Source organism: Pongo abelii, chromosome 11, assembly GCF_028885655.2.
Source record: "Pongo abelii isolate AG06213 chromosome 11, NHGRI_mPonAbe1-v2.0_pri, whole genome shotgun sequence".
Lineage (NCBI taxonomy): Eukaryota > Metazoa > Chordata > Mammalia > Primates > Hominidae > Pongo > Pongo abelii.
In genome coordinates this window covers 1,779,483-1,851,571 of record NC_071996.2, presented here as the reverse complement: position 1 = coordinate 1,851,571, position 72,089 = coordinate 1,779,483, and positions in this window count along the sequence as shown.

The following is a 72,089-nucleotide window of genomic DNA, read 5'->3' as shown; positions in this document are numbered from 1 at the left end:
CCATTAAACAATCCATTCCACATTCCATTCCCCGTTTCATTACAAATTCCATTCCATTCCATTCCACATTCCATTCCATGACATTGCATTCCATTCCACATTCCATTACACTTTCCTAAGCATTCCATTCCTCATTCCATTCCACTGCGATTTCCATGCCATTCCATTCCATTACAATCCGCATTTCATTCCACATTCCATTCAATTCCATTCCACATTCCATTCCATTCCATTCCATTCCACACTCCATTCCACATTCAGTTCCGGGCCATTCCATTCATTTCCACATTCAATTCCACATTCCTTTCCATTCCATTCCACATTCCATTCCATTGTATTCCACATTCCATTCCATTCCCTTCCATTCCATTCTGCATTCCATCCCATATTCCATTCAATTCCATCCCACATTCCATTCCATTCCATTCCACTTTCCATTCCACATTCCATTCCTTTCCATTGCACATTCCATTGCATATCATTCCACATTGAATTCCGCATTCCATTCCAATCCACTTCACATTCGATTGCACATTCCATTCCATTCCATATTCAATTCCACATTCCATTACATTCCATTCCAAATTCCATTCCACATTGTATTCCACATTCCATTGCATTCCATTCCACATTCAATTCCATTCCATTCCATTCCACTCCATTAGACATTCCATTCCACATTCAATTCCTTTCCATTCCACATTACTTTCCACATTCCATTCCACTCCATAAGACTTTCCATTCCACATTCAATTCCATTCCATTGCACATTCCATTCCACATTCCATTCCACATTCCATTCCATTCCATACCAGTCCATTCCATTTTCCTTTCCTTTCCATTCCTTTCCACTTTCCCTTCCATTCCATTCAACTTTCCATTCCACATTCCATTCCAAGTTCCATTACACGTTCCATTTCACATTCCATTGCATTCCATTCCTCATTCCATTCCACATTCAATTTCATTCAATTCTCCCTTTCATTCCATCCCTCATTGCATTCCACATTCAATTTCATTCAATTCCACATTTCATTCCATTCCATTCCAACTTCAATTACATTCCAATCCACGTTCCAAGCCATTCCATTCCATGTTCCATTCCATTCCATTCAACGTTGCATTCCATATTCCATTCCAATCCACATTGCAATCAATTCCATTCCATATTCCAATCCATTCCATTCCACTTTCCTTTGGAATTCAATGGAATGTGTAATGGAAAGGAAGGGAATGTGGAATGAAATGGAACGTTATGAAATGTGGAATGGAATTGCATGTTGTGGAATGGAAAGTGGGATGGAGTGGAATGGAATGTGGAATAGAGTGGAATGAAACATGCAATGGAAAGTGAAATGGAATGTAGAATGGGACATGGAATGGAATGTGGAATGGAAAATTATCGGATGTGGAATTGAATGGAATGGAATGTGTAATGGAATGGAATGGAATGTGGAATGGAACGAAATGGAAATTTGAATGGAATGTGGAATGGAATGGAACTGAATGTGGAATGGAATGGAAAGGAATGTGGAAAGGAATGTAATGGAATGTTGAATGCAATGTCGAATGCAATGTGGAATGGAATGGAGTGAAATGGAATGTGCAATGGAATGGAATGCAATGTGGAATGGGAGAGAATAGTATGGAATGCGGAATGGAATGCAATGGAATGGGGAATGGAATGTGGAATGGAATGTGGAATGCAAAGTGGAATGGAATGGATTGTAATGCAATGTGGAATGGAATGTGGAATGCAATGAAATGGAATGTGGAATGGAATGTAATGGAATGTGGAACAGAATGGATCATGGAATGGAATGTAATGCAATGTGGATTGGAATGGAATGGAATGTGGAATGGAATGTGAAATGGAATGTATAATGGAATGTGGAATGAAATGAAATGGATCATGGAATGGAATGAAATGGAACATGGAATGGAAAGGAATGGGAAGTGGAATGGAATGTGGAATGGAACTTGGAACGGAATGTGCAGTGTAATGCGGAATGGAAAGTGGAATGGAATGGAATGTAATGTGGAATGGATCGTAGAATGGAATGGAATGGAACGTGTAATGGAATGTGTATTGGAATGTGGAATGCAACATGGAATGCAATGTGGAATGGAATGCAATGCAACGTGGAATGGAACTTGGAAAGGAATGTGGACAGGAACGTGGAATGTAACTTGGAATGGAAAGAATTGAATGTGGAATGAAATAAAATGTAATGGAATGTGGAATGGAATGGAATGGAAAGAGGAGTGGAAACTGTAATGGAATTGTGGAATGGAAGGTGAAATGGAATGGAATGGAATGTGGAGCGGAACGTGGAATGGAATGGAATGGAACACATAATGGATCATGTAATGCAACGTGGAATGGAATGGAATGGAACATGGAAAGGAATGTGGAATGGAATGCGGAAGGATTATAATATGGAAAGGAATAGAATGAAAGTTGGAATGGATTGGAATGGAATGGGGAATTTAATGCCAAGGAATATATAACGGAATGTCGAATGGAATGCGAAATGGAAAGCGGAATGAAATGTGGAATGGAACAGAATGGAACATGGAATGGAATGGAATGGAAGGTGGAATGGAAAGTGGAATGGAACGTGGAATTGAATGTCAGATGGAATGGAATGGAATGTGGAATGGAATGTGGAATGGATTGTGGAATGGTCTGTGTAATGCAATGGAATGGAATGTGGAATGGAATGTGGAATGGAATGCAGTGGAATGGGGAATGGAATGTAGAATGTAATGTGGAATGGGAAGGAATGGAATGAGAATGAACTGTGGCATGGAAAGTTGAATGCAATAGATTGGAATGCGGAAAAGAATGTAGAAATGAATTGAAAGTAACGTGGAATGGAAAGTCTAATGGAAAGTGAATGGAACGTGGAATGGAATGTGGAATGAAATGGAATTGAATGTGGAATCGAATGGATTGGAAAGTGTAATGGAATGTGAAATGGAATGTGGAATGGAATTTTGAATGGAAAGGAATGGATTGTGGAATGGAACATGGAATGGAATGTGGAATGGAATGTGGAATGGAATGGAATTGAATGTGCAAAGGAATGGACTTTAAAGCGGAAAGGAATGTGGAAGGGAGTGCAATAAAATGTAGAATGTAACGCAATGGATTGTGGAATAGAATGTGGAATGGAATGTGAAAAGCAATGGAATGGAATGTGTAATGGAATGTGGAATGGAGTGTGAAATGGAATGCGAAATGTAACGGAAGGAAATGTGGAATGGAAAGTGGAATGGAGTGTGGAGTGGAATGTGGAATTTAACAGAATGGAATGTCGAGTGGAATGTGGTATGGAATGTGGAATGGAATGTGGAATGGAAAGTGGAATGGATTGGAATGGAACGCTAAATGAAATGGAATGGAATGTGGAATTGATCGTGGAATGGAATGGAACGGAACATGGAATGGAATGTGGAATGTAAAGTGGAATTCAATGTAATGCAACGTGGAATGGAATGTGGAATGGAATGTGGAAAAGATTGGAATGTGGAAATGAATGGAATAGAATGGGGAATGGAAGGGAATGGAAGGTGAAATGGAATGTGGATTGGAATGTGTAACGGAATGGAATGAAACGTGGAATGGTATGGAATGGAAAGTGGAATGAAATGTGGAATGGAAAGTGGAATGGAATGTCGCATGCAATGGAATGCAATGTTGAATGCAATGGAAGGGAATGTGGAATGGATTGTGGAGTGGAATGGAATGGAATGAAATGTGGAATGGAATGTAAAATGGAATGTGTAAAGGAATGTGGAATGGAATGTGGAGTGGAATGGATTGGAAAGAAATGTGGAATGGAATGTAGAATGGAACGGAATGGAACGTGAAATGGAATGTGAAATAGAATGTGGAATGGAATGTGGAATGCAATATAGAACCGTGTGGAATGGAATATGGAATTGAATGTAATGGAATATGGAATGGAATGTGGAATGGGATGGAATTGAATGTCGAATGGAATGGAATGGATTTAAGAATAGAATGTTTAAAGGAATGTGGAAAGCAATGTGGAATGGAATGGAATGGAATGTGGAGTGGAATGTCGAATGGAATGGAATGCAATGTGGAATGGAATGTGAAATGGAATGTGGAAAGGAATGTAATGTAACGTGGAATTGTATGCAATGGAATTTGGAATGCAATCGAATGGAATGTGGAATGGAATGGAATGCAATTGAAAGGAATGTGGAATGGAATGGAATGGAATGTGGAAAGGAATGGAATGGAATGTGGAAAGGCAAGGAATGTAATGTGGAATTGAAGTTGGAATGGAATGGAATGGAATGTGGTAAGGAATGTGAAAAGGAGTGGACTGGAAAGTGGAATGGAAGATGGAATGGAATGGAATGGAATGTGGAATGGAATGGAATGAAACGTGGAATGAAACATAGAATGGATCGTAAAATGGAAAGTGTTATGCAATATGAAATGGAATTTGTACTGGAAAGTGGAATTGAAGATGCAATGGAATGGAATGGAATGTGGAATGGAATGGAATGAAACGTGGAAGGAAATGTGGACTGGAATGGAATGTGGAATGGAATGTGCAACGGAATGGAATGGTATGTGGAATGCAATGTGGAATAGAATGAAGAATAGAATTGACAGGAAAGTGGAATGGAAAGTGGATTGGAATGGAAAACCAAGTGGAACCGAATGGGGTGGAATGTGGAATGGAAAGTGGAATCGAATTTGGAATGGATTGGAATATAATGTGGAATGGAACGTGGAATGGAATGTGCAATGGAGTGAAACGGAACGTGGAATGGAACATGGAAAGGAACGTGAAATGCAATGCAAAGGAAAGGATAATGGAATGTAGAACGGAAAGTGGAATGTAATGGAATGGAATGGAATGTGAAATGGGATGTGGAATGGAATGTGAATTGGTACGTGGAATGCAATGTGGAATGGAATGTGGAATGGAATGGAATGGAATGTGGAATGGAATGTGGAATGGAATGGAATGGATTGGGGAATGGAATGGGCAATGGAATGGAATGGAATTTGCAAAGGAATGTGGAATGGAATGTGCAAAGGAATGTGGAATGGAATGTGGAGCGGAATTCAATGGTATGTCAAATGAAATGTGGAATATAATGTGGAATGGAAAGTATAAACTAATGTCGAATGAAGTGGAATGGAACGTGGAATGGAATGGAATGGGATGTGACATGGAATTTGGAATGGAACGTGGGAAGGAAGGTGGAATGGAATGGAAGGGCATGTGGAATGTAATATGGAAAGAAATGTGGAATGGAATGTGAAATGGAATGGAATTGAAAGGAAGGCAATGTGGAATGGAATGTGTAATGGAAGGTGGAATGGAATGTGGAATGGAATGGAAAGGAACGGGGAATGGAACGTGGAATATTACGTGGAATGGAACGTGGAATGGAATGAGGAATGGAATGGAAAGGAATGTGGAATGGAATGTGGAATAGAAAGTGAAATGCAATGTGGAATGAAATGGAATGGAACTTCGAACGGAACGTGGAATGGAATGGAATGGAACATGGAATGGAATGTGGAATGGAATGGAATGAAACGTGGAATGGAACGTGGAATGGAACATGGAATGGAATGTGGAATGGAATGGAATGGAATGTGCAATGGAATGTGGAATGGAATGTGAAATTTAATGAAATGGAATGTCGAACAGAATGTGGAAAGGAATGTGTAATGGAATGGAACGGAATGTGGAATGGATGGAATGGAATGTGGAATGCAATGTGAAAGGGAATGTTGCATGTAACGTGAAATGGAACGGAAATGACTTTGGAATAGAACGTGGACTGAAATGGAAAGTGAAGGGGAATGGAACGTGGAATGGAACGTGGAATGGAAAGGAATGGAACCTTAAATGGAATGTGGAATAGAAAGTGGAAAGGAATGGAATGGAATCTGGAATGGAATGTGAAGTGGAACGTGGAATGGAATGGAATAGAATGTGGAATGGAATGGAATGGAATGTGGAAAGGAATGTGGAAAGGAATGTGGAATGGAATGTGGCATGCAATGAGGAATGGAATGTGGAATGAATGTGGAATGGAACGGAATGGAATGTGAAATGTAATGTGGAATGCAAAGGAATGAAATGTGGAATGGAATGGAATGGAATATGGAATGGAAAGTGGAATGGAGTGTTGAATGAAATGTGGAAGGGAATGTGTAAAGGAATGTGGAATGGAATGGAATGGAATGTGAAATGGAATGGAATGGAATGTGGAATGGAATGTGAAATGGAATGGAATGGAATGTGGAATGGAATGTGGAAAGGAAACTGGAAAGGAATGTGGAAAGGAGAGTGGAATGGAATGTGGAATGGAAGGCGGAAAGGAATGTAACTAGGATTGTGGATTTTAACGGAATGGAATGTGGAATGGCATGTGGAATGGAGTATGGAATGGAATGCGGAATGAAACGGAACGGAATGTGGAATGGAATGTGGAATGGAATGTGGATTGGAGTGTGGAATGGAATGTGTAATGCGCCGGAATGCAATGTGAAATGGAATGTGGAATGGAATGTGGAATGCAATGTCAAACGTAATGCAATGGAATGTGTAATTGAACGTGGAATGGAATGGAATGGAACATGGAATGGAATGTGGAATGGAATGTGGAATGGACTGTGGAATGGAATCTGGAAGGGAATGGAGTTGAATGTGGAATGGAATGTGAAATGGATTGGAATAGAATGCGAAATGGAATATGGTTTGGATCTTGGAATGGAAGCTGCAATACAAAGTGGAATGGAATGGAATGGAATGTGGAATGGAAAGTGGAAATGAATATAGAATGGAACGGAATGAAATGTGGAATGGAATGTGGAATGGATTGCGGAATGGAACGTGGAATGGAATGGAATGGAACGTGGAAAGGGATGGAATGGAATGTGGAATGGAACTTGGAGTGGAATGGAACGGAACATGGAATGGAACATGTAATGGAACATGGAATGGAATGTGCAATGGAATGTGGAATGGAACGTGGAATGGAAAGGAATGGAAAGTGTGGTGGAACGTGGAATGGAATGGAATGGAACGTGAAATAGAATGTGGAATGGACTGTGGAATGGAACGTGAAATGGAACATTCAATAGATTGGATTGGAATGTGTAATGAAACGTGCAATGTAACGCAAGGCAATGAGGAAAGGAAAGTAGAATGGAATGGAATGGAATTTGGAATGCAATGTGAAATTGAATGGAATGGAATGTGGAATGGAACGTAATGGAATGTGGAATGGAACGGAATTGAATGTGGAATGTAATGCAAGGCAATGTGGAATGGAAAATGGAATAGAATGGAATGGAATTTGGAATGGGTAGTGAAATTGAATGGAATGGAATGTGGAAAGGAATGTGGAATGGAATGTAATGGAATGCGGAATGGAATGTGGAATAGAAAGTTTAATGGAATGGAATGGAATGTGCAACGGAACGTGGAATGCAATGGAGAGAAAAGTGGAACGGAATTTAGAATGGAAATTGGAATGGAAAGAGGAATGGAATGTGGAATGCAACCTGGAATGAAATGTGGAATGGAATGAGGAATGGAAAGGAATGGAATGTGGAATGGAATGAAACTGAATGAGGAATGGAATGTGGAATAGAATGTAGAATGGAAGAGAATGGATCGGAATGGATTGTGGAATGGAATGTAGAATGCAATGTGGAATGGAACGTGTAATGTAATTGAATGGACCTTGGAATTGAAAGTGTAATGGAACGTGAAATGGAATGTGGCATGGAACGAGGAATGGCATGGGCAATGGAATGTGGAATGGAACCTGGAATGTAACGGAATGGAAAGTAGAATGGAATGTGGAATGGAATGGAATGGAACGTGGAATGGATCGTGGAATGGAACGTGGAATGGAATGTGGAATGGAATGTCGAATATAATAGAATGTGGAATGGAATGGAACAGAATGCAATAAATGAATGGAGTGGAAAGCGGAATGGAATGGAATGGAATGTGCAATGGAATGGAATGTGGAATGGAATGACATGGAATGCAATGTGGAATGGAATGGAGTAGAATACAGTAGAATGGAATGTGGAATGGAATGGAATGTGGAATGGAATAGAATGTGGAATGGAATGAAAAGGAGTGGAATGAAATGGAATGGAATATGGATAGGAATGGAATGGAATGGAGTGGAATGTGAAATGGAATAGAATGGAATGTGGAATGCAATAGAATGTGGAATGGAATGGAATGGAATGGGGAATGTTATGGAATGGAACATGGAATGGATTTGAATGGAAATTGGAATGCAATGGAAAGGAATGTGGAATGGCATGGAATGGAAATTCCAATGGAATGTGGAATGGAATGGAATTGAATGTGGAACGCAATGTGCAATGGAATGGAAAGGAAGGTGAAATGGAAAGAAATGGAATGTGGAATGGGAAGTGGAATGGATTGCGCAATGGAAAGTGTAATGGAATGTGGAATGAAATTTGCAGTGGAATGTGGAATGGAATGTGGAGTGGGTTGTGGAATGGAAAGTGGAATGGAAACTTGAATGGAAAGTCGAATGGAATGGAACAGAATGTGGAATGGAACGTGGATTGGAACATGGAAAGGAATGTAGAATGTAATGTGGAAGGGAAAGTGGTATGCAATGGAATGGAATGTGGATTGGAATGTGGAATGGAACGTGGAATGGAAGATGGAATGGAACATGGAATGGAAAGTGGAATGGGATGTGCAATGGAATGTGGAATGGAAAGTGGAATGGAGAGAAATGTAACGTGGAATGGAACGTGGAATGAAACGGAATGGAAAGTGGAATGGAACGTGGGAGAGAACATGGAAAGGAATGTGGAATGGATCATGGAATGGAATGTGGAATGTAATGTGGAAGGTAATGTGGCATGGAATGTAATGTAATGGAATGGAATGTGGAATGGAGAGTGCAATGGTTCCTTTAACTGAACGTGGAATGTATCGTGGAATGGAACTGGAAGGGAATGTGGAATGTGGAATGGAATATGGAATGGAACGTGAAATTGAATGCATTCGAATGTTGAATGGAACGTGGAATGGAATGGAATGGAATGTGCAATGGAATGTGGAATGGAATGGAATATGGAATGGAATGGAATGGAATGTGGAGTGGAAAGGCATGGATCATGGAATGGGACGTGGAATGGAACATGGAATTCAACGTGGAATGGAGAGTGCAATGGAATGTCGAATCGAATGGAATGGAATGTGAAATGGAATGGAAAGGAAAGTGGAATGGAAAGGAATGGAATGTGGAATGGAATATAGAATGGAAAGTGGAATAGAATGGAATGGAACGTGGAATGGAATGTGGAATGGAATGTAATGGAACGTGGAATTGAATGGAATGGAACGTGGAATGGAATGTGGAATGGAATGGAATGGAATGTGGAATTGAATGGAATGGAACGTGGAATGGAATGGAATGGAACGTGGAATTTAATGGACTGGAACATGGAATGGAATGTGGAATGTAATGGAATGGAACTTGGAATGCAACATGGAATGGAAAGTGGAATGGATCATGGTATGGAACGTGGAATGCAATGGAATGGAATGTGGAATGGAATGGAAAGGAATGTGGAAAGGAAAGGAATGCAACCTGGAATGGGACGTGGAATGGAACATGGAATGCGACGAGGAATGGAAAGGAATGCAACATGGAATGGGACGTGGAATGGAACATGGAATGCAACATGGAATGGAAAGTGGAATGGAATGTAGAATGGAATGGAATAGAATGGAATGAAATGCGGAATGCAATGGAATGAAAGGTGGAATGGAATGGAATGGAAAGCGGAATAGAAGGGAATGGATTGGAAAGGGAAATATAATGTGGAACGGAATGTGAAATGGAATGTGGAATGGAATGTGGAACGGAATGAATTGGAACGTGGATGGAATGGAATGTAATGAGGAATGGAATGAAATGGAATGGAATGGAACATGGAATGGAACATGGAATGGAACGTGGAATGGAGCATGGAATGGAACGTGTAATGGAATGTGGTATGAAAAGTGGAATGGAATGCAATGGAATGTGGAATGTAATGTGGAAATGAATGCAATGGAATGAGAACGGAATGTGGAATGGAATGGAATGTGGAATAGAATGTTGAATGGAATGTGGAATGGAATGTGGAATGGAATGGGGAATGGAATGTGGAAAGCAACGGAATAGAATGAGGAATGTAATGTTGAATGGACTGTGGAACGGAACGTGGAATGGAATCTGGAATGGTATGTGGAGTGGAATGGAATGGAATGTGGAATGGAATGGAATGGAATGTGGAATAGAAAAGAATGGAAGTAAATGTGCAATGGAATGTGGAATGGAATGTGGAATGCAATGGAAAGGAATGTGGTATGCAATTGAACTTGGAATGGAATAGAATGGAATATGGATTGGAATGGGATGGAATGGAACGTGGAATGGAAAGGAATGGAATGGAATGGAATGGAATATGGAATGCAATAGTATGGAATGTGAAATCAAATGGAATGGAATGTGGAATGCAATGGAACGGAATGGTATGTGTAATTGAATGGAAAGGAATGGAAATTTGAATGCAATGGAATGGAATGTAACGTGGAATTGAAAGCAAATGAATGGGGAAAGGAATGTGGAATGGAAAGTGGAATGGAACGTGGAAAGGAATGGAATGGAATGTGGAATGGAATTGAACCTGGAAGGGAATGGATGGAATGTGGATTGGAATGGAATGGAATGGAATGTGGAATGGAATGTTGAATGGAATGGAATGGAATGTGGAATGGAATGGAATGGAATGTGGAATGGAATGGAATGGAATGGAAAGTGAAATGGAATTTGGTATGGAAAGTGGACAGGAATGAAATGCACTGTGGAATGGAATGGAACGGAATGTGTAATGGAATGGAATGGAATTCAAAGTGAAATGGAATTTGCGATGGAATGTGGAATGGAATGAAATGGAATGTGGAATGGAATAGAATGGAATGTCGAACAGAAAGTGGATTCCAAAGGAACATGGAATGGAATGTGGAAAGAAATTTGTAGTGGAATATGGAATGGAATGTGAAATGTAATCTGGAATGTAATATGGAATGAAATGTAGTATGGAATGCGGAATGGAAAGGAATGGAATGTCCAAAGGAATGTGGAATGGAAGGGATTTGAATGCGGAATGGAATCTGGAATGGAATGGAAAGGAATGTGAAATGGAAAGAAATGGAACGTGGAATGGAATGTGGAATGGAATGGAATGGAATTGAATATGAAACGGAATGGATTGGAATGTGGAATGGAATGTGCAAAGGAATGCAATGTAGTGGAATGTGGATTGGAATGTGGAATGGAATGGGTTGCAATGTGGAATGGAATGTGGAATGGAATGGAATGGAATGGAAAGTGGAATGGAATGGATTGGAATGAGTAATGGAATGGGAATGGAATGGAATGCAATGTGGAATGGAATGGAATGGAATGTGGAATGGAATTGAATGGAACGTGGAATTGAATGTAATGGAATGCAATGGAACGTGGAATTGAATGGAATTGAACGGGGAGTGGAATGTGTAATGGAATATGGAATGGAATGGAATCGAGTGGAATGTGGAATGGAATCGAGTGGAATGTGGAATGGAATGGAATGCAATGTGGAAAAGAATAGAATGGAAGTGAACGTGCAATGGAATGTGGAATGGAATGTGGAATGCAATGGAATGCAATGTGGAATGGAATTGAACTTGGATAAGAATGGAATGGAATGTGGATTGGAATGGGGATTGGAATGGAATGAAATGCAGTGTGGATTGGAATGGAATGGAATGTGGAAGGGAATGGAATGGAATGGAAAGTGGAATGGAATTTGGAATGGAATGTGCAATAGAGTGAAATGGAATGAGGAATGGAGGAAAATGGCATGTGAAAAGGAAAGTGGAATGGAATATGGAATGAAATGTAGGATGCAATTTGGAATGGAACAGAATGGAATGTGGAATGTAATGTGGAATGGAATGTGGAATGAAACGTGGAATGGAACGTGGAAAGGAATGGAATGGAAAGTGGAATGAAATGTGGAATGGAATGGAATAGAATGTGGAATGGAATCTGCAATGGAATGTGGAATGGAATGGAAAGGAATGTGGAATGGAAGGTGGAGTTGAATGGAAAGAAATGTGGAATGGAATGCAATGGAATGTGCAATGGAATGTGGAATGGAATGGAATGTGGAAAGGAATGAGGAATGGAATGGAATGTGGAATGGAATGTGAAATGGAAAGGACTGTAATGTGGAACGGAATGTGGAATTGAATGTGGAATGGAATGGAATGGAAAGTGGAAAGGAATGTGGAATGGAATGGAACGGATAGTGGAATGGAATTTAATGGAATGTGGAATATAATGAAATGGAATGGAATGGAATGTGAATGGAATAGAATGGAAAGTGGAATGCAATGGAATGGAATGAAATGAGGAATGGAATGGAACGGAATATGGAATGCAATGCAGTGGAAGGAAATGAGGATCTGAAATGAATGGAATGTGGAATGGAATGGAATGGAACGTGCACTGGAATGGAAGAGAAAGTGGAATGGAATGTGGAATGGAATTCACTGGAATATGGAATGAAATGGAATGGAACGTGGAAAAGAATGTGGAATTGAATGTGGAATGGAAAGTGGAATGGAATGGAATGGAATGTGGATTAAAGCGGAATGGGATGGAATACAATGTGGAATGGAATTGAATAGAATGTGGAGTGCATTGGAATGGAGTGAAATGTGGAATTGAATGGAATGGAAAGTGGAATGGAATAGAATGGAATGTGGAATGGAATGGAATGGAATGTGCAATGGAATGTGGAATGGAATGTGGAATGGCATGTTGAATGCAATGTGGAATGGAATGGAATGGAAAGTTGACTGTAATGGAATGGAATATGGAATTGAATGGTATTGAATGGAACGTGGAACGGAATGGAATGGAATGTGGAATGGAATTCAATGGAATGTGGAATGAAATGGAATGGAACGTGGAATAGAAAGTGGAATTGAATGTGGAATGGAAAGTGGAATTGAATGGAATGGAATGTGGAATAAAGTGGAATGGGATGGAATGCAATGTGCAATGAAATGGAATGAAATGTGGAATGCAATGGAATGGAGTGAAATGTGGAAATGAATGGAATGGAAAGTGGAATCGAAAGTGGAATGGAACGTGTAATGGAATGGAAAGGAACGTGGAATAGATTCGAATGGAACGTGGAATGTAATATGGAATGGAATGCGGAATGTGACGTGGAACGGAAGGGAATGCAACTTGGAATGCAATGTGGAAGAATGTGGAATGGAATGGATTGGAATGTGAAATGGAATGAATTGGAAAGTGGAATGGAATGGAATGGAACGTGGAACGGAATGTGGAATGGTAAGTGGAATGGATTGTTTAATTTAATGCAATGGAATGTGGAATAGAAAGGAATGCAATGAAATGTGGAATGGAATGTGGAATGGATCGTGTAATGGAATGGAAAGGAATGAGCAACGGAATGGAAAGGAATGTGTAATGGAATGGAAGGGAATGGAAAGGAAAATGAAATAGAATGTGGAACGGAATGTGAAATGGAAAGTGGAATGGAATTTGTAACGGAATGAAATGGAAACTGAAATGGAATGAAATGGAACGTGGAATGGAATGGAATGGAACATGGAATGGAATGTGGAATGGAATGTGGAATGGACTGTGGAATGGAATGTGGAAGGGAATGGAGTTGAATGTGTAATGGAATGTGAAATGGATTGGAATAGAATGTGAAATGGAATGTGGTTTGGATCTTGGAATGGAAGGTGCAATGCAAAGTGGAATGGAATGGAATGGAATGTGGAATGGAATGTGTAATGGAAAGTGGAAAGGAATATAGAATGGAACGGAATGAAATGTGGAATGGAATGTGGAATGGAATGCGGAATGGAACGTGGAATGGAATGGAATGGAACGTGGAAAGTGATGGAATGGAATGTGGAATGAAACTTGGAGTGGAATGGAACGGAACATGGAATGGAACATGGAATGGAACACGGAATGGAATGTGCAATGTAATGTGGAAAGGAATGTGGAATGGAAAGGAATGGAAAGTGTGTGTTGGAATGGAACGCAAGGTTGAATGCAATGGAATGGAATGTGGAATGGAATCGAATGGAATGTGGAATGGAATGTGGAATGGAATGTGGAGTGGAATCGAAAGGAATGGGGAATGGACGGTGGAATGGAATCTATTGAAATATGGAATGGAATGTGGATTAGAATGCAATGGAATGGAATTTATTGTGGAATGGAATGTGGAATGGAATGTGGAATGGAAAATTGTAATGGAACGGAATGGAATGTGGAATGCAATGTGGAATGAAATGTGCAATGGGACGTGGAATGCAATGGAATGGAATGTAGAATGGAACTTGTAATGGTATGGAATAGAAAGCGCAATGGAATGTGGAATGGAACCTGGAAATGAAGGTGGAATGGAAGGGGGAATGGAACATGGAAGGGAATGTGTAATGGAATGTGGAATGGAAGGTGGAATAGAACGTGGGAGGGAATGTGGAATGAACCGTGGAATGGAACGTGGAATGGAATGGAATGAAACGTGGAATGGAATGGGATGGAATGTGAAATGGAATGCAATGGAATGTGGAATGGAATGGAATGGAATGCGGAATGGGATGGAATGGAATATGGAAAGGAATGGAATGGAACGTGGAATGGAATGTGGAATGGAATGTGGAAGGAAATGGAAAGGAATGTGGAATAGAATGGCATGGAATGTGGAATAGAAGGGAATGGAATGGAATTGAATGCAGAATGGAATGGAATGGAATGTGTAATGCAATGGAATGGAATGGAATGAGGAATTGAATGAAATGGAATGTGGAATGGAATGCAATAGAATGTGGAATGCAATGGAAGGGAACATGGAATAGAATGTGGAATGGAATATGGAATGGAATGTGGAATGTAATTGAATGGAATGTGGAATAAAGTGGAATGGAATGTGGAATAAAGTGGAATGGAATGTGGAACAGAATGGAATGGAACGAAATGTGGAATAGAACAGAATGCAATGGAATGGGATACGGAAAGTAATGGAATGGAATGTGGAAAGCAATATAATGGAATGGAATGTGAAATTGAATGGAATGGAATGTGGAATGTTAAGGAATGGAATGTGGAAGGGAATGGAATGGAAAGTAAAAGGGAATGTGGAATGGTATTTGGAATGGAATGGAATGGAATGGAATGTGGAATGGAATGGAATGGATTATGGAATAGAATGGAATGTAATGGAATGTGGAATGGAATGTAATGGATTGTGGAATAGAATGGAATGGAATGGAATGAGAAATGGAATGTGGAATGGAATGAGGAATGTAATGCAATAGAACGTGGAATGGAATCGAATGGAATGTGAAAAGGAATATAACGTGGAATGGAATGGAATGAGAAATGGAAAGCGGAATGGAATGTGGAATGTAATGGAATGGAATGTGGAATGGAATGGAATGGAATGTGAAACGGAATGTAACGTGGAATGAAATGGAATGGAATGAGGATTGGAATTCAACGGAACGTGTAATGGAATGGAATAGAAAATTAATTGGAATTTGGAATGGAATGTGAAATGGAATGTGGAATGGAATGTGGAGTGGAAAGTGGAATGGATTGTGGAAAGGAATGTGGAATGGAACGGAATGGAATGTGGAATGGAATGTGCAATGGAGTGTGGAATGGAAAGTGGAATGGATCGGCATGGAAAGTGTAATTGAATGTGGAATGGAATGTTGAATTGAATGTTGAATGGAGTGTGGAATGGAATGTGGAATGGAACGGAATGGAGTGTGGGAAAAAGTGTTGAATGGAACGGAATGGAATTTGGAATGGAATGTAGAATGGAACGTGAAATGGAGTAGAATTGAATGTAGAATTGAACGTGCAATGGAATGTAATGAGACATCGAATGGAAAGTGGAATGGAACGTGGAATAGAATACAATGCAACGTGAAATGGAACGTGGAATTGAATGTGTAAAGGAATGGAATGGAATATGGAATTGAATGTGTAAAGGAATGGAATGGAATGTGGAATGGAACGGAATAGGGGATGGAAAGGAATGGAATGTGAAATGGAATGGGGAATGCGATGTGAAATGGAAACAGGAATTGAATGTGGAATGGAATGGATGCAACGTGGAAAGAAATGGAATGGAATGAGGAATGGAACGTGGAATGGAACGTGGATAGCAACGTGGAATGGAAGGTGTAATGGAATGAAATGCTATGTGGAATGGAGAGGAATGCAATGTGGAATCAAATGTGGAATGTAATGGAATGGAATATGGAATGGAATGAGGAACAGAATGTGGAATGGAATGGAATGTGGAAAGGAATGGAATGGAATATGGAATGGAATGGAATGGAGCGTGGAATTGAATGGAATGGAATGAAATGCAAAATGCAATGTGGAATGGAACGTGGAATGGCATGAAATGGAACATAGAATGGAATAGAATGGAATGTGGAAAGGAATGGAATGGAACATGGAATGGAAGGTGGAACGGAACGTGGAATGGAGTGTGGAATGGAATGTGGAATGGAAAGGAATGCAATGTGGAATGGAATGTGGAAAGGAATTTAAAGGAATGTTCAAAGGAATATGGAAGAGAATGTGGAAGGGAATGTGGAATGGAATGCAATAGAATGTGTAATTGAATGTCAAATGGAAAGTGGAATGCAACGTGGAAAGGAATGGAATGGAAATTGGAATGGAATGTGGAATGGAATGTGGAATGGAATATGAAATGGAACGTGGAATGGAATGTGAAATGGAACGTGGAATGGAAGGTGAAATGGAATGAAATTGAACGTGGAATGTAACGCGGAATGGAATGTGGAATGCAATGGAATGGAATGTGGAATGGAATGATGAATGGAATGGAATGTGGAATGGAATGTGCAACTGAATGGAATGGAATGTGCTAAGGAATGTGGAATGGAATGTGGAAGGGAATGCAGTGGTATGTCAAATGGAATGGGCAATGGAATGTGAAATGGAAAGTGGAAAGAAATGTCAAATGGAATGGAATGGAACATGGAAAGGAATGGAATGGAACGTGGAATGGGTCATGGAATGGAACGCAGAAAGCTATGGGGAATGGAATGCAATGGAATGTGGAATGGAATGTGGAATGGAATGTGGAATGGGATCGAATAGAATGGAATGGAAAGGATTGTGGAATGCAATGCGAAATGGAACGTGGAATAGAATTTAATATAATGGGGAATGGAACGTGGAATTTAACTGAATGGACTTTGGAATGGAACGTAGAATAGAACGTTGAATGGAATGTGGAATGGAATGGAATGGAATGGAATGTGGAATGGAATGGAATGTGGAATGGAATGGAATGGACTGTGGAATCTAAAGTGGAACGCAATGGAATGGAATGGGGAATGGAATGGAATGGAATGTGAAACAGAATGCAGAAAGGAAAGTGAAATGGAATGTAGAATGGAATGCAAAGCAATGTGGAATGGAATGGTAAGGAATGAGTAATGGAATGTGGAACAGAATGTGGAATGGAATGGAATGAAATGTGGAATGGAATGGAATGGAAAGTGGAATGTAAAGTGGAATGTAATGGAATGGGATGGGGAATGGAATGGAATGGAATGTGAAATGCAATATGGAATGGAATGTAAAGTGGAATATGGAATGGAATGGAATGCAATGAGGAATGGAATCGAATAGAATGTGGAACGCAATACGGAACGGAATGTGGAATGGAATGTGGAATGGAATGTGGAAAGGAATGTGAAATGGAATGTGAAATGGAATGTGCAATTGAACGGAATGGAATGTGAAATTGAATGGAATGGAGTGTGGAAGGGAAGGTGGAATGGAATGGAATGGAATGCAATGTGGAATTAAATGTGGAATGGAAAGGAATGCAATGTGGAACGGAATGTGGAATGAAACGGAGAATGGAATAGAATGGAATGTGGAATTTAATGGAATGGAATGGTATGGAATGTTTAATGGAATGGAATGGAAAGTGGAATGGAATGTGGAATGGAATGGAATGGAATGTGGAATGGAATGGAATGGAATGTGGAATGGAATGAAATGGAAGGTGGAATGGAAAGTGGAATGGAATGTGGAATGGAACGGAATGAATTGTGGAATGAAATGTGTTTTGGAATGAAATAAAATGTGGAATGGAATAGACTGGAATATGGAATGGAATGTGGAATAGAATTTAATGGAAAGTGGAATGGAACGTGGAATGGAAGGGAATGGAATGGAATGGAATGTGGAATGGAATGGAATGGAATGTGGAATGGAATGGAATGGAATGTGGAATGGAATGTGGAATGGAATGTGGAATGGAATGGAATGAAATACGGAATGGAATGTTGTTTGGAATAGAATGGAATTTGGAATAGAATGGAATGGACTGCGGTATGGAATGTGGAATGGAATGTTGAATGGAATGTGGAATGGAATGAAATTGAAGGAATGTGGAATGGCATGTGAATTGGAATGCAATGGAATGTGGAATGGAAAGTGGAAAGAAATGCAATGGAATGAGAATGGAATGTGGATTTGAAAGTGTAATGAAAATTGGAATGGACTGTGAAATGGATTGTGGAATGGAATGTGGAAAGGAATGTGGAATGGAGTAGAATGGACTTTGGAATGGATTGTGGAATGGAATGGAATGCAATGTGGAATGGAATGTGGAACAGAATGTTGAATGGAAAGTGGAAAGGAATGGAGTGGAATGTGGAATGGAATGTGGAATGGAAAGTGGAATGCAATGTGGAATGGAACGGAATATAATGTGGAATCTAATGTGGAATGGAATGTGGAAGGGAAAGTGGAATAAAATGGAATGGAATGTGAATGGATCGTGGAATGGAACATGGAATGGAACGTGGAATGTGCTTTTCAATGGAATATGGAACGGAAAGTTGAATGGAATGGAATGGAACGTGGAATTGAATGGCAAAAGGAATGGAATGGAATGTGGAATTGAAGGGAGAATGCAACGTGGAAAGGAATGTGGAATGGAACGTGAAATCGAATGTGGAGTGGAATGCGGAAGGGAATTTGGAGTGGAATGGAATGGAATGGAATGGAATGTGGAATGGAACGTGCAATGTATCGTGGAATTGAATGTGGAATGGATCGTGGAATGGAATGTGAAATGGAATGTGGAATGGAAAGTGGAATGGAATACGGAATGGAACGTGAAATTGAATGGAATGGAAAGTTGAGTGGAATGTAGAATGTAATGGAATGGAATGTGGAATGGAATGGAATGCAAAGTGAAATGGAATCTGGAAAGGAAAGTGGAATAGAATGGAATGGAATGTGCAATGGAACGTGGAATGAAATGTGCAACGGAATGTGGAATGGAATGGAATGTAATATGGAATGGAATGTGGAATAGAACGGAATGTAATGTGGAATGTAATGTGAAATGGAATGTGGAATGGAATGTGGACTAAAACGAGGAATGGAATTGAATGGAAGGTGGAATGGAACTTGGAATGGAATGTGGAATGCAACGTATAATGGAAAGTGGAATGGTATGTGGAATGGAATGGAAAGGAATCTGGTATGGAATGGGGAATGGAATGTGGAATGGAATGTGGATAGGATAGTGGAATGCAATGGAATGGAATGTGGACTGAAACGAGGAATGGAATGGAATGGAACGTGGAATGGAACATGGAATGGAACATTGAATGGAATGTGGAATGAAACGTGTAATGTAATGTGGAATGGAATGTTTAATGGAATGGAATGTAATCTGGAATGGAATATGCAATGGAATGTGGAATGGATTGTTGAATGGAATGGAATGGGATGTAGAATGAATTGTGGAATGGAATGTCTAATGGAATGTCGAGTGGAGTGTGGAATGGAATGAGGAATGGAACATGGGTTGGAACGTGGAATGGGATGTTCAATGGAATATGGAATGGAAAGTTGAATGGAATGGAATGGAACGTGGAATTGAACGTGGAAAGGAATGTAATGGAATCTGGAATGGATCGTAGAATGGAACACGGAAAGGAATGTGGAATGGAACGTGGAATGGAATGTGGAATGTAAGGTGGAAGGAAATGTGGACTGGAATGGAATGGAATGGAATGGAATGTGGAATGGAACGTGCAATGTATGGTGGAATTGAATGTGGAATGGAACGTGGAATGGAACGTGAAATGGAATGTGGAATGGAACGTGGAAGGGATTATGGAATGGAACGTGAAATTGAATGGAAAGGAATGTTGAATGGAACGTGGAATGGAATGGAATGGAATGTTGAATGGAATGTGGAATATAATGGAATGGAATGTGGAATGGATTCTGGAAAGGAAAGTGGAATGAAATGGAATGGAATGTGGAATGGAACGTGGAATCTAATGTGTAACGGAATATGGATTGGAATGGAATGGAATGTGGAATGCAATGTGGAAAAAAACGGAATGTAGTTTGGAATGGAATGTGGAATGGAATGTGGAAAGGAAAGTGGAATGTAATGCAATGGAATGTGGACTGAAACGAGAAATGGAATAGAATGGAAGGTGGAATGGGAGTTGGAATGGAATATGGAATGGAATGTGAAATGGATTGTGGAATGGAATGTGAAATGGAATTTATAATGGAATGTGGAAAGGAAAGTGGAATGTAACGGAAAGGAAGGTGGACTGAAACGAGGAATCGAATGGAATGGAAGGTGGAATGGAACCTGGAATGGAACGTGCATTGGAATGTAGAATGGAATGTGGAATGGAATGGAATGGGATGTAGAATGAAATGTGGAATGGAATGTGGAATGGAAGGGAATGGGATGTAGAATGAAATGTGCAATTGAATGTGGAATGGAATGTGGAATGGAATGTCGAGTGGAGTGTGTAATTGAATGTGGAATGGAACGCAAGGGAATGTCGAATGGAATTTGGAATGGAATGTGGAAGGCAACTTGAAATGTAAGGGAATGGAATTTGGAATGGAACATGGAATGGAATTGAGTGGAACATGGAATGGGAAATGGAATGGAACGTGGAATGGAATGGAATGGAACGTGGAATGTAAAGTGGAATGGAATGTGGAATGGAATGGAATGGCATGTGATAAGGAATGAGGAATGGAATGGATAGGAAAATGGAATGGAATGGAATGGAACGTGTATTGGAATGTGGATTGGAATGGAATGGAAAGGAAAATGGAATGGAATTGAATGGAATGTGGAATTGAATTGAATGGAATGTGGAATGAAATGGAAAGGAATGTGGAATGAAATTGAATGGAATGGAAAGGAATCTGGAGTGGAATGTGGAATGGAATGGAATGGAATGTGGAATGGATTTTGGAATGGAATGGAATGGAATGTGGCATGGAATGAGGAATGGAATGGAATGGAATGTGGAAAGGAACGTGGAATTTTATGGAATGGAATGTGGAATGGAATGTGGAATGGAATGTTGAAAGGAAAGCAATGAAATGAGGAATGGAATGTGGAATGGAAAGGAATGGAATGTTAAATGGAATGGAGTGGAACTTGGAAAAGAATGTCTAATGGAATGTGGAAGGGAATGTGGAATGGAATGGAATGGAATGAGGAGTGGAATGGAATGGAATGTGGAATAGAATGGAATGGAGTGGAATGGAATGCGGAATTGAATGGGATGGAAAGTGGAATGCAATGGAATGCAATTGAATGTAGAATTCAATGGAATGGAATGTAGAAAGTAATGGAATAGAATGTGGAATTGTATGGAATGCAACGTGGAATAGAATGTGGAATAGAATGTGGAATGGAATGTGGAAAGTAATTGAATGGAATGTGGAATGTAACAGAATGGAAATTGGAAGAGAATGCAATGGAATGGAATGTGGAATAGAATGGAAGGCAATGGAACGGAATGCGGAATGGAATGGAATGGAATGTGGAATGCAACGGAATGGAATGAACTGTGGAATTAAATGGAATGGAATGTCTAATGGAATGGAATAGAATGTGAAATGGAATGGAATAGAGTGTGAAATGGAATGGAATGGAACGTGGATTAGAATGTGGAATGGCATGTGGAATGGAATGTGGAATGGAATGGAATGGAATGTGGAAAATAATGGATTGGAATGTGGAATGGAATGGAATGGAATGGAATGTGGAATAGAATGGAATGCAAAGGAATGGTACGTGGAATGGAATGGAATAGAATGTAGAATGAAATCTTGATTGGAATGTGGAATGGAATGTGGAATGAAAGGTGGAATGGAAAGGAATGTAATGTGGAATGCAAAGTGGAATGGAACGTGGACTGGAAAGTGGAAAGGAATGGAATGGAAAGTGGAATAGCACATGCATTGGAATGAAATGGAAACTGGAGTGGAAAGTGGAATGGAAAGTGGAAGGAAACGTGGAATGGAATGTAATGTGGAATGGAATGGAATGTGGAATAGAATGTGAAATGGAATGTGGACAGGATAGTTTAATGGAATGTTGAATGCAATGGAAAGGAATGTGGAATGGAATGTGGAATGGAATCTGGAATGGAATGTGGAATGGAATGTCGAAGTGAACATGAAAGGGAATGGAATGTAATGTGGAATTGAATGTGGAATAGAATTTGGAATGGAATGTGGAATGTAAATGAATGTAATGTGGAATGCAATGTGTAATAGAATTTAGAAAGTAATGTGGAATGGAATTGAAAGTGGAATGGAATGAATTGGAATGCGGAAAGAATTGTGGAAAGGAATGAAAAGTAATGTGGAATGGAAAGGAAAGGAATGTGGAATGGAATGTGGAAAGGAAAGGAATGGAATGTGGAATGGCATCTGGAAAAGAGGGTGTAATGGAACGTGGAATGCAAAGTAAAAATATGTGGAAAGAAATGTGGAACGGAGTGTGGAATGGAATGGGGAATGGAAAGGAAAGGAATGTGGAATGGAATGTGGAATGGAATGCACAATGGAATCGAGCGGATTGTGGAATGGAATTGAATAGAATTGTGTGGAATATGGAATGGAATGTGGAATGGAACGTGGAATGGAACGTGGGAACGAAGGTGGAAAGCAATGGAATGAAAAGCGGAATGGAATGTGGAATGGAATGGAATGGAACGTATAATGGACTGTGAGAAGCAATGGAATGGAATGTGGAATGGATTGTGGAATGGAACGTGGAAAAGATTTTGGATTGGAACGTGGAATGGAATGTGGAATGTAGTTGAATGGAATGTGGAATGGAATGGAATAGAATGTGGAATTGAATGGAATGGAATTGAACGTGGAATATATTTTGGAATGGAATGTGGAATGGAATGTGGAATGGAATGTGGAATGTAGTTGAATGGAATGTGGAATGGAATGGAATGGAATGTGGAATTGAATGGAATGGAATGGAACGCGGAAAAGAATGGAATGGAATGGAATGGAATGCGGAATGCATTGAAATGTAATATGGAAACCATGTAATGGAATGGAATGTGAAAAGGAATGGAATGGAATGCAGCACGTACTGGAGTGGAATGTGGAATTGAATGGAATGGAAAGTGGAATGGAATGTGGAATGGAATGTGGAATGGAATGAATGGAATGTGGAATGGAATGGAATGTGGAATGGAATGTAATGGAATCTGGAATGGAATGGAATGGAATGGAATGTGGAATGGAATTCTATGGAATGCGGAATCGATTAGAATGGAATGTGGAATGCAATGTAATGTAATGGAATGTGAAATTAGATGGAATGGAATGTGGAATGCAATGGAATGGAATGCGGAAAGGAATGGAATGTGGAATGGAATGGAATGGAATGCTGAATAGCATGGAATGGAAAGGAATGTGGAATGGAGAGTGGAATTGAATGTCGAATGCAATGGAATGGAATGTGGATTGGAATTCAATCGAATGTGGAATGGAATGGAATGGAATTTGAAAGGGATTGGAACTTGGATTGGAATGGAATGGAATGTGGATTGGAAAGGAATGGAATGTGAAATGGAATGGAATGGAACGGAATGGAAATTGAAATAGAATGTGGAATGGACTGTGAAATGGAATGTGGAATGGAATGTGGAATGGAAAGTTGAATGGAATGAAATGGAACGTGGAATGGAATGGAATGGATGGTAGAATGGAATGGAATGGAAATTGGAATGGATCGAGGAATGGAATGTGGAATGGAATGTGGAGTGGAATGGAATGGAAAGTGGAATGGAATGTGGAATGGAATGTTGAGCAGAATGTGGAATGGAATGTGGAATGGAAAGGAATGTAATGTGAAATGTAATGTGGAATGGAATGTTAAATGGAAAATGGAAAGGAATAGAATGCAATGTGGAATGGAACGTGGTATGTAATGGAATGGAACGTGGATTGGAACGTGGAATGCATCATGGAATGTAAAGTGGAATGGAATGAAATGTGGAATGGACGTAATGGAATGTGGAATGGAATGTGGAATGGAATCTGGAATTGAATGTTGAATGGAATGGAAAGGAATGTGGAATGGAAGGTGGAATGGAATGTGGAAGGGAACATGGAATGCAATGCAATGGAATGTGGAATGGAATGTGGAAAAGAATGAGGAAGGGAACTTTGAATGCAATGCAATGGAATGTGTAATGGAATGTGGAATAGAATGTGAAATGGAATGTGCAGTGGAATGGAATGTGTAATGGAATATATTGGAATGAGGAAAGGAAAGTTGAATGGAATGCAATGGAATATGGCATGGAAAGGAATGGAATGTGGAATGCAATGTGGAACGTAATGTGGAATGAAACGGAATGGAATGTGATTTGCAATGTGGAATGGAGTCTGGAAAGGAATGAGGAATAGAAAGGAATTGAATGTGGAATGGAAAGGAATTGAATGAGGAATGGAATGTGGAATGCAATGAGCAATGGAATGTAATGCATTGTGGAATGGAAAGGAATGGAATAGTATGGAATATGGAATGTAGTGGAATGGAATGTGGAATGGAAAGTGGAAAGGAGCGTGGGAGGGAACGAGGAATGGAACATGGAATGGAAGGTGGAATGGAATGCAATGGAACGTGGAATGGAATGTGGAATGGAATGGAATGGTATGTGGAATGGATTGGAATGTGGAATGGAATGGAGTGGTATGTGGAATGGATTGGAATGTGGAATGGAATGGAATGGAGTGTGGAATTGAAGTTGGAATGGAATGGAATGGAATGTGGAATGGAATGTGCAAAGGAGTGGAGTGGAATGTGGAAAGGAAGGTGGAATGGAACAGAATGTGGAATGGAATGGAATGAATCGTGGAATGGAACATGGAATGCAATGTGAAATGCAACGTGGAATAGAATGGAATGGAATGTGGAATGTAACGTGGAATGCAATGAAATGGAAAGCGGAAATAAAAGTGGAATGAAATGTGTAATGGAATGTATTTGATCATGGAATGAAACGTGCAAAGTAGTGGAAAGGAACGTGGAATGGAATGTGGAATGGAATGTGGAATGGAAGGTGGAATGGTACATGGAATTGAATGGAATGTGGAATGGAATGTTGAATGGAATGGAATTGAATGGGGAAAGAAATGTGAAATGGAATGGAATGGAATGCGGCACCGAACGGAATGCAATGTTGAATGGGATGTGAAATGGAATGGAATGTGGTATGGAAAGTGGAATGGAATGGAACGGAATGTGGAATGCAATGTGCAAAGAAATGTGGAATGGAATGTGGAAAGGAATGTGGAATAGAACGGAATGGAATGTGGAATTGAATGTGGAATGCAATGTGCAATGGAAAGTGGAATTGAACTTGGATTGGAATGGATGGAACGTGGAATAGAATGTGGAATGGAATGGAATGGGATGTGGAATGGAATGTGGAACAGAGTGGAATGGAATGTGGAATGGAATGGAATGGAACATGGAATGGAAAGTGAGATGGAATGGAACGTAATGTTGAATGCAATCGAATGGAATGTGGAATGGAATGTGGAATGGAATGGAATGGAATGTGGAATGGAATGTGAAATCAAATGTGCAAGGGAATGTGGAATGGAATGCAATGGAATGCGGAATGGAATATGAAATGGAATGTTGAATGGAACGTGGAATGGAACATGGAATGGTGTGGAAAGGAATATGGAATTGAATGGAGTGTATTGTGGAGTGGAATGTGGAAAGAAATGGAATTGATTGTCGAATGGAATGGAATGGCTTGAGGAATCAAATGTGAAATGGAATGTGAAATGGTATGTGTAATGTAATGGAATGGAATGTTTAATTCAATGGAAAGGAATGTGGAATGGAATGGGGAATGTAAAGTGGAATGGACCGAGGAACGGAAAGGAATGGAATGTGGAATAGAACGTGGAATGGTATGGAATGGAACGTGGAATGGAACGTTGAATGGAACGTGGAATGGAATGTGGAATGTAATGTGGAATGGAAGGTACAATGGAATGTGCAATGGAAAGTGTAACGGAACGATGAATTGAAATAAATGGAACATGGAATGCAACATGGAACAGAATGAAATGCAACGTGGAATCGAATGTGGAATGGAATGCGGAATGGTACGTGGAATGGAATGTGGAATGAAATGTTATGGAATGTGGAATGGAAAGTGGAATGGAATTCAATGGAATATGGAACGGAATGTGGAATGGAAAGTGGAATAGAATGGAATGAAATGTGGGATGGAATGTGGATTGGAATTGAATGGAATGAGGAATGGAAAGGAATGGAATGTGGAATGGAATGTGGACTGGAATGCATTGGAATGTGGAAAGGATTGTGGAAAGGAATGGAATGGAATGAAATATGGAATGGAATGTGGAAAGAAATGTGGAATGGAATGTCGACAGGAATGCAATGGAATGTGGAATGGAATGTGGAATGGAGTAGAATGGAACGTGTAATGGAATGTGGATCGGAATGTGGACAGGAAAGCAATGGAATGTGGAAGGGAATGTGGAATGGAATGCAATGGAATGTGGAATGGAATAGATTGGAATGGAATGTGGAATTGAGTACAATGGAATAGAATGAAATGTAAGGTGATGTGGAAGGGACCATGGAATGGAAGTTGGAATGGATTGGAATGAAATGTGGAATGGAATGGAATGGAATGTGGAATGGAAAGGAATGGAATGTGTAATGGAAAAGAATATAATGTGGAATGCAATGGAATGGTATGGAATGTGGAATAGAATGGAATGGAATGGAATGGAATGTGCAATGGAATGGATTGGTATGCGGAACGGAATAGAACAGAATGTGGACTGGAATGGAATGGAATGTGGACTGGAATGTGAAATGGAATGTGGTATGGAGTGGAATGGAATGTGGAATGGAATGTTGAATGCAATGTGGAAGGGAATGTGCAATGGAATGTGGAAAGGAATGTGGAATTGAACAGAATGGAATGTGAAATGGAAAGCGGAATTGAATGTGTAATGGAATGTAAAATGTAATGCAATGGAATGAGGAATTGAACGTGGAATTCAATGGAATGAACGTGGAATGGAATGTGGGATGGAATGTGTAATGGATTGTGGTATGGAATGTAGAAAGGAATGTTGAATGGAATGGAGTGGAATTTGCAATGGTATGTGAAATGGAGTGGAATAGAATGTGAAATGGAATGTGGATTGGAATTTGGAATGGAAAGTGGAATGCAACCTGGAATGGAAAGTGGAATGGGATGGAATGGAACATGTAAAGGAATACGAAATGGAAAGGAATGGAATGTGGAATGGAATGGAATGGAAGGTGCAATGGAAGGTGGAGTGGAATTGAATCGACGTTGGAATGGAACGTACAATGGACAGTGGAATGGAATGCGGAATGGAATGGAATGAAATGGTGAATGGAATGGAATGGAATGTGAAATGGAATGTGGAATGCAACGTGGAATAGAATGTAATGGAATGTGATATGGAATGTTGAATGGAGTGGAAGAGAACGTGGACAGGAATGTTGAACAAAATGTGGAATGGAATGTGGAATGGAATGTGGAATGGAACGTGGAAAAGAACGGAATTGAAAGTGAAATGGAACGTGGAATGGAATGGAATGGAACGTTAAATGGAAGGGAATGGAATGTGGAACGGAATGTGGAAAGGAATGTGGAAGTGAATGTGAAATGAAATGAGGAATGGAATCTGGAATTTAACGGAATGGAATGTGAAATGTAATGGAATGGAACGGAATGGAATGTGGAATGGAGTGTGGAATAGAATGTGGAAAGGAATGTGAAACGTAATGTGGAATGGAATGGAATGGAACGTGGAATGGAATGTGGAATGGAATGTGGAATGGAGTGTGGAGTGGAATGTGTAATGGAATGCAATGGAAAGTGAAAGGCAATTTGGAATGGAATGTGGAATGGAATGTCAAATATAATAGAATTGAAAATAGTAAGGAAAGGAATGGAACGTGGAATGAAATCTGGCATGGAAAGGAATGGAATGTGGAATGCATTGTGGAATGGAATGTGGAATGTATTGTGGAACGGAATTTGGAGTGGAATGTGTAATGGAATGTGGATTGGAATGTGTAATGGAAAGTGGAATGGAACGTGGAATGGAACGTGGAATGTAATGGAATTGAACGTGTATTGGAATGTGGAATAGAATGGAATGTGTAATGAAATGTGGAATGGAATGTGGAAGGAAATGTGGAAAGGAAAGGAGTGGAATGTGGAACGGAATGTGCAATGGAATGGAATGGAATGCATTGTGGAACGGCATGCGGAATGGAATGTGGAATGGAAGGCAATGTAATCTGGAATGGAATGGCGAATGGAATGTTGAAAGGAAAGTGGAATGGAATGGAATATAATGCGGAGTGGAACGTGGAATGATATCAAATGGAACTTGGAATAGAACGTTGAATGGAACGTGGAATGGAATGTGGAATGGAATGGAATGGAAAGTCGAAAGGAATGTAATGGAATGTGGAATGGAATGTGGAATGGAATGCGGAATGTAATGTGGAACGAAATATGGAATGGAACAGAATGGAATGTGGAATGCAATGTGGAATGGAGTGTGGAATGGAATCTGTAATGGAACGGAATGGAATGTGAAAAGGAATGTGGAATGGAAAGTGGAATAGAAAGTCATATGTAATGGAATGGAATGTTTAATTTAATGTGGAATGCAATGGAATGGAATGTGGAATGGAATGTGGGATGGAACCTGATGGACTGTGGAATGGATTGCGGAATGTAATGTAGTGGAATGAGGAATGCAATGTGAAATAGCGTGTGATGGAATGTGAAATGGAGTATGGATTGCAATGTGGAATTGGGCATGGACTGGAATGGAATGGTGCATAAAATGCAATGTTGAATGGAATGGAATGGAATGTGGAATGCAAAGGAATGGAAAGTGGAATGGCATGTGGAAATGAAAGTGGAATGTAATGTAATGTAATGGCGAATGGAACGTGGAATTTAATTGAATGGACCTTAGAAAGGAACGTAGAATGGAACGTTGAATGAAATGTGGAATGGGATGGAATGGAAAGTGGAATGGAAAGGAATGGAATGTGGAATGGAAAGTGCAATGGAATGGAATGGAATGAGAACTGGAATGTGGAATGGAATGGAATGCAGTGTGGAATGGAATGGAGAGAAAAGTGGAATGCAATGCAGAAAGGAATGTGGAATGGAATGTTGAATGGAATGTTGAAAGGAATGTGTAATGGAACACAATGGAATGTGAAATGGAATGTGGAATGGAAAGTAATGGAATGTGGAATGGAACGTGGAACCGAATGTGGAATGGAATGCGGAATGGAATGTGTAAAGAATCTGGAATGGAACGGAATGGAATGTGAAATTGAATAGAATGGAATGTGGAATGGAATGTTTAATGGAATGGAATGGAATGTGGAATGGAATGTGGAATGGAACGGAATGGAACGTGGAAGGAAATGGAATGGAATGGTATGGAATGTGGAATGGAATGGAATGGAATGGAATTTGGAATGGAATGGAATGAAATGTGGAATGGAATGTGGAATGGAATGGAATGGAATGTGGAATGGAATGGAATGTTATCGTATGGAATGTGGAATGGAATGGAATGGAATGTGGAATGGAATGTGGAATGGAATGGAATGGAATGTGTAATGGGATGTGGAATGGAATTGAATGGAACTTGGAATGGAACATGTAAAGAACTTGCAATGGAAAGTGGAGTGGAACGTGGAATGGAATGACTAATAGAATGGAATGGAATGAGGAATGGAATGGAATTTAATGGAAGGTGGAATGGAATGTGGAATGGAATGGACTGGAAAGTGGAATAGAATGGAATGGAATGTGGAATGTAATGGAAACGAATGCAATGTGCAATGGAATGAAATGGAATGTGAAATTGAATGGAATGTAATGTGGGATGGAATGGAATGGAATATGGAAAGGAATGGAATGGAATGAGGAATTGAAAGCAACTGAACGTGCAATTGAATTTAATGGAATGTGGAATGGAATGGAGTGGAATTGAATAGAATGTGGACTGGAATGGAATGGAATGAGAACTCGAATGTGGAATTGAATGGAATGCAATGTGGAATGGAATGTAGTGAAAAGTGGAATGCAATGCAGAACGGAATGAGGAATGGAATGTTGAACGGAATGATGAAATTAATGTGGAACGGGACAGAATGGAATGTGAAATGGAATGTGAAATGGAATATGGAATGGAAAGTAATGGAATGTGGAATGGAATGTGGAACCGAATGTGGAATGGAATGTGGAATGGAATGTGGAAAGGAATCTGGAATGGAACGGAATGGAATGTGAAATTGAATAGAATGGAATGTGTAATATAATGTTTAATGGAATGGAAGGGAAAGTGGAATGGAATGTGGAATGGAACAGAATGGAGTGTGGAAAGAAATGGAATGGAATGGTATGGAATATGGAATGGAATGGAATGGAATGTGGAATGGAATGGAATGAAATGTGGAACGGAATGTGGAATGGAATGGAATGGAATGTGGAATGGAATGGAAAGTTATCGTATGGAATGTGGAATGGAATGGAATGGAATGTGGAATGGGATGTGGAATGGAATGGAATGGAACGTGGAACAGAACGTGGAATGGAATGTGTAAAGGAACTTGCAATGGAAAGTGGAATGGAACGTGGAACGGAATGAATAATACAATGGAATGGAATGTGGAATGGAATGGAATTTAATGGAAGGTGGAATGGAATATGGAATGAAATGGACTGGAAAGTGGAATAGAAGGGAATGGAACGGGGAATGGAATGGAAACGAATGCAATGTGCAATGAAATGGAATGTGGAATTGAATGGAATGGAATGTCAGATGGAATGGAGTGGAATTGAATGGAATGTGGATTGGAATGGAAAGGAATGGAACAGAATGTGGAATGGAATGAAATGGAATGGAATGTGGAATGGAAATGAATGATTTGTGGAATAGAACGTAATGGAAAGTGGAATGGAATACGGAATGGAATGTGGAAATTTATGTTGAATGGAACGGAATGGAATGTGTAATAAATTCGAATGGAAGGTGGAACAGAATGGAATGGAAAAGAATGTGGAATAGAAGGGAATGGAATGGATCTGAACGTGGATTGGAATGGAATGGAATGTGGAATGGAATGTGGGATGAAATGAAAAGGAATGTGGAATGGAATCAAATGGATTATGGAATGGAATTGAAAGGAATATGGACTGGAATTTGGAATTTAATGTGGAATGGAATGGAATGGAATGGAATGTGGAATATAATTGAATATAATGTGGAATGCAACGTGAAATGGAATGGAACTGAATGTAGAATTCAACGTATAATGGAATGGAATGGGACGTGGAATGTAATGTGGAATGGAATGGAATGGAATGTGGAATGGAATCGAATGGAATGTGGAATGGAAAGTGGAATGGAATGGAAGTAATCTGGAATGGAATGTGGAATGGAATGTGGAAAGGAAACTGGAACGGAATGGAATGGAACGTGGAAACAACGTGGTAGGGAATGGAATGGAACATGAAAGAGAATGTGGAATGGAACGTGTAATGCAAAGTGGAATGGAATGTGGAGTGGAATGGAATGGAATCTGAAATGGAGTGGAATGCATTGTGGAATGAAATGTGGAGTGGAATGCGGAATGGAATGTGGAATGGAAGGGATTGGAATGTGGAATGTAATGTGGAGTGGAGAGTGGAATCAAATGCGGAATGGAATGGAATGGAAAGAGGAATGGAATTAGTAATGGAATTGTGGAAGGGAACGTGAAATGGAATGCAATGGAATGTGGAGCGGAACGTGGAGTGGAATGGAATGGAACACAGAATGGATCATGGAATGCCACGTGGAATGGATTGGAATGGAATGTGGAAAGGAATGTGGAATGGAATGCGGAAAGGATTGGAATATGGAAAGGAATGGAATGGAAGGTGGAATGGAATGGAATGGAATGGGGAATGGAATGCAAGGGAATGTGTAATGGAATGCCGAATGGAATGCGAAATGGAAGGCGGAGTGAAATGTGGAATGAACAGAATGGAACATGGATTGGAATGGAATGGAACGTGGAACGGAAAGTGCAATGGAACATGGAATTGAATGTCAGATAGAATGGAATGGAATATGGAATGGAATGGAATGGAATGTGGAATGGAATGTGGAATGGATTGTGGAAGGGATTGTGTAATGGAATGTAATGGAATGGAATGTGGAATGGAATGCGGTGAAATGGGGAATGCAATGTAGAATGGAATGTGGAATGGAAAGGAATGTTATTTGGAATGGAGAGTGGCATGGAAAGTTGTATGCAATGGATTGGAATGTGGAAAAGAATGTAGAAATGAATGGAAAGGAACGTGGAATGGAAAGTGTAATGGAAAGTGAAAGGAACGTGGAATGGAATGTGGAATGAAATGGAATTGAATATCGAATGGAATGGATTGGAATGTGTAATGAAATGTGAAATGGAATGTGGAATAGAATTTTGAAAGGAAAGGAATGAATTGTGGAATGGAATGTGGAATGGAATGTAGAATGGAACGTGGAATAGAAGGAATTGAATGTATTATGGAATGGATTTTAATGCGGAAAGGAATGTGGAAGGGAATGCAATGCAATGTGGAAAGTAACGCAATGGAAAGTGGAATAGAATGTGGAATGGAATGTGAAAAGCAACGGAACGGAATGTGGAATGGAATGTGGAATGCAGTGTGGAATGGAATGGGGAATGGAACAGAATGAAATGTGGAATGGAATGTGGAGTGGAATGTGGAATGGAACAGAATGGAATGTTAAATGGAATGTGGTATGGAATGTGGAAAGGAATGTGGAATGGAAAGTGGAATGGATTGGAATGGAATGCTAAATGAAATGGAATGGAATGTGGAATTCAACGTGGAATGGAATGGAATGGAACATGGCATAGAACGTGGAATAGAACGTGGAATGCAGTGTAATGGAAAGTGGAATGGAATGTGGAAAGGATTGGAATGTGGAAAGGAACGGAATGGAATGGGGAATAGAAGGTGAAATTGAATGTGGATTGGAATGTGGAATGGAATGGAATGGAACGTGGAATGTTATGGAATGGAAAGTGGAATGAAATGTGGAATGGAAAGTGGAATGGAATGTCACATGCAATGGAATGCAATGTTGAATGCAATGAAATGGAATGTGGAATGGAATGTGGAGTGGAATGGAATGGAATGAAATGTGGAATGGAATGTGGAATTGAATGGAAAGCAATGTGGAATGGAATGTGAAATAGAATGTGGAATGGAATGTGAAATGCAATATAGAATGGTGTGGAATGGCTTATGGAATGTAATGGAATGGAATGGAATGGAATGTGGAATGAAATGTGGAATGGGATGGAAATGAATGTCGAATGGAATGGAATGGATTGAAGAATACAATGTCCTATGGAATGTGGAAAGGAATGTGGAGTGGAATGGAATGCAATGTGGAATGCAATGTGGAATGGAATGTGGAATTTAACGTAATGTAATGTGGAATTGTATGGAATGGAATGTGGAATGCAATCGAATGGAATGTGGAACGGAATGGAATTGAATTGAAAGTAATGTGGAATGGAATGAAATGGAATCTGGAAAGGAATGGAATGGAATGAGGAATGGAAAGGAATGGAATGTGGAATTGAAGTTGGAATGGAATGGAATACAATGGGGTAAGGAATGTGGAAAGGAGTCTACTGGAAAGTGGAAAGGAAGATGGAATGGGATGGAATGGAATGGGGAATGGAATGAGGAATGGAATGTGGAATGGAATGTGGAACGGAACGGAATGGAATGTGGAATGGAATGTGGAAAGGAATGTGGAATGGAATGTGGACTGGAAAGTGGAATGCAATGTGAAATGGAACGTGGAATGGAATGGAATGGAACTTGGAATGGAACATGGAATGGAAATTTGAATGGAACCTGGAATGGAACGTGGAATGGAATGTGGAATGGAACGTGGAATTGAATGGAATGGAACATGGAATGGAATGTGCAATGGAACGTGAAATGGAAAGCAGAACGGAACAGAATAGAATGTAACGTAAAATGGACTGTGAATGGAATGTGGAATAGAAAGTGTAACAGTATGGAAAGGAATCAGGAATGGAATGGATTGGAATGGGATGGAATTCGGAATGGAATGGAATGGAACCTGGAATGGAATGTTGAATGGAATGGAATGGAATGTGGAATGGAATTCAATGGAATGTGGAATGGAATGTGGAATGGAATGGAATTCTATGGAATGTGGAATGGAATGGAATGGAATGGAACGTGGAATGGAAAGGAATGGAATGGAATGTGAAATGGAGTCGAATGGAATATGGAATGGAAAGGAATAGAATGGAATATATTGGAATGGAATGGAATGAGGAATTGAATGGAATGGGAAGTGGAATTGAATGGAATGGAATGTGGATTGGAAATAATGGAGTGGAAAGGAAGGTGGTATGGAATGTGAAATGGAATGTGGAATGGAATGGAATGGAAGGTGGAATGGAATGGAAAGTGGAATGGAATGGAATCGAACGTGGAATGGAATGGAATGCAACGTGGAATGGAATGGAATGGAACATTTAATTTAATGGAATACAATTTGGAGTGGAATATGGAATGGAATGGAACGTGGAATGGAAAGTGGAATGGAAAGTCCAATGGTAAGTTGAATGGAACGTGGAATGGAATGGAATGATACGTGTAATGTAAAGCAACAGAATGTGTAATGAAACGGAAAAGAATGTGGTATGGAATGTGGAATGAAATGTGGAATGGAATGGAATGTGGAAGGGAATGTGGAATGGAATGTGGAAAGGAACTTGTAATTCAATCTGGAATGGAACGTGGAATGGAATGTGGAATGAAATGTGGAATGTAAAGGAATGGAATCTGGAATGGAATGGAATGGAATGGAATGTGTAATGGTATGGAATGGAATGTGGAAGAGAATGTGCAATGGAATGGAATGGAATCCGGAAAGGAATGGAACGGAATGGTATGGACTGTGGAAAGGAATGGAATGGAATGGATCATGGAATGGAAGTTGGAAAGGAAAGTGGAATGGAATGTGGAATATAATGGAATGGAATGTGGAATACAAGGTAATAGAAGGCGGAATGGAACGTGGAATGGAAAGGAATGAAATGGAGTGGAATGTGGAATGGAATTGAAAGGAATGTGGAATGGAAAGGAATGCAATGTGGAATGCAATGGAATGGTAAGTGGAATGGAAAGGAATTCAATGTGGAATAGAATGGAACGGTGTGGAATATGGAATGAAAAGGAATGGAATGGAATGGAATGTGGAATGGAATAGAATGGAATGTGGAATGCAATGGAATCGAATATGGAATGGAATGGAATGCGGAATGTTATGGAATGGAATTTGGAATGGAATGTAAGGCAATGGAATGCAATGTAGAATTGAATGGAATGGGAAGTGGAATGGAATGGAATGGACTGTGGAATGGAATGGAATAGAATGCAATGGCAGGTGGAATGGAATGTGAAATGGAATGTGGAAAGGAACGTGGAATGGAATGTAATGAAACGTGAAATGGAAAAGAATGGAACGTGGAATGGAATGGAATGGAACGTGGAATGGAAAGTGGAATGAAAAGTGGAAAGGAACGTGCAATGGAATGGAAAGGAAAGTGGAAAGGAATGGATTGGAATGCGGAATGGAATGGAATGTAAATTTGAATGGAATGCTTTGGATCCTGGAATGAAACATGGAATGGAAAGAAAAGCAACGTCAAATGGATTGTGGAAGGGAATGTCCAATGAACGTGGAATGTAACGTGGAATGGAATGGAATGGAAAGTGGAATGTAAAGTGGAATAAAATGTGGAAGGTAATTGAATTGATTGTGGAATGGAATGCAAAGGAATGTGGTAGGGAATATGGAATGGAATGTGGAATGGAATGCAGTGGAATGTGGAAGGGAATGAGGAATGGAATGTGGAATGGAATGTGGAATGGACTGGAACAGAATGCGGAATGCAATGTGGAATGTAATGGAATGGAATGTGGAAAGTAATGTTCAATGGAATGTGAAATGGAAAGTGGAATGGAATGGAACGGAATGTGGTAAGGAATGTAATCGAATGTGAAATGTAATGTGTCACGGAATGGAAAATGGTATGGAATGGAATGTGAAATAGAATGGAATGGAATGTGGAATTGAAAGTAATGGAATGTGGAATGGAATGTGCAATGGAATGGAATGGAATGGAATGGGATGTGGAATGGAACGGAATGAAAGGCAATGCGGAATGGAATAAAATGTAATGTGGAATGGAATGGAATGGAATGTGGAATGGAATTGAATGGAATGAGGAAAGCAATGGAATGGAATGTGGAATGGAATTGAATTAAATGTGGAATGGAATGGAATGGAATGTGAAATGGAATGGAATGGAATATGAAATGGAATGGAATGGAATTTACTGCAGAATGTAATATAATGGAAAGTGGCATGGAATGGAATGGAATTTTGAACAGAATGTGTAATGGAATGGTATGAAATGGAATGGAATGTTGAATGGAATTGAATGAAATATGGAAAGGAAGGGAATGGAATGGAATGTGGAATGGAATTGAATGTAATATGGAATGGAATGGAATGGAATGGAATGGAATGGAATGGAATGGAATGTGGAATGAATCGGAATTGAATCTGGAATGCAATGGAATGGAATGCGGAATGGAATGGAATGGAATGCGGACTGGATTGGAATGGAATGTGGAATGGAATTGAATTGAGTATGGAATGGAATTTTATGGAATGAGAAATGGAATGGAATGGAATGCAATGTGGAATGGAAAGGAATTTATTGCGGAATGGAATATAATAGAATGTGGCATGGAATGGAATTGAATGTTGAATGGAAAGTGTAATTGAATGCTATGGAATGGAATGGAATGTGGAATGGAATTGAATGGAATATGGAATGGAATAGAATGTATTGGACTGTGGAATGGAATGGAATTGAATCTGGAATGGAATGGAAAGGAATGTGGAATGGAATGGAATGGAAAGCAATGTGGAATGAAATGGAATGCAATGTGGAGTGGAAAGGAATGCAATGGGAAATTGAATGCAATGGAATGTGAAATGGAATTGAATTTAATTTAATGTACAATGGAATGGAATGGAATGTGGCATGGAATGTGGATTGGAATGGAATGAAATGGAATGCAATGTGGAATGCAATGGAATGCAATGTGGAGCGGAATGGAGTGCAATGTGAAATGGAATGGAATGGAATGTGAAATGGAATTGAATTGAATGTACAATGGAATGGAATGAAAAGTGGAATGGAATGTGGACTGGAATGGAATAGAATGGAATGGAATGTGGAATGGAAGGGAATGGAATGTGGAATGGAATGGAATGGAATGTGGAATGGAAAGGAATGGAATGTGGAATGGAATGTGGAATGGAACAGAATGGAATTGAAAGTGGAATGGAATAGAATGGAACGTGCAAAGGAATATGGAATGGAATGAAATGGAATGTGGAATGAAATGAGGAATAGAGTGGATCGTGGAATTAAATGTGGAATGGAATGGAATGGAATGGAATGTGGAATGAAATTTTGAATGGAATGTGGAATGGAATGTGGAATGGAATGGAATAGATTGAGGAATGGAATGTGGAATCGAATGTAATGGAATGTGGAATGGAATGGAAAGGGAAGCGAAATGGAATGGAATGTGGAATGGAATGAAACGTGGAATGGAATGGAATGGAATACGGTTTGGAATGGAATATAATGCGCAATGGAAAGGCATGGAATGGAATGCAATGCGAAATGGAATGTGGAATGGAAGGTGAAATGGAATGGGGAGTGGAATGTGTAGTGGAGTGAAATGGAACGTGGAATGCAATGGAATGGAAAGTGGAAAGGACTGGAATGGAATGTAACATGGAACGTGGAATGGAACATTGAATGGAAAGAGGAATGGAACATGGAATGGAATGTGAAATGGAATGGAATGGAATGGAATGAAAGGTGTAATGGAATGGTGTGGAATGCAATGTGGGATGAAATTACAAGGAATGGATTGAAATGTAATGGAATGCAGTATGGAATGTAATGGAATGCGAAATAGAATGGAATAGAATGTGGAATGGAACGGAATGGAACGCAATGTGGAAATCAATGGAATGGAACATGGAATGGAATGGAATAGAATGAAATGGAATGGAAGGTGGAATGGAATGGAATGGAAGTTGGAATGGAATGGAATGGAAAGTGTAATGGAATGGAATGGAATGTGGAATTTAATGGAATGCAATGGAATGGAATGTGGAATGGAATGGAATGGAATGTGGAATCAAATGGAATGGAATGGAATGGAAAGTGGAATTGAATGTGGAATGGAATGGAATGGAAAGTGGGATGGAAAGTGTAATGGAATGGAATGGAATGTGGAATGGAATGGAATGGAATGTGTAACGGAATGGAACGGAATGTGGAATGGAATGGAAAGGAAAGTGAATTGGAATGTGGAATGGAACGGAATGGAATGCGGAATGCAATGGAATGGAAAGTAGAATGGAATGTGGAATGGAATGTGGAAGGGAAAGTGGAATGGAATGCGTAATGAAACGTGGAATGGAACGTGGAATTGAATGGAATGGAACATGGAACGGGGCGTGTAATGGAACGTGGAATGGAATGTCTAATGTAACGTAGAATGGAATGTGCACTGAAACGTGGAATGGAATGTGGAATGGAATGTGAAATGGAACATGGAATGCAATGGCATGCAATGTGGAATGGAACTTGATTGGAAGGGAATGTGGAATGTATAGTGGAATGTCATGTGAAATGTAATGTGGAATGGAAGTTGGAATGGAATGTACAATGGAATGTGGAATGTAACGTGTAAGAGAATGGAATGGAAAGTGGAATGGAACGTGGAATGAAATGGAATGGAACATGGAATGGAACATGGAATAGAATGTGGAATGGAACGTAGAATGGAACGTGGAATGGAATGGAATGGAATGTGGAATGGAATGTGGAATGGAATGTGGAAGGGAATGTGGAAGGGAATGTGGAAGGCAACGGAAGGGAATGTGGAAGGCAACGGAATGGAATGTGGATTGGAATGTGGAATGGAATCGAATGGAATGTGGAATGCAATGTGGAAATGAATTTGGAATGTAATGTGGAATGGAACGTGGAATGGAAAGTAATGGAATGTGGAATGGTACGGAATGGAGTTTGGAATAGAATGTGGAATGAAATGTGGAATGGAATGCAAGGTTGAATGGAATGTGGAATAGAATGGATTGGAAGGTTTAATTGGAATGGAATGGAATGTGGAATGCAATGGAATCCAATCTGTAATGGAACGCAACGGAATGTGGAACGGAATGTTTAATGAAAAGTGGAATGAATTGTGGAGTGGAACATGGAATGGAACGTGGAATGGAATGGAATGGATCGTGGAATGGAACGTGGAATGGAATGTGGAATGGAAGGTGAATGTAGCGTGGAATGGAATCGAATAGAACATGGAATGGAATGTGGAATAGAATGTGGAACGGAATGGAATGGAAAGTGGAATGGAATGGATAGGAATGTGGAATAGAATGTGGAAAGGAATGGAATGGAATGTGGAATGAAATATGGAATGGAAGGGAATGGAAAGTGGAATGTAATGTGGAATGGAATTCAATGGAATGTGGAATGGATTGGCATGGAATGAGGAATGAAATGGAATAGAATGTGGAATTGACGGTGGAATGGATGGTGGAGTGGCATGTGGAATAGAACGGAGTGCAATGTGGAATGGAATGAGGAATGGAATGTGAAATGGAACGTGGAATGGAATGCAATGTGGAATGGTACATGGAATAGAAAAGAATGGGAAGAGGAATGGAACGTGGAATGGAATGTAGAATGGAAAGTGAAATGGAATGGAATGGAATGTGGAATGCAATGTGGAATGGTACATGGAATAGAAAAGAATGGGAAGAGGAATGGAACGTGGAATGGAATGTAGAATGGAAAGTGAAATGGAATGGAATGGAATGTGGAATGGATCGTGGAATAGAATGGAATGGAACGTACAATGGAATGTGGAATGGAATTTGGAATGGAATGTGGAATGGAATGTGCAATGTAACGTGGAATGGAAAGTTGAAAGGAATGGAATGGAAAGTGGAAAGTAACATGGAATGGAATGGAATGGAACGTGGAATGGAATGCGGAATGGAATGTGTAATGGAATGGAATGGAACGTGGAATGCAATGGAATGGATTGTGGTATGGAATGTGGAATGGAATGGAATGGAATGAGGAATGGAATGTGGTATGGGAATTGGCATGGAATGGAATGGAATGTGGAATGGAATGTGGAAAGGAATGGAGTGGAATGTGAAAGGGAATGTGGAATGCCATGTGGAATGGAATTTTGAATGAAATGGAATGGAATGTGGAATGGAATGTGGAATGGAATGGAATGGAATGTGAAATGGACTTTGGAATGGAACGGAAGGAAATGTGGAACGGAATGTGGAATGGAATGGCAAGGAATGGAATGGAATATGCAAAGGAATGGAGTGGAATATGGAATGGAAAGGAATGCAATGTGGAATGGAAAGCAATGGTGTGGAATTTGGAATGAAAAGGAATGGAAAGGAATGGAATGTGGAATTTAATAGAATGGAAAGGAATGCGTAATGGTATGGAAGGGAACTTGGAATGGAATGGAATGGAATGGAATGGAATGTGGAATTGAATGGAACTGGAAGTGGAATGGAATGGAAAGTAATGTGGAATGGAATGGAATGGATTGGAATGGAAGGTGGAATGCAATGTGAAATGGAATGTTGAATGGAACATGGAATGGTATGAAATGGAAAGTGGAATTGAATGGAATGGAACGTGGAATGGAATGGAGTGGAACGTGGAATGGAAAACGTAACGCAAAGTGAAAGAGAACATGGAATGGAATGGAATAGAAAGTGGAAAGGAATAGAATGGAATATGCAATGGAATGGAATGGAATGTGGAATGGAATGGAATGGAACATGGAATGCAACATGGAATGGAATGGTCAGGAACTTGGAATGGACAGTAGAATGGAACGTCCAATGGAACGCGGAATGGAAAGTGAAATTAAATGGAATGCAAAGTGCAATGGAATGTGGAATGAAATGTGGAATATAATGGAATGGACTGTGGAATGTAATGGATTGGAATGTGGAATGGAATGGAATGGAATGTGGAATGGAATGGAAAGGAATGTGGTATGGAAAGTGGAATTGAATGTGGTACGGATTGTGGACTGGAATGTGAAATGGAATGGAATGTGGAAAGGAATGTGGAATGGAATGCAATGGAATGTGGAATGGAATGTGTAGTGGAATGTGGAATGGAATGGAACGAAATGTGGAATGGAAAGTGGAATGGAATGGAAAGGAACGGAATGTGGAATGGAACGGAATGGAACGTGGAATGGAAAGTTTACTGGAAAGTGGTATGGAACGTGGTATGGAATGGGGAATGGAATGGAATGGAATTGAATGTGGAATGGAATGTAATGGAATGTGTAATGGAATGTGAAATTGAATGTGGAATGGAATGTTGAATGGAATGCAATGGAATGTGGAATGGAATGTGGAAGGGAACATGGAATGGAGTGGAATGGAATTCGAAATAGAATGTGGAATAGAATGTGGAATGGAATGTGGAATGGAATGGAATCGAATCGAATGTGGAAAGGAATGTGGAAGATTCTGTGGAATGGGATGTGGAATGGAATTGAATGGAATGTGGAATGGAATGGATTTGAATATGGAAAGGAATGTGGCAGGGAATGCAATGGAATGTGGAATGGAACGGAATGGAATATGGAGTAGGATGTGGAATGGAATGTAGAAAGGAATGGAACGGAATGTGGAATGGAATGTGGAATGGAGTGTGGAATGGAATGTGGAATGGAACAAAATGGATTGTGGAACGGAACGTTGAATGGACTGTGGAATGCAATTTGGAATGGAATGGAATGGAATGTGGAATGAAACGTGGGATGGAATGTGGAATACAATGTGGAATGGAAAGTGGAATGGATTGGAATGGAACGTTAAAAGGCATTAAATGGAAAGCGGAAGGGAACGTGGAATGGAATGGAATGGGACATGGAATGGAACGCGGAACAGACCGTCGAAGGTAATGGAATGGAACGTGGAATGGAATGTGGAATGAAATGTGGAAAATTTGTAATGTGGAAAGGAATGGCATGGAATGTGGAATGGAAGGGAATGGAAAGTGAAATGGAATGTGGATTGGAATACGGAATGGAATGGAATGGAACGTGGAATGGAATGGAATGGAAGGTGGAATGATATCTGGAATGGAACTTGGAATGCAATGTCGGTTAGAATGGAATGCAACGTTGAATACAATGGAATGGAATGTGGAATGGAATGTGGAAAGGAATCGAATGGAAACTGGAATGGAATATGGAATGGAATGTGGAGTGGAATGGAAAGTAATGTGGAATGGACGGTAGAATGGAGTCTATTGAATTGTGGAATGGAATGTGGAATGGAAATTTGAATGGAATGTGGAATAGAATGTAATAGAATGGAATTTATTGTGGAATGGAATGTGGAATGGAACGTGGAATGGAAAATGTAAACGAACGGACTGGAATGTGGAATGCAATGTGGAATTAAATATGGAATGGGAGGTGGAATTCAATGGAATTGAATGTGGAATGGAATGGAATGGATTGGAATGTGGAATGGAATGGAATGGAATGGAATGTGGAATGGAATGGAATGGACTCTAATGGAATGCAGAATTGAATGGAATAGAATGTGGAATGGAATGGAATGGAATGGAACGTGGAATGGAATGTGGAATACAATGTGGAATAGAAAGTGGAATGGAATGGAATGGAAAGTGTAATAGAATGGAATGGAATGGAATGTGGAATGCAATGTGGAATGGAATGTGGAATTGAATGGAACGGAATGTGGAATGGAATGGAATGTGCAATGGAACGGAATGTTTAAATGGAATGGAATGGAATGTGGAATGGAATGTGAACTGGAATGGACCACTATGTGGAATGGAATGGAATGGAATGTTTAATGGAATGTTCAATGGAATGTGGAATGGAATGTTGAATTGAATGTGCAATGGAATGTGGAATGGAACGTGGAATGGAAAGGAATGGATTGCGGAATGCAATATGGAATGGAAAGTGGAATGGAAAGTGGAATGTAACGTAGAATGGAATATGGAATGGAATGGAATGGAATGTGGAATGGAACGTGGAATGGAACGTGGAATGGAATGGAATCAAACGATTAATGAAATGTGGAATGGAATGGAATGGGATGTGTAATGGCATGGAATGGAGTGTGCAATGCAAAGGAATGAAATGAAGAATGGAACATGGAATAGAACGTGGAATGCAACGTGGAATGCAATGTGAAATGGAATGGAATTTAATGTGAAATAGAATGGTATGGAATGTGGAATGGATTGGAATGGATTGGAATGTGGAATGGAATGGAATGGAATGGAATGGAATGTGGAATGGAATGGAATGGACTCTAATGGAATGCGGAATTGAATGGAATAGAATGTGGAATGGAATGGAACGGAATGGAACGTGGAATGGAATGTGGAATAAAATGTGGAATGGAAAGTGGAATGGAATGGAATGGAAACTGTAATAGAATGGAATGGAATGGAATGTGGAATGCAATGTGGAATGGAATGTGGAATTGAATGGAATGGATTGTGGAATGGAATGGAATGGAATGTGGAATGGAATGGATCAGAATGTGAAATGAAATGGAATGGAATAGAATGGAAAGTGAAATAGAAGGTGGAATGGAAAGTGGAATTGAATGTGGAACGGAACGTGGAATTGAATGTGGAACTGAATCGAATGGACTGTGAAATGGAATGTGCAATGGAATGGTATGGAATGTGGAATGGAATGTGGAATGCAATGTGGAATGGACAGGAAAGAAACATGAAATAGAATGTGAAATGGAACGTGGAAAGCAACGTGGAATTGAATGGGGAATTGAATGGAATAGATTGTGGAATGTAATGTGCAATGGAATGGTATGGAATATGGAATGGAAGTTGGAATGCAAAGTGGAATGGAATGGAATGGAATGTGGAACGGAACGTGGAATGGAACGTGGAATGGAACGTGGAATGGAACGTGGAATGGAAAGGATTGGAATGTGGAATGGAATGTGGGATGGAATGGAATGGAATGTGTAATGAAATGTGGAATGCAGTGTGAAACGGAAAGGAATGCGGAATGCAATGTGGAATCGAATGGAATGGAATGTTTAAATGGAATGTATGGAATGTGGAATGGAATATGGTCTGGAATGGAATGCAATGTGGAATGGAATGTGGAATGTATTGGAATGGAACGTGCAATGGAACTTGGAACGTAACGTGGAATGAAATGTGGAATGGAATAGAATGGAATGTGTAATGGAAGGGAATGGAATGTGGAATGGATGGTGCAATGGAATGGAATGGAAAGGAATGGAATGTGTAAGGCAATGGAATGGAATGTGGAGTGGAAAGAAAGGGAACGTGGAATGGAACGCGGAATGAAACGAGGAATGCAATGTGGAATCGAACGTGTAATGGAAAGTGGAATGCAATGGAATGGAATGTGGAATGGAAGGGAATGGAACGTGGAATGCAACGTGCAATTGAAAGTGGAATGCAATGTGGAGTGGAACTTGGAATGGAATGTGGAATGGAAGTGAATGGAATGTGGAATGGAATGGAATGGAATGTCGAATGGAATGGAATGTAGTGTAATTTGGAATGGAATGGAATGGAATGCGAAATATAATGCAATGGAAAGTGGAATGGAATGGAATGGAATGTGGAATAGAAAGGAATGGAATGGAAGATGGAATGGAATGTCCAATTGAATGTGGAAATGAATGGAAAGGAATGTGGAATGGAATGGAATGGAAAGTAGGATGGTTTGGAATGGAAAGAGGAATGGAATGTGGAAAGGAACGTGGAATGGAGTGGAATGGAACTTCGAATGGAACGTGGAATGGAGTGGAATGGAACTTGGAATGGAACGTGAAATGGAATGCAATGGAATGTGGAATGGAAACTGGAATTGAACGTGGAATGGAAGGGAATGGAAGGTTGAATGGAATGTGGAATGGAATGTGGAAAGGAATGTTCCATTCCAAATTCCATTCCATTCCATTCCCTATTCCTTTCCATTCCATTCCGCATTCCATTCAATTCCATTCCACATTCCATTCCACATTCCATTCCATTCCATTCCACATTCCATTCCGTTCCGTTCCATTCCGCATTCCATTCAATTCCATTCCACGTTCCTTTCCACATTCCATTCTATTGCATTCCAGATTCCATTCCATTCCCTTCCACATTCCATTCCATTCCATTCTACATTCCATTCCACATTCCTTTCCACAATCCTTTCCACGTTCCATTCCACGTTCCATTCCAAGTTCCATTCCACTTTCCATTCCATTCCATTCCACGTTCCATTAGACATTCCATTCCATTCCATTCCACTTTCCATTCCACGGTCCATTCCATTTCATTCTACATTTCAGTCCACATTACATTCTATTCCATTCCACATTCCATTACACATTTCATTTCATTCCATCCCACATTCCATTCCACGTTCCATTCCATTCCATTCCACATTCCAATACAAATTCCATTCCACGTTCCATTCCACCTTCCATTAGACGTTCCATTCCACGTTCCATTCCACACTTCATTCCATTCCATTTCATATACCATTCCACGGTCCATTCCTTTCCATTCCACATTCAATTCCACGTTCCATTTCATTCCATTCCACACTCCTTTCCATTCCATTTCAAATTCCACTCCTTTCCATATCCCATTCCATTAAATTCCATTGCATTCCACATTCCATTCTATTCCATTCCACAATACTTTCAATTCCATTTCATTCCATTCCATATTTCATTCCACTTTCAATTCCACATTACATTACAATCCTTTTCACAATCCATTCCATTCAACTCCATTCCACTGTCCATTCCATTGCATTCCACATTCCATTCCACATTCCATTCCAAATTGCAATCAACATTCCATTGCATTCCATTCCACAAATCATTCCATTCCATTCCACTGCATTCCACATTCCATTCCATTCCTTTTCACATTCCATTCCATTCCATTCGATTCCACAAACCATTCCATTGCATTCCACATTCCATTCCACATTCCATTCCATATTCCATTCCACATTCCATTGCATTCCATTCCACATTCCATTCCATTCCATTCCATTGCATTCCGCATTCCCTTCCATTTCATTCCATTCCGCTTTCCATTCCATTCCATTCCATGTTCCATTCCATTCAATTCTATATTCCATTCCCCATTCCACTAAATTCCATTCCTCATTACATACCATTCCACTCCTCCTTCCATTCCATTCCATTCCACATTCCATTCCATTCCGTTCCACATTCCATTCCAATTCTTTCCATTGCATGCCACATTCCATTCTATTCCATTCAATTCCATATTCCATTCCATTCCAGTCCACATTCCATTCCATTCCATTCCAAATTCCATTCCATTCCATTCCACATTCCAGTCCAAATTCCATTCCATTCCATTTCATATTCCATTCCATTCGATTCCATTCGACATTCCATTCCATTCCACGTTGCAATCCATTCCTTTCCACATTCCATTCCCTTCCATTGCACTTTCCATTCCATTACACATTCCATTCCATTCCATTCCACATTCCATTCCATTCCATTCCACATTCCTTTCCACATTCCTTTCCACATTCCATTCCATTCCATTCCATATTCCTTTCCGCATTCCTTTCCATTCCATTCCAGATTGCATACCATTCCACTCCACATTCCATTCTATTCCATTCTATTCCACTCCACATTGCATTCCATTCCATTCCATTCCATTTCACCTTGCATTCCATTCGATTCCATTCCACATTCCATTCCATTCCACACTGCAATCCATTCCATTCCACATTCCATACCCTTGCATTCCACATTCCATTCCATTCCATATTCCATTCCATTCCATTCCACATTCCACTCCATTCTATTCCGTGTTCCGTTCCTAATTCTCTTACACATTCCATTCCATTCCATTCCACTTCCGTTCCATTCCATTCCATTCCATTCCACGTTCCATTCCATTCCACGTTCCATTCCTCTTACCATTCCATTCTTTTCCACACTCCATTCCATATTCCATTCCGTTTCATTCCTCATATCATTCCATTCCATTCTCTTCAATTCCACATTCCATTCGATTCCATTCCAAATTCCATTCCACTTTCCATTCCACGTTCCATTCCACATTCCATTCCACGTACCATTCCACGTTCCATTCCATTCCATTCCACATTGCTTTCCTCATTGCATTTAATATCATTCCACATTCCATTCCACATTTCATTCCATGCCATTCCACATTCCATTCCATTCCACTTTCCTTTTCATTCCATTCCAATCCATTCCATTCCATTCCACATTCCTTTCCATTTCATTACACCCTCCTTTCCATTCCATTCCACGTTCCAATCCATTCCATTCAACATTCCATTCCATTCCACATTCCATTCCATTCCATTACACATTCCTTTCCGTATTGCATTCCATGCCATTCCACATTCCATTGCATTCCATTCAACTCTCCACTCCATTCAATCCAACATTCCATTCCACATTCCACTCAATTGCATTCCAAATTCCATTCCATTCCATTCCACATTCCATTCCATTCCATTCCACGTTCCATTCCACATTCCACTGCACATTCCTTTCCATTCCATTCCACATTCCATTCCATTCCATTGCACATTGCATTCCGCTCTATTCCACGTTCCATTCAACATTCCATTCCACATTCAATTCCATTGCATTCCGCGTTCCCTTCTATTCCATTCCACGTTTGATTCCATTCCATTGCATTCCACTTTCCATTCCTTTCAATTTAATTCCATTCCATGTTCCATTCCGTTCCATTCCACTTTCCATTCCACATTCCATTCCATTCCAACCCACGTTCCATTCCATTCCATTCCACATTCCATTCCACATTCCATTCCATTCCTTTCCAATGCGCAATCCATTCCACATTTCATTCCACGTTCCATTCCATTCCACTCGACATTCCATTCCATTCTATTCCACAGTCCATTCCACGATCCATTTCGTTCCATTCCACATTCCATTCCACGTTCCTTTCCACATTCTTTTCCACACTCCATTCCATTCCACGTTCCATTCCACTTTGCATTCCACATTCCGTTCCATTCCATTCCATTCCACATTCCATTGCATTCCATTCCACATTGCATTCCATCCAACCTTCTATTCCACAATCCATTCCACATCCCACTCATCATTCCATTTCATTCCATTTCACATTCAATTCTATATTCCATTCCATTGCATTCCTCATTCGATTCTACATTCTGTTCCATTCCATTTAATTCCACATTCCATTCCACATTCCATTCCACATTCCATTCCATTCCAATCCACGTTCCCTTCCACGTTCCATTCCATTCCATTCCGCATTCCATTCCATTGCTTTCCACTTTCTATTTCATTACATTCCACGTTCCATTCCACGTTCCATTCCATCTTCCATTCCTTTTTTTCCTATCCACATTCCATTCCATTCCATTACCCATTCCATTCTATGATTCTTTCCATTCCATTGCACATTGCATTCCACATTTCATTTCATTGCATTCCACATTGCATTCCACATTGCATTCCATTCCATTCCACATTCCATTCCAATGCATTCCACAATACATTCCATTCCATTCCACATTGCATTCCACATTTCATTTCATTGCATTCCACATTGCATTCCTCATTGCATTCCATTACATTCCACATTCCATTCCATTGCATTCCACAATACATTCCATTCCATTCCACATTCCATTCCATTCCATTCTACATTCCATTCTATATTCCATTCCTTTCCATTCAACATTCCATTCCATGTTCCATTCCATTTCTTTGAATTCCATATTAAACTACACATTCCATTCCTTTCCATTGCAGTCCACATTCCACTCCATTGCATTCCAATCCACATTCCGTTCCATTCTATTCCACATTCCATTCCATTCCACATTCCTTTCCATTCCATTTCACATTCCATTCCATTACATGGCATTATATTCCATTCCATTCCATTCCGCATTCCATTCCACGTTCCATTCAATGTTCTATTCCACATTCCATTCTGCATTCCTTTCCATTCCAAATTCCATTCCATTCAATTCCACATTCCATTCTACATTCCATTCCTTTCCATTCCACATTCCTTTCCAAATTCCACTCCACTTTTCATTCCACATTCCATTCCATTCTATTCCGAATTCCAATCTTTATTCCATTCTATTCCATTGCACATTCCATTATACTTTCCAATGCATTCCATTCCACATTCCATTCCTTTCGATTCCATTCCAAATTCCATTCCATTCCATTGCATTCCATTTCAAAATCCATTCCACGTTCCTTTCCATTTCATTCCACTTTCCATTCCACGTTCCATTCCACGTTCCTTTCCACATTCTATACCTCGTTACATACAATTTCATTCCATTGCATTCCTCATTGCTTTCCACTTTTCATTAATTTCCATTCAATTCCACATCCCATTCCATTCCATTCCACATTCCATTCTACATTCCATTCCACATTCCATTCCACACTCCATTCCACATTCCATTGCACATTCCATTGCACATTCCATTCCACATTGCATGCCATTCCATTCCATTCCAGATTCAATTCCATTTCATTCCATTCTACATTCCATTCCATTCCATTCAATTCCACGGCCCATTCCACGTTTCATTCCTTGCCATTCCACGTTCCACTCCATTCCATTGCACATTCCATTCCATTCCATTCCATTCCAGTCCAGTCCAAATTCCAATCCATTCCATTCAATTCCACATACCACTCCACTTTCCATTCGACATGCTGTTCCATTCCATTCCACATTGCATTCTATTCCATTTCATTGCATTCCACATTCCATTCCATTCCATTCCATAACACATTCCATTGCATTCCATTCTATTCCACGTTCCATTCCACATTGCATTCCTTGCAATTCCACATTCCATTCCTTTCCATTGCACATTCCATTAAATTCCATTCCATTCCATTCCAGTTTACATTCCATTCCATTCCATTCGACATTACATTCCGTTTCATTCCACATTCCATTCCATTCCTTTCAACTTTCAACTCCATTCCATTCCATATTCCAACACACTCCATTCAATTTCAATCTATCCCATTACTTTACATTCCACTTTCAATTCCATTCCATTGCACATTGCATTCCCTTCCATTCCAATTTATACCATTCCACTTTCTATTCCATATTCTATTCCCTTCGATTTCATTCCAGTACACATTCCATTCCATTCCACTTTCCATTCCATTAAATTCCAAATTCCGTTCCCTTCCATTCCACATTCCATTCCATATTCCATTCCATTCCATTCTCTTCCACATTCCATTCCATATTCCATTCCATTCCATTGCATTCCAATCCACATTCCATTCCATTCCAGTCCTTTCCACTTTCCATTCCACTAAATTCCACATTCCTTTCCATTCCATTCCACATTCCATTGCATTCCATTCCATTCCAAATTTCCTTCCATTCCTTTAAACATTCCATTCCATTCCATTCCAAATTTCCTTCCATTCCTTTACACATTCCATTCCATTCCATCTCACGTTCTGTTGCATGACATTCCACATTTTATTCCACATTTCATTCCTTTTCATTCCACATTCCATACCATTCCAGTCCACATTCCATTCCATTCCGTTCCAGTGCACATTCCATTCCATTGCACATTTCATTCCATTGCGTTCCACATTAAATTCCATCTGTCCCAAATTCCATTCCATTTCATTTCATTCCAGTCCACATTCCATTCCATTCCATTCCATTCCACATTCCTTTCAATTCCGTTCCAAATTTCATTCCATTCCACTCCACTTCACATTTCATTCCATTCCACTTTCCATTCCAAGTTCCATTCCACTTTATATTCCACTTTCCATTCTACTTTCCATTCCACATTCCATTCAATTTCTTTCTTTTCACCATTCCATTCCATTCCATTCCGTTCCGAATTTCTTTCCATTTCATTCCAGATTCCTTTCTAGTTTCCTTTCAATTCCATTCCACATTCCATTTCACATTCCATTCCATTCAATTCCGGTTTAAATTTGAAATTCCATTCCTTTCCATTCTACATTCCACTCCACATTCCATTCCATTCCATTCCATTCCTAATTCCATTCCACATTCCATTCCATTCCAATCTGTATTACAATACACATTCCTTCTATTCCATTCCACATTTCATTCCACATTCCATTCCATTCTATTCTGCATTCCATTCAACGTTCCATTCCACAACCCTTTCCTTTCCACTCCAAATTCCATTCCATTCCATTGCACGTTCCGTTCTGCATTCAATTCCAATCCACATTCCATTCCATTCCATTCGCCATTCCATTCCGTATTCCATCCCATTCCATTTCAAATTCAATTCGACTCCACATTCCATTCCACATTCCATGCTATAATCCATTCCATTCCATTCCATTCGACATTCCTTTATACTTTCCATTCCATTCCTTTCCACATTCCATTCCACTTTCCATTCCATTCCTTTCCACATTCCATTCCATTCCATTCCAAATTCCATTCTACATTCCATTCCATTCCATTCCACATTCCATTATACTTTCCATTCCTTTCCATTCCACATTGCTTTCTACATTCCATTCCATTGCATTCCACATTCCATTTCATATTCTATTTCATTCCATTCAAGTTTCCATTCAATTCCTTTCTACATTCCATTACATTTCATTCTATATTCCTATCTATTCCATTACATTCCATTTCATTCCATTCCATTCCATTCCACATTCCATTCCATTCCATTCCACTCCATTACATTCCATTCCATGCCATTCCACAATCCATTTCATTCCATTCCTCATTCCATTCCTCATTCCATTCCATTTCATTCCACATTCCATTCGACGATCCATTCCATTCCACTCTGCATTCCATTCCATTTCACCTTCTGTTCTATTCCATTCCACGTTCCATTCCACATTCCATTCCATTTCATTCCACATGCCATTCCATTCTATTTCACATGCCATTCCATTCCATTCTATTCCACATTCCATTCCATTCCATTCAACGTTCCATTCCATTCCATTCCATGTTCCATTACTTTCCATTCCAGGTTCCATTGCAAATTCCATTCCATTGTATTTCATTCCAGATTCCATTCAATTCCATTCCATTCCATTCCATTCCACAATCCATTTCACATTCCATTCGAATCCATTCCACATTCCTTTAAACATTCCATTCCATATTCCCTTCCACGTTGCATTCCATTCCATTCCACTTTCCATTCATTTCCATTCCACTTTACTTTCCATTCCAATCCACATTCCATTCCACTTTCTATTCCACATTCCATTCCATTCCATTACACATTCCTTTGAACATTCAATTCCATTCCATTTCAAATTCCGTTCCATTCCATTCCATTCCAAATTCCATTCCAATCCATTCCACATTCCATTCTATTCCATTTCTAATTCCATTCCACATTCCATTGTATTCCTTTCCACATTCCTTTAAATTCCAATCCGTGATGTTCCATTCCATTGCATTCCATTCCATTTCATTCTACAACCGAAGTATTCAAATCCATACGGTTTTCCATTCCACATTCCACTTCATTCCACTCCACATTCCTTTCCATTCCATTCTGTACCATTTCATAACATTCCACGTTCCATTGCATTCCATTCCATTCCACATTCCGTTCCATACCATTCAATTCTACATACAGCTCCATTGCATTCTATTCCACAATGCATGCCATTCAATTCCACATTCCATTCCATTCCATTCCGCATTCCATTGCACATTGCATTCCATTCCAGTCCACATTCCATTACATTCCATTCCACCTTCAAAAACATTCCTTTCCAAATTCATTTCCATTCCATTCGATTTCATTCTGAATTCCTTTCCATTCCATTCCACATTCCATTGCATTTTCCATTCCACATTCCATTTCACAATCCTTTCCATTCCAGTACACATTCCTTATCATTCCTTTCGACATTCCAATCCATTTCATTCGGTTCCTTTCAACATTCCATTCCCCGTTTCATTCCACATTCGTTTCCATTCCATTCCACATTACATTCCATTCCATTCCACACCCCATTCCATGCCATTCCATTGCATTCCACATTCCCTTTCACATTCGAAAGCATTCCATTCCACTTTCTATTCCATTCTCCTTTCCGTGCAATACCATTCCATTCCATTCCATTCCACACTCCATTCCACATTCCATTCCATGCCATTCCATTCCTTTCCACATTCCATTCCACATTCCATTCCATTCCATTCCACATTCCATTCCATTCCACATTCCATTTTATTCCATTCCACATTTCATTCCATTCCCTTCCATTCCCTTCTGCATTCCATTCCATATGCCATTCAATTCCATTCCACATTCCATTCCATTCTATTCCATTCCATTCCATTCCATTACTTTACATTCCATTCCACATTCCATTCCATATTCCATTCTTTCCTTTGCAAATTCCATTACATAATATTCCACATTCAATTCCACATTCCATTCCATTCCACTTCACATTCCATTGCACATTCCATTCCATTGGATTGCACATTCAAATCCACATTCCATTCCACTCCATTCCAAATTCCATTCCACATTATATTCCACATTCCATTGCATTCCTTTCCACATTCCATTCCGTTCCATTCCATTCCACTCCATTAGACATTCAATTCCACATTCAATTCCATTCCATTAAACATTCCATTCCACATTCCATTCCATATTCCATTCCATTCCATTCCATTGCATTCCATTTTCCTTTCCGTTCCATTCCATTCCACTTTCCCTCCCATTCCATTTCTCTTTCAATTCCACATTCGATTCCACATTCCATTACATGTTCCATTCCACTTTCCCTCCCATTCCATTTCTCTTTCAATTCCACATTCGATTCCACATTCCATTACATGTTCCATTCCACTTTCCTTTGCATTTCATTACACTTTCCATTCCACATTCAATTTCTTTCAATTCCACGTTTAATTCCATTCCATTCCAACTTCCATTCCATTCCATTCCACTTTCCATGCCATTCAATTCCATGTTCCATTCCATTCCATTCTACGTTCCTTTCCGCATTCCATTCCATTCCGCATTTCAATCTATTTCATTCCATATTCCATTCTATTCCAATCCACTTTCCATTCCACATTCCATTCCATTCCATTCCACATTGCATTCCATTCCGTTCCAATCCACCTTGCATTAATTTCCATTCCACTTTCCATTTCATTCCATTCTGTGTTCCAATCCCTTCCATTTCACGTTCCATTACACATTCCATTCCATTGCAAAATCCATTGCATTTCCCTTTCCATTCGATTCAATTCCATTTTCCAGTCCACATTCCATTCCATTCCATTCCACATTCCATTACACATTCCATTCCACATTCCGTTCCACATTCCATTCCACACTCCATTCCATTCAACTTTCGATTCCATTCCATTCCACATTCCATACCACGTTCAACTCCATTCCATTCCAGATTCCATTGCATTCTTTTCAACAATGAATTCCAATCCATTCCACATTCCATTCCATTCCTTTCCATTCCGCATTGCATTCCATTCCTAACCATATTCCATTCCATTCCATTCCACATTCCATTCCACTTTCCATTCCATTCCATTTAACATAGAATATAAAACGGAATTTGGAATCGAATGTGCAATGGAATGTAATTGAATGTGGAATGGAATGTGGAATGGAATGGAATGGAATGTGGAATGGAATGTGGAATGGAATATAATGGAATGAGGAATGGAAAGGAAGTGAATGTGGAATGGAAAGGAATGGAAAGTGGAATAGAATGTTGAAGGGAATTAAATGTGTAATGAAATGAAATGGAATGTGGAATCGAATGGAAAAGACTGTGGAATGGAACGTGGACTGGAATGGAATGGAATTTGGAATGGAAAGTGGAATGGAATGGAAAGGAATGTGGAATGCATTGGAATACCATGTGCAATGGAAAGGAATGGAACATCAATTGGAATGTGGAATGGAATGGAGTGGAATGTGCACAGGAAAGTGGAATGGAATTGAATGGAATGGAATGGAATGTGGAGGGGAATGGAATGGAATCTGGCATTGAATTGAAGTAATGTGGAATGGAACGGAACAAAATGTGGAATGGAATGTGGAATGGAATGGAATGGAAAGTGGAATGGAATGGAATGGAAAGCGGAATGGAATGGATTGGAATGTGGAATAGAATGGAATGGAATTGAATGGGGAGTGATATGGAATGGAACACAGATTGGAATATGGAATGAAATGGAATTGAATTGAATTGAATATAGAATGGAATGGAGTGGAATTGAATTTTAAATGGAATGAGGATTGGAATGGAATGGAATGGACTGGAAAGTGGAATGGAAAGTGGTATGGAATGGAATGAAAGGTGGAATAGAATGGAACGTGGAATGGAAAGGAAAGGAATGTGGAATGCAACTTGGAATTGAATGTGGAATGAAATGTGGAATGGAAAGTTGTGAAACGTGGAATGGAAAGGAATGGAAGGTGGAATGGAATTTAATGGAATGCAGAATGGAATGTGGAATGGAATGGAATGGAATGTTGAGTGGAATGTGGAATGGAATGTAATTTGGAAAGGAATGGAATTAAATGGTATGGAATATGGAATGGAGTGTAATGGAATGTGCAGTGGAATCTGGATTGGAATGGAATGGAACGTGGAATGGAACTTTGAATTGAACGTGGAAAGGAACGAGGAATGGAATGCGGAATGGAACGTGAAATGAAATGTGGAACGGAATGTAATGGAATGTGGAATAGACGGGAATGTAATGTGTAATGGAATGTGGAATAGAATGGAATGAAATGGAATGGAATGTGGAATGGAATGGAATGGAATGTGTAATGAAAAGGAAAGGAATGTGGATGGAATGGAATGATACGGAATGTGGAATGGAATTAAATGGAATGGAATCGAATGTCTAATCGAATGGAATGTAAGGTAGAATAGAATGGAATGAAACGTGGAATGGAATGTGAAATGGAATGTGGAATGGAACGTGGAAAGGAATGTGGAATGGAATGTGGAATGGAATGGAATGGAATGGGGAATGGAATGTGGAATCAAATGGGGAATGAAATGTTAAATGGAATGGAATGGAAAGTGGAATAGAAAGGAACGGCATGTTAAATGGATTGCAGAATGGAATGGATTGGAATGTGGAATGGATTCTGGAGTACAATGTGCGATGGAATGAATAGAATGTGGAATGGAATGTGCAATGGAATGAAATGGAATGTGGATTGGATTGTGGAATGTAACGTGGAATACAATGGAATGGAATGTGGAATAGAGTGTGGAATGGAACGTGTAATGGAACTTGGATTGCAATGGAATGTAACGTGGAATGCATTATGGAATGGAACATGGAATGGAATGGAATGGAATGTGGAATGGGATGTGGAGTGGAATGGAATCGAACTTGGACATTAATGAAATGGAGTCTGGAATGGAATGTGGAATGGAATGGAATGGAATGTGGAATGGAATGTTGAATTTAATGTGGAATGCAATGTCGAATGGAAAGTGGAATGCAATGTGGAATGGAAAGTGGAATAGAACATGGAATGCATTAGAATGGAATATGGAATGGAATGGTATGGCATCGAATTGAATGTGGAATGGAATTGAATGGAAAGTGGAATGGAATTTAATGGAATGTTGAATGGCAAGGAATGGAATGTGGAATGGAAAGTGGAAAAGAATGGAATGGAATGTGGAATGGAAAAGAATGGAATGTGGAATGACATGTGGAATTGAACGGAATGGAATGTGGAATTGAATGTGGAATGCAATGTGGAATGGAATGTGGAATGCAACGTGGATTGGAATGTAATGGAACGTGGAATGGAATGTGGAATGGAAGGTGGAGTTGAATGGAATAATATGTGGAATGGAATGAAATGCTATGGGGAATAGAATCTGGAATGGAATGGAATGGAATTTGGATTGGAATGTTTAATTTTATGTGGAATGGAATGTGGAATGGAATGTGGAATGGAAAGTGGAAAGGAACGTGCAATGGAACTTGGAAGAGAATGTGGAAATGAATAGAATGGAATGTGGAATGGAATGGAATGGAATGGAATTGAATGGAATGGAATGTGGAATGGAATGGAATGGAATGTGGAATGGAATGGAATGAAATGTGGAATGGAATGTGCAATGGATTTTGGAATGGAATGGAATGGAATGAGGAATCGAATGGAATGGAATTAAACGTGGAACGGAGAGTGAAATTGAAAGGAAAGGTATGTGCAATAGAATGTGGAATGGAATGGAATCGAATGGAATGGTATGCGGAATGGACTGGAATTTAATACGGAATGGATCGTAATGGAATGGAATGGAATGTTAAATTGAAGTTGGAATGGAAAGGAATGGAATGTGGAAAGGAATGTGGAATGGAATGGAACGGACTGTGGAATAGAATGGAATGTAATGGAATGTGGAATAGAATGGAATGCAATGGAATTTAATGCGGAATGGAATGGAATGTGAAATGCAATGTAATATAATGGATCTTGAAATGGAATGGAATGGAATTGAAAGTGGAATGGAACGGAATGGAATGTCAAAAGGAATGTAATGAGGAGTGGAATGCAATGTGGAATGCAATGTGGAAAGGAATGTGGAATGGATTGGAATGGAAAGTGGAATGGAAAGTGGAATGTAATGTCGAGTGAAACGGAGTGGAATGTGGAACGGAATGGAATGGAGTGGAATGTGGAACAGGATGGAATGGAATGAAATGTGGAATGAAATGTGGAATGTAATGGAATGCAATGTGAAATTCAATGGAATTGAAAGTGGAACGGAATGGAATTGTATGTGGAAAGGAATGGAACGTGGAATGGAATGGAATGGAATGTGGATTTGAATGGAATGGAATGTGCAAAGGAATGGAGAGGAATGAAATGGAAAGAGAAATGGAATGCGGAATGCAATGTGAAATAGAATGCGGAACAGAATGTGGAATGGAAAGTGGAATGGAATGAAATGGACCATGGAAAGAAATGGAATGGAATGTGGAATGGAAAGTGGAATGGATATTGGTAAGGAATGTGGAATGAAATGGATTGGAATGCGGAATGGAATGTGAAATGGAATGTGGAATGGAATGTGGAATGGAAGGATTCTAATGTGGAGTGGAATGTGGAATGGAATACAATGGAACTTGGAATGGACCGTGGAACGGAACATGGAATGGAACGTGGAATAGAACGTTGAATGAAATGTGGAATTCAATGGAATGGAATGTGGAATGGAATGCTGAAATGAAAGCAATGAACTGAGGAATGAAATGTGGAATGGAATGGAATCGAATGTTGAATGGAATGGGGTGGAAAGTGGAAAAGAATGTGGAATGGAATGTGGAAGGGAATGCGGAATGGAAGGGAATGGAATGTGGAGTAAAATGGAAAGGAATGTGGTTTGGAATGGAAAGGAATGTGGAATAGAATGGAATGGAATGGAATTGAATGCGGAATTGAATGGAATGGAATGCGGAATGCAATGGAATGGAATGGAATGTAGAATTGAATGGAATGGAATGAAGAACGTAATGGAATATAATGTGGAATAGTATGGAATGCAATGTGGAACAGAATGAGGAATGGAATGTGGAAAGTAATAGAATGGAATGTGGAATGTACTAGAATGGAATGTGGAACAGAATGGAATGGAATGGAATGTGGAATAGAATGGAAGGCAGTGGAATGGAATGCGGAATGAAGTAGAATGGAATGTGGAATGCAAGGGAATGGAATGAAATATGGAATTAAATGGAATGGAATATGGAATGGAATGGAATAGAATGTGCAATGCAATGGAATAGAACGTGGATTAGAATGTGGAATGGCATGTGGAATGGAATGTGGAATGTAATTGAATGGAATGTGGAATATAATAGAATGGGATGTGGAATGGAATGTAATAGAATGGAATGTGGAATAGAATGGAATGCAATGGATTGGAATGTGGAATGGAATGGAATAGTATGTAGAATGGAATCTTGATTGGAATGTGGAATTGAATGTGGAATGAAATGTGGAATGGAAAGGAATGTAATGTGGAATGCAATGTGGAAAGGAATGTGGAATGAAAAGTGGAATGGAATGGAATGGAAACTGGACTGGATCATGGAATAGAATGAAATGGAACATCGAGTGGAACGTGGAATGAAACGTGGAAGGGAACGTGCAATGGAACGAAATTTGGAATGGAATAGAATGGAATGTGGAATGGTATGTGGAATGGAATGTGGAAAGGATAGTTGAATGGAATGTTCAATTGAATGGAAAGGAAAGAGGAATGGAATGTGGAATGGAATCTGGAATTTAATGTGGAATGGAATGCCGAAGTGAATATGAAATGGAATGGAATGGAATGTGGAATGGAATGTGGAATAGAATGTGGAATGGAAAGTGGAATGAAATGTGGAATGGAATGGAATGGAATGTGGAATGCAATGTGGAATAGAATGTGGAATGGAATGTGGAATAGAACGTGGAATGGAATGGAATGGAATGTGGAATGGAATGTGGAATAGAATTTGGAAAGTAATGTGGAATGGAATGGAATGCGGAATGGAATGGATTGGAACGTGGAAAGGGATTTGGAATGGAATTAAGAGGAATGTGGAATGGAAAGGAAAGGAATGTGGAATGGAATGTGGAATGGAACGGAATGGAATGTGGAATGGCATGTGAAATAGAGTGTGGAACGGAATGTGGAATGCAAAGTAATAAAATGTGGAAAGGAATGTCGAATGGAGTGTGGAATGGAATGGGGAATTGAATGGATAGGAATGTGGGATGGAATGTGGAATGGAATGTGCAATGGAATGGAGTGGATTGTGGAATGGAATTGAGTGGAATGGTGTGGAATATGGAATGGAATGCAATGGAAAGTGGAAAGGAACGTGGAATGGAATGTGGAATGAAAAGTGGAAACGAAGGTGGAATGGAATGGAATGGAAAGCGGAATGGAAAGTGGAATGGAATGGAATGGATCGTGTAATGGACTGTGGGATGCAATGAAATGGAATGTGGAATGGAATGTGGAATGGAACGTGGAATAGAATTTGTATTGCAATATGGAATGGAATGTGGAATGTAGTTGAATGGAATGTGGAATGGAATTGAATGGAATATGGAATAGAATGGAATGGAATGGAATGTGGAAAGGATAGTGGAATTCAATGTGGAATGTAATGGAATGGAATACGGATTGGAATGGGATCGAATGTGGAATGGAATGGAAAGGAATGTGAAAAGGATTGCAACATGGAATGGAATGGTTTGGAATGTGGATTGGAATGGAATGGGATGTGTAATGGAATGGAATGGGATGTGTAATGGAATGGAATGGAACGGAATGGAAATTGAAATGGAAAGTGGAATGGACTGTGAAATGGAATGTGGAATGGAGTGTGGAATGGAACGTGAAATGGAAAGTGGAATGGACCGAATGGAACGTGGAATAGAATGTGGAATGGAATGTAGCAAGGAACGTGAAATGGAATGGAATTGACTGTGGAATTGAAGGTGGAATGAAATGAAATGGGACGTGGAATGGAAAGTGGAATGGAACGTGGAATGGAAAGTGGAATGGAACGTGGAATGGAGAGGAATGGAACATTAAATGGAACGTGGCACGGAATATGGAAAGGAATGGAATGCAATGTGGAATGGAATGTGAACTGGAATGTGGAATAGAATGGAATGGAATGTGGAATGGAATGGAATGGAATGTGGAATGGAATGTGGAACGGAATGTGGAATGTAATGCTGAATGAATGTAGAATGGAACGGAATGGAATGTAAAATGGAATGTGGAATGGAAAGGAATGGAATGTGGAATGAATGTGGAATGGAACGGTATGGAATATGAAATGGAATGTGGAATGGAATGCAATGGAATGTGGAATGGGACGTGGAACGCAATGAAGAAAGGAATGCGGAAAGGAATGTGGAAAGGAATGTGGAATTGAACGGAATGGAATGTGAAATGCAATGGCATGGAATGTGGAATGCAATGTGGAATGTAATGGAATGCGCTGGGGAATTGAATGTGGAAAGGAATGTGTAATGGTATGGAATGGAATGTGGAATGGAATGTGGAAAGGAGTGTGGATTGGAATGTGGAATGGAATGTGGAACACAATGAGGAAAGAAATGTGGAAAGCAATGTGGTATGAAACGGAATGGAATGCGGAATGGAATGTGTAATGGAAGTGAATGCAATGTCAAATGGAATGTGGAATGGAATGTGTAATGGAAAGTCAAATATAATGCAAAGGAAAGTGGAATTTAACGTGGAATGGAATGGAATGGAACGTGGAATGGAATGTGGGATGGAATGTGGAATGAAATGTGGAATGGAATGGAAAGGAATGTGCAAAGGAATATGGAATGTAATGAGGAATGGAATGTGGAAAGGAACGCAATGGATTGTGGAATGGAATGTGGAAGGGAACGTGGAACGGCATGAGATGGAAGGTGGAACTGAATGGAATGGAATGTGGAATGGACTGGAATGGAACACGGAATGGAAAGTAGAATAGAGCGTGGAATGGAACGTGGAATGGAATGTGGAATGTAATGGAATGCAAAGTGCAATGGAACGTGGAAAGGAATTGAAAGGAATGTGCCAAGGAACATGGAATGGAATGTGGAATGCAATGTTGAATGAAACACACTGGAATGTGGATTGGAATGTGGAATGGACCGTGGAATGGAACGTGGATTGAAAAGCAGAATGGAATGGAATGGGAAGCGGAATGGAACGTGGAATTGAACGTGGAATGGAAAGTGGAATGTAATGTGGATTGGAATGGAAAGGAATGTGGAATGGAATGTAGAATGCAAAAGGGAATGGAATGGAATGGAATGGAATGGGAAAAGGAATGTGGAATGGAATGTGAAATGGAACGTGGAATGGAATGTGGAGTGGAATGAAATGGAACTTGGAATGGAACGTGGAATGGAATGTGTAATCGAATGCAATGGAATGTAGAATGGAATGTGGAATGTAATGGAATGGAATGTGGAATGCAAAGTGCAATGAAATGGAATGGAATTTGCAAAGTAATGTAAAATGGAATGTGTAAGGGAATGCAATGGTATGTCAAATTGAATGTGGAATGGAATGTGAAATGGAATATGGAAAGAAATGTCGAATGGAAAGGAATGGAACGTGTAATGTAAGGGAATGGAAAGTGGAATGGAACGTGTAAGGGAACGTGGAAACGAAATTGGAATGGAATGGAATGAAATGTGGAAAGGAATGTTGAATGGAATGTGGAATGGAATGGAATGGAATGGAATGTGGAACGGAATGTGGAATGGAACGTTTAATGGAACGTGGAAAGGAATGTAATGGAACGTGGAATGGAACGTGGAATGGCACGTGGAATGGAACGTGGAATGGAATGAGGAATGGAATGGAAAGGAACGTAAAAGGGAATGTGGAATGGAATGTGAAATGCAACGTGGGATTGAATGGAATGGAAAGTGGAACGGAATGTGGAATTGAATGGAATGGAACACGGAATGGAACATGGAATAGAATGGAATGAAACGTGGAATGGAATGTGATATGGAACGTGAGATGGAAAGTGGAATGGAATGTGTAATGGAATGGGAAATGGAATGGAATGGAATGTGGAAGGGAATGTGGAAAGGAATGTGGAGTAGAATGGAATGGAATGTGGAGTAGACCGTGGAATGGAATGTGGAATGCAATGTGGAGTGGAATGTGGAATGGAATCTGAAATGGAATGGAATGGAATGTAGAATGGAATGTGGAAAGGAATGTGGAATAGAATAGAATGGAATGTGGAATGGAATGTAGTGGGTTGTGTAATGCAATGTGGAATGGAATTTAATGGAACGTGGAATGGAACGAGGAATGGAATGTTGAAAGGAACGTGAAATGGTATGGAATGGAATGTGCAATGGAATGTGGAATGAAGTGTGGATTGGAATGTGAAATGGAACGGAATGGAATGTGGAATGTAATGTCGAATGAAATGTTTAATGGACGGAATGGAACTTGGATTGGAATGACGAACGGAATGAAGCATGGAACGTGAAATGGAATGGAATTGACTGTGTAATTGAAGGTGGAATGAAATGGAATGGGACGTGGAATGGAACGTGGAATGGAAAAGAATGGAACGTTAAATGGAATGTGAAATGAAATGTGGAAAGTAATGGAATGGAATGTGGAATGGAATTTGAAATGGAATGTGGAATAGAATGGAATGGAATGTGGAATGGAATGGAATGGAATGTGCAATGGAATGTGGAACGGAATGTGGAACATAATGTGGAACGGAATTTGGAAAGGAATGTGGAATGGAACTGAAGGGAATGTGAAATATAAAGGAATGGAATGTGGAATGGAATGTTGAATGAAATGGAATGTGGAATGGAATGTGGAAAGGAACGTGGAATGGATTGTGGAATGGATTGTGTAATGGAATGTGAAATGGAATGTGAAATGGAATGCGGAAAGGAATGTGGAAAATAATGTGGAATGGAACGGAATGGAATATGGAATGGAATGTGAAATGGAACGGAATGGAATATGGAATAGAATGTGGAATGGAATGTGGAATGGAGTGTGGAATGGAATGTTTAATGGAACTGAATGCAATGTGAAATGGAATATGGAATTGCATGTGTAATGGAATGTAAAATGTAATGCAATGGAAAGTGGAATTGAACGTGGAATGGAATGGCATGGAAAGTGGAATGGAATGTTGGATGGAATGTGGAATGGATTGTGGTATGGAATGTCAAAAGGAATGTGGAACGGAATGGAGAGGAATGTGGAATGGAATGTGTAATGGAGTGGAATAGAATGTGAAATGGAATGCGGAATGGAATTTGGAAAGGAAAGTGGAATGCAACGTGGAATGGAAAGTGGAATGGAATGAAATGGAACTTGTAATGGAATGTGAAATGGAAAGGAATGGAAAGTGGAATGGAATGGAATGGAATGTGCAATGGAATTTGGAAAGGAAACAGGAATAGAATAGAATGGAATGTGTAATGGAAGGTGGAATGGAATTGAATCGATCTTGGAATGGAACGTACAATGGAAAGTGGAATGGAATGGAGTGCAATGAGGAATGGAATTGAATGTGGAATGGAATGAAAGGGAAGGTGGAATGGAATGTGGAATGGAAAGGAATAGAATGGGGAATGGAATGGAAAGGAAAGTGAAATGGAATGTGGAATAGAATGTGAAATGTAATGTGCAATGGAGTGGAATGGAACGTGGAATGGAATGTTGAACGGAATGTGGAATTGAAAGTGCAATGGAATGTGGAAAGGAATGTGGAATGGAACAGAATGGAATGTGAAATGGAATGTGGAATTGAATGTGTAATGGAATGTAAAATGTGATGCCATGAAATGTGGAATTGAACATGGAATGGAATGGAATGGAACATGGAATGGAATGTGGGATGGAATGTGGAATGGATTGTGGTATGGAATGTAGAAAAGAATGTGGAAAGGAATGGAGTGGAATGTGGAATGGAATGTGAAATGAAGTGGAATAAAATGTGAAATGGATTGTGGATTGGAATTTAGAATGGAAAGTGGAATGCAACGTAGAATGGAAAGTGGAATGGAATGGAATGGAATGGAAAGTGTAATGGAATGTGAAATGGAAAGGAATGGAATGTGGAATGGAATGGAATGGAATGGAATGTGCATTGGATTGTGGAAAGGAAAGTGGAATGGAATGGAATGGAATCTGTAATGGTGCGTGGAATGGAATTAATTCGACCTTGGAATGGAACATACAATGGAAAGTGGAATGTAATGGAATGTAATGAGGAATGGAATTTAATGTGGAATGGAATGGAAGGGAAGGTGGAATGTAATGTGGAGTGGAATGGAATGGAATGGGTAATGGAATGATATGGAATGTGAGATGGAATGTTGAAAGGAATGTGAAATGGAATGTGGAATGGAGTGGAATAGAACGTGGAATGGAATGTTGAATGGAATGTGGAATAGAATGTGCAATGGAATGTGGAAAGGAATGTGGAATGGAACGGAAGTGAATGTGAAATGCAATGTGGAATGGAATGGAATGGAATGTTGAATGGAAGGGAATGGAATGTGGAATGAAATGTGGAACGGAATGTGTAATTGAATGTGGAAAGAAATCTGGAATTTAATGGAATGGAATGTGAAATGGAATGGAATGGAATGTTTAATTGAATGTGGAATGAAATGGAATGGAAAGTGGATTGAAAGGAGGAAAGGAATGTGGAATAGAACGGAATGGGATGTGGAATGGGATGTGGAATGGAATGTACAATAGAATGTGGAATGGAATGCGGAATGGAAAGTGGAAAGGAATGTGGAATGGAACGGAAGAGAATGTGGAATGGAATGTGGAAAGGAGAGTGGGATGGAATGTGGAATGGAGTGTGAAACTTAATGGGAATGGAAAGGAATGGAACACGGAATGGAATGTGGAATGGAAAGTTTAATGGAGTGAGGGTTGGAATGTGTAATGGAACGTAATGGAATGTGAAAAGGATTTTGGAAATTAATGTGGAATGGAATGTAAAATATAAGGGAATGGAATGTGGAATTGAAAGTGGTATGGAAAGGAATGAACATGGAATGGAATGTGGCATGGAATGGAGTGGAATGTGGAATGGATTGTGGAATGGAATGTGGAGTGTATTGTGGAATGGAATTTGGAGTGGAATGTGTAATGGAATGTGGATTGGAATGTGTAAAGGAAAGTGGAGTGTAACGTGGAATGGAACGTGGAATGTAATGGAATTGAACGTGTAATGGAATGTGGAATAGAATGGAATGTGGAATGAAATGTGGAATGGAATGTGGAATGAAATGTGGAAAGGAAAGGAATGGAATGTGGAATTTAATGTGCAATGGAATAGAATGGAATGTGGAATGGAGTGGAATGTGGAACGGCATGTGGAATGGAATGTGGAATGGAACGGAATGTAATGTGCAATGGAATGGGGAATGGAATGTTGAACGGAAAGTGGAATGGAATACATGGAACGTGGAATGGAATGTGGAATGATATTGAATGGAACTTGGAATAGAACGCTGAATGGAAAGTGGAATGGAATGTGGAATGGAATGGAATGGAAAGTGGAAAGGAATTTAATGGAATGTGGAATGGAATGTGGAATGGAATTCGCGATGAAATGGAAAGGAATCTGGAATGGAATCGAATGGAATGTGGAATGGAATGGAATGGAATATGGACTGGAATGTGGAATGGAATGTTTAATGCAATGGAATGGAATGGAATTGAATGGAATGTGGAATGCAACGTGAAATGGAATGTAATTGAATGTAGAATTCAATGTGGAATGGAATGGAATGGGAAATGAAATGGAACGTGGAATGTGGAATGGAATGTGGAATGCAATGTGGAAAGGAATGGAATGCAATGTGGAATGGAATGGAATGGAATGGGGAAAGCAAAGGAATGGAATATGGAATGGAACGTGCAATGGATCGTCGAATGTAATGGAATGGAAGATATAATGCAATGTGGAATGGAATGAAATGGAGCGTGGAATGGAATGTGGAATGTAATGGAATGGAATGTGGAATGGAATGGAATGGAATGTGGAATGGAATGGAAAGGAATGTGGAATGGAATGTGTAATGGAATTTTTAATGAAAGGTGGAATGGAATGTATAATGGACTGGAATGGAATTTGGAATGGAAGGTGAAATTCAATGTGGAATGGAACGGAAGTAATGGGGAAATGTATGTGTAATGGAATGTGGAAAGGAAAGTGGAATGGAATTTAATGGAACATGGAAAGGAACGTGGAATGGAATGGAATGGAACATTGAAAGTAACGTGGAATACAACGTGGAATGCAATGTTTAATGGAAGGCAATGGAATGTGGAAAGGAATGGAATGGAATGTGGAATGGAATGAAATGGAATGTGGAATGGAACGGAATGTAGAATGGAACGTGGAATGCAATGTGTAATGGAAAGTGGAATGGAAATAGGAATGGAAAGCGAAATATAACGTAGAATTGAATGTGGAATGGAAAGTGGAAAGTAATAGAAAGGAATGTGGAAAGGTATGGAACGGAATATGGAATGGAATAGAATAGAATGTGGAATGGAATGTCGAATTGAATGGAATGGAATGGAATGTGGAATGGAAAGTAGTGGAATAGAATGTGAAATGGAAAGTCATGGAATGGAATGTGGAATTGAAGATGGAATGGAATGTAACGGAATGTGGAGAGGAATGGGGAATGCAACGTGGAATGGTAGGAATGGAACTTGGAACGGAACGTGGAATGGAATGAGGAATGGAATGTGGAATGCAAGGTGGAATGGAATGTGGAAGGGAAAGTGGAATGGAAAGGAATGGAACGTGAAGTGGAAAGGAATGGAATGGAATGCGGAATGGAATGTGGAATGGAACGAAATGGAATGTGGAATGGAATGGAATGGAATGGAATGTGGAATGAAATGGAATGGAATGGTATGGAATGCGGAATGGAATCGAATCGAATTTGGAATGAAATTGAATGGAAAGCTATGGAATGTGAAATGGAAGGGAATGCAATGTGTAATGGAACTTGGAAGGGAACGTGGAATAGAATGAGGAATGGAAACTGGAATGGAATGTGGAATATAACGTGAAATGGAATGTGGAATAGAATCTGGAATGGAATGGAATGGACTTAGTAACGGAATCGAATGCAACGGAATGGAATGCCAAATGGGACGGAATGGAATGTGGAAAGGAATGGAATGGAATGGAATGAGGAATGGAATGGAACGGAATGTGGAATGGAATGGAATGGAATGTGGAATAGAATCGAATGAAATGGTATGTGGAATGGAAAGTGTAATGGAATGGAATCGAATGTGTAATGGAATGGAACGGAATATGTGGTGAAATGGAATGGAATCTGGAATGGAATTGAACGTGGAATGGAAAGGAATGTGGAATGGAATGGAATGGAATGTGGATTGTAATGGAATGGAATGTGGAATGGAATTTAATGGAATGGAATGGATTGTGAAATGGAATATACAAAGGAATGTGGAATGGAATGTGGAGTGGAATGGAATGGAATGTGGAATGGAATGTGGAATGGAACGAGGAAGGAAACGTGGAATGCAATTGAACGTTTAATGGAAAGTGGAATGGAATGGAGTGCAATGGATTGTGTAATGGAATGTGGAATGGAATGTGGAATGGAATGGAATGAAATGACGAATTGAATATGGAGATTAATGGACTGGTATGTGTAATGGAATGTGGGGTAGAATGGAATGGAATGTGGAATGGAATGCAATGGAATGGGGAATGGAATGTGGAATGGAATGGAATGGAATGTGGATGGAAAGTTGAATGGAATGTGGAATGGAATGCAATAGAATGTGGAGCGGATTGTAATGGAAATTAGAATGGAATGTCAAATGTAATGGAATGGAATGTGGGATTCAACGTGGAATGGAATGGCATGGAACATGGAATGGAATTTGCGATGGAATGGAATAGAATGGATTGTGGAAGGGAATGTGGAAGGGAATGGAGTGAAATGTGGAATGGACTCTGAAATGGAATGTAATGGAATGTTAAATGGAATGTGGATTGGAATGTGGAATGGAAGGTGGAATGTAACGTGGAATGGAAAGTGCAATGGAATGGAATGTAACATGTAATGAAATGTGGAATGGAATGGAATGGAAAGAGGAATGGAATGTGGAATGTAATGGAATGGATTGTGGAGTGGAATGGAAATGAATTTGGAACGTAAGGTGGGATGGAATGTGGAATGGAACGGAATGTAATGTGGAATGGAATAGTGGAATGGAACGTGAAATGGAATGGAATGGAATGTGGAGAGGAACGTGGATTTTAATGGAATGGAACACAGAATGGATCGTGGAATGCCACATGGAAGGGAATGGAATGGAACGTGGAAAGGAATGTTTAATGGAACATGGAATTGAATGTCAGATGGAATGGAATGGAATGTGGAATGAAATGGAATGGAATGTGGAATGGAATGTGGAATGGATTGTGTAATGGAATGGAATGGAATGTGGAATTGAATGTGGAATGGAATGCAGTGGAATGGGGAATGGAATGTAGAATGGTATGTGGAATAGAAAGGAATAGACTGTGGAATGAAGTGTGGCATGGAAAGTTGAATGCAATGGATTGGAATGTGGAAAAGAATGTAGAAATAAATGTAAAGGAACGTGGAATGGAAAGTTTAAAGGAAAGTGAATGGAACGTGGAATGGAATGTGGAATGAAATGGAATTGAAAGTGGAATGGACTGGATTGGAAAGTGTAATGGAAAGTGGAATGGAATTTTGAATGGAAAGGAATGGATTTGGAACGTGGAATGGAATGGAATTGAATGTGCAATGGAATGGATTTTAATGCGGAAAGGAATGTGGAAGGGAATGCAATGCAATGTGGAATGTAACGCAATGGAATGTGGAATAGTATGTGGAATGGAATGTGAAAAGGAATGGAAAAGAATGTGGAATGGAATGTGGAATGGAGTGTGGAATGGAATGGTGAATGGAATGGAATGAAATGTGGAACGGAACGTGGAAAGGAGTGTGGAGTGGAATGAGGAATGGAACAGAAGGGAATGTGGAATGGAATGTGGAATGGAAAGTGGAATGGATTCGAATGGAACGCTAAAAGAAACGGAATGGAATGTGGAATTGAATGTGGAATGGAATGGAATGGAACATGGAATGGAACGTGGAATGGAACGTGGAATGCAATGTAATGGCACGTGGAATTCAATGTTGAATGTAATGTGGAAAGGAATGGAATGTGCAAAGGAATGGAATGTAAAGGGAAATGGAAGGGAAGCGAAGGTGAAATGGAATGTGGTTTGGAATGTGGAAAGGAATGTGGAATGGAATGGAATGGAATATGGAATAGAATGTGGAATGGGAAGGAAAGGAATGTGGAATGGAATGTGAAACAGAATGTGGAATGCAATATAGAATGGTGTGAAATGGAATATGGAATTCAATGGAATGCAATGTGGAATGCAATGTGGAATGGGAAGGAATTGAATGTCGAATGGAATGGAACAGATTGAAGAATAGAATGTTTAATGGAATGTGGAAAGGAATCTGGAATGGAATGGAATGGAATGTGGAATGGAAGGTGGAATGGAATGGAAAGCTATGTCGAATGGAATGTGGAATGGAATGTGGAATGGAATGGAATGTAAAGTGGAATTGTATGGAATGGAATGTGGAATGCAATCGAATGGAATGTGGAATGGAATGGAAGGGAATTGAAAGGAATGTGGAAAGGAATGGAATGGAATGTAGAAAGCAATGGAATGGATTGTGGAATGGAAAGGAAAGGAATGTGGAACTGAAGTTGGAATGGAATGGAATGGAATGTGGTAAGGAATGTGAAAAGGAGTGGACTAGAAAGTGGAATGGAGGATGAAATGGAATGGAATGGAATGTGGAATGGAATGGAATAAAACGTGGAATGAAACGTGGAATGGATCGTGGAATGGAACATGGTATGGAAAGTGAAATGGAATTTGGAATGGAACGTGGAATGAGAGGTGGAATGGAATCGAATACATTGTGGAATTGAATGGTATGGAATATGGAATGGAATGGAATTGAAAGTGGAATGGAATGGAATGAGATGTGGAATGGAATGTAGTTTAATGGAATGTGGAATGGAAAGCAATGCAAAGTGGAATGCAATGTGGATTGGAAGGGAATGGAATTTGGAATGGAATGCAATGGAATGTGAAATGGATCGTGGAATGGAACATGGAATGGGATGTGGAATGGAATGTGGAATGGAATGCAATGGAGTGGAATGCAAAGGAATGCAATGTGGAACGGAATGGAATGGAACTTGGAATGGAAAGGAATGGAAAGTGTAATGGATAGGAAGGGAATGTGGAATGCCATGGAAAGTTATGTAATTTTCAATGGAATGGAATGGAATGGAATGGAAAGTACAATGGAATGGAATGGAAAGTGGAATGGAGTAGGATGGAATGTGGAATGGAATGGAATGGA